Consider the following 72,089-nt stretch of genomic DNA (forward strand, 5'->3'; position numbering starts at 1 on the left):
TTATTTATTTATTTATTTACTTACTTATTTATTTATTTAAATATAATTGGCTGTCAGGTTAGCTAACCTACAGTGTATACAGTGTGCTCTTGACTTTGGGAGTAGATTCCCATGATTCATTGCTTACATACAACATCCAGTGCTCATCCCGACAAGTGCCCTCCTCAATGCCCATCACCCATTTTTCCCCTCCCCTGCACCCCGCCCCAAAAAAAAGTCAGTTTGTTCTCTGTATTTAAGAGACTCTTATGGGTTTGCCTCCTTCTCTGTTTGAAACTATTTCTTCCCCTTCCCTTCCTCCATTGTCTTCTAAGTTTCTGAGGTTCCACATATGAGTGGAAACATATGATATTTGTCTTTTTCTGACTGACTTATTTCACTTACCATAATAGGCTCCAGTTCCATCCACATTGTTGCAAATGGCAGGATTTCATTCTTTCTCACGGCCAAATTGTATCCCGTTGTATATATATACCACCTCTTCATTATGCATTCATCAGTTGAAGGACATTTGGGTTCTTTCCATGATTTGGCTGTTGTTGAAAGCGCTGCTATAAACAATGGGGTACATGTGCCTCTATGCATTGGCACTCCTGTATCCCTTGGGTAAATTCCTAGCAGTGCTCTTGCTGGGTCATAGGGTAATTCTATTTTTGAATTTTTGAGGAACCTCTACCTTGTTTTCCAGAGTGGCTGCACCAGTTTGCATTCCCACCAACAGTGCAAGAGGGTTTCCGTTTCTTCACATCCTTGCCAACATCTGTTGTTTCCTGAGTTGATAATTTCAGCCACTCTGACCAGTGTGAAGTGGTATCTCAATGTGGTTTTGGTTTGTATTTCCTTGATGATGAGTGATGTTGAGCATCTTTTCATGTGTCTGTTGGCCACCTGGATATTTTCTTTGGAAAATGTCTATTCATGTCTTTTGCTCATTTTGTCACTGGGTTATTTGTTTTTCAGGTGTTGAGTTTGGTAAGTTCTTTATATACTTTGGATGCTAACCCTTTATCTGATCTTTCATTTGCAAATATCATCTCCCATTTCATTGGTTGCCTTTTAGTTTTGTTGATAGTTTCTTTTGCAATGCAGAAGTTTTTAATCTTGATGAGGTCCCAATAGCTCATTTTTGCTTTTACTTTCCTTGCCTTTGGAGATGTGTCAAGTAAGACGTTGCTGTGGCTGAGGTCAAACAGGTTGTTGCCTGTTTTCTCCACTAGGGTTTTGATGGTTTCCTGTATCACAGTTAGGTCTTTCATCCATTTTGAGTTATTTTTGTGTGTGGTGTAAGAAAGTGGTCCAATTTCATTCTTCTGCATGTTGCTGTCCTAACCTCCCAACACCATTTGCCAAAGAGACTGTCTTTTTTCCATTGGATACTCTCTCCTGCTTTGTCAAAGAGTAGTTGGCCATACCTCTGTGGGTCCATTTCTGGGTTCTCTATTCTATTCCATTGGTCTGTGTGTCTGTTTGTGTGCCAATAGCATACTGTCTTGGTGATTACAGCTTTGTAGTAGAGGTTAAAGTCCAGGATTGTGATGCCTCCCACTTTGGTTTTCTTTTTCAACATAACTTTGGCTATTTGGGGTCTTTTGTCATTCCATGCAAATTTTAGGATTGTTTGTTCTAGCTCTGAGAAGAAGGCTGGTGCAATTTGGATTGGGATTGCATTGAATGTGTAGATTGCTTTGGTAGTATTGACATTTTAACACTATCTGTGCTTCCAACCCATGAGCAGGGAATGTTTTTCCATTTCTTTGTGTCTTCTTCAATTTCTTTCATAAGTTTTCTATAGTTTTCAGCATATAGATCTTTTACATTGTTGCTTAGGTTGATTCCTAGGTATCTCATGGTTCTTGGTGCAATTGTAAATGGGATCGATTTCTTGATTGCTCTTTGTGCTGTTTCATTAATTGTGTATAGAAATGCAACTGACTTCTGTACATTGCTTTTGTATCCTTCAACTTTGCTGAATTCATGTATCAGTCCTAGCAGCTTTTTGGTGGAGTCTTTTGGGTTTTCCATGGAGAGTATCATGTCATCTGTGGAAAGTGAAAGTTTGACTTCTTTGCCAAACTGGATGTGTTTTATTTCATTTTGTTGTCTGATTGCTGAGGCTAGGACTTTCCAACACTATGTGAAACAAGGGTGGTGACAGTGCACATCCCTGTCATGTCAATAATCTCAGGGAAAAGGTCTCAGTTTTTCCTGATTGAAGATGATATCAGGTGTGGGCTTTTCATATATGGCTATTATGATATTAAGGTATGTTCCTTCTATCGTGACTTTTTTTTTTAGTAAGAAAGGATTCTATGTTTTGTCAAATGCTTTTTTTTGCATCTATTGACAGGATCCTATGGTTCTTATCCTCTCTTCTATTAAAGTGTTGTATCGCATTGATTGATTTGCAAATATGGAACCAGTCCTGCAGCCCAAGAATGAATCCCGCTTGATCATGTGAAAAATTCTTTTATTATGCTGTTGAATTTGATTTGCTAGTATCTTTTTGAGAATTTCTGCATCCTTGTTCATCAGTGATATTGGCCTGTAAGTCTCCTTTTTGATGGGGTCTCTATCTGGTTTGGGAATCAAGGAAATGCTGGTTTCATAGAATGAGCCCAGAAGCTTTCCTTCCATGTCTATTTTTGGAAGAGCTCGAGAAAGATAGGTATGAACTCTGCTTTAAATGTCTGGTAGGATTCCCCTGGGAAGCCATCTGGCTCGGGACTCTTATTTGTTGGGAGATTTTTGCTCCGTCATTCAATTTCTTCACTTGGTCTGTTATGGGTTATGGGTCTGTTCAAATTTTCTATTTCTTGCCATTTGAGTTTTGGGAGTGTGTAGGTGTGTAGGAATTTGTCCATTTCTTCAGGTTGTCCAGTTTGTTGGCATATAATTTTTCACAGGATTCTCTAATCATTGTTTGTATTTCTGTGGTGTTGGTTGTGATCTCTCCTCTGTCATTTATGATTTTATGTTTGGGTTCTCTCTCTTTTCCCAGACTTGAGAGATGTCTGGCTAGTGGGTTATCAATTTTGTTTATTTTTTCAAAAAGAAAAATCAGCTGTTACATTCATTGATTTGTTCTAATGGTCTTTTTTTATTAATCTATATTGTTTATTTCTGCTCTAGTCTTTATTATTTCTCTTCTTCTGCAGCCTTTGGGGTTTCTTTGCTGTTCTGCTGCTAGTTCCGTTAGGTGTGTGGTTAGGTTTTGTATTTGGGATTTTTCTTGTTTCCTGAGCTAGGCCTGGATTGCAATGTATTTTCTTTTGATGACTGTCTTTGCTGCATCCCAGAGTTTGGACTGTCGTGTTTTCATTTCATTTGCTTCCATATATTTTAAATTTTCTTCTTTAATTGCCTGGTTGACTCATTTATTCTTTAGTAAGATGTTCCTTAGCCTCCATGCATTTGGAGGCCTTCCATATTTTTCCTTGTGACTGGTTTCAAGTTTCATAGCATTATGATCTGGTATGCAGACTCCTTTATCCAGCAAGGCTGTTATTCAGAATAGAAGGAGAGATAAAGACTTTCCCAGACAAACAAAAACTAAAGGATAAGCCAGCCCTACAAGAGATTCTACAGGGGGCTCTGTGAGTGGAACACTGCAAAGACTACAAAGGACCAGAGACATCATCACATGCATGAAACCTACAGATAACACAAGGACATTAAATCCATAGCTTTCAATAATTACTCTGAATTTAAATGGATTACCAAATTCTCAAAGTCTTTTTTAAAAATATTTATTTATTTTGAGAGAGAGAGAGAGAGAACAGGGAAGGGACAGAGGGAGAGCAAGAGAGAGAATCTCAAACAGGCTCCGTTCTGTCAGTGCAGAGCTGGATGCAGGTCTCGAACTCACCAACCATGAGATCATGACCTGAGCCAAAATCAAGATGGATGCTTAACTGCCTGAACCACCCAGGCACCCCACAAATTCTTTCTTTTATAAAGTTATATGATCCCCTTGTCATGTGAATCCTTCTACTGGTATTTGGTCCATATTCATGAAGCATTTACTATGTTATGCTTCATGTTATTTGCTTGGAGGGTTATATAAGCAAAATTTAAATATAAAATACAAATACACAATACAAAGTTAGCAACAGCAAATGTTAAGCACAATTTAGGTTTTCAAAAAAAAAAGAAATAAAAGCGTTGGGTAAATTCGCAGCTGATGTTGGGTGGGTGGTTGTGGTATAGGAAATGGTGGTGAAAGTAAGAGCATTTATCTGAAGAAAAAAAGTCTTAAAACAAAAGAGCCTTGGGTTTTGAACACGATGCAATGTAAAAAAATACATAAAATGGTTTTCTGTGTTATTTATTAATAAATATTTATGGTAAATGCATAAAAAACATGCCTGCAAATTATCTGCATCAACCTCAGTTTAGATGGTAACTTTGGGAGAAAGAAAAGGAAAAACAAATCGCTTTAGTGGTATCTGTAAATTTTGTTCAGTTTTTAACTTGACGCAAGTGAACTGTGTGCAAAAGTGTTGATTTCTTACATATGCGAGGCATTATTTTATTGAATCACTAATTTATTTAATTTTTTTACTATAAATCCCAAACAGGTATTGGCCATATTTTTATTTTCAATATCATTAGTCATTTTGCTTACATGCATTTCATAATCAGCAATTTTTATTTTATACAAGCAGCAACTTCAACGGATGCTTTATCCCATTTATTTTTGTTGATGTAACAGCTTACCCATAATTTCATCTCTTTATTTTGTGTGTGTGTTTGTGCATATGTGTTTTATGATTATTTTTTGCTATATGATCTATGTTTTCTTTGTTTGCCTAGGACATAGGTGCACATCTTTTGGAAATTTGAAAGTTTTATAATGTTATTAAGGTCTTTAGTGGTAATATTGCATCTATTTATTTTATTTATTTTGTTAAATGTTTACGTTGCTTTTATTCTGAGGGAGCTGAGTATCTGCTCAATGCTTTAGAGCCATTTATAGATCCTTCTGGTAAATGTTCTGTTTTGGTCATTTGACTATTTCTATATTGAATTACTAGAGGTTTCCTTAGTGAATATTTAAGGCTCTTAATATATTAAAGAAATGAACTCATTTAACTCAGATTGATATGTAACAGTTATTCTGTTTGTACTCAAACAGTTAAGGGACATGATAATGTGGGTGTCCATTTTTTCCCCATACCATTCATTGAACAGAATATTGTTTCCCCATTGCATCTTCTTGGCTACCTCACTTTGTTCAAGCTCTTCTAATTTATAACTTTTATATCAGGAATCAAGGAATGGGTCAAATCTTCCTGCCACCTGCTTTTTTATAGCCAGCAAACTGGAAACATTTTTTATTTTTACCTTTTTTATTGCTGAAAAAAATTTTTAAAGAATGTTTCGTGGTATATGACTTTCATACTTAATTCACATTTAAATATCTGGAAATAAAGAGCTTTTTATTTGAGTTTTTTTTTAATTGAGATAAGATCAACATATAACACCGTGTAAGTTTAAAGCGTAAAACATGCTGATTTGATACATTTATATATTGCAATATGATTACCTCATAGCATTTCTGACATATCATATGATTATTATTACTTTTGTGTAGTGAGAATTTTTAAGATTTAGTCTCTTAACAGCTTTAAACTACATAATACAGCATTAGCTATAAGTGCTATGCTGTGCTTTGATCTCCATAGTGAATTCATTTTCTAACTGCAGGTTTGAAACCCAATTTCCTGAAACCCAGCCCTTGATAACCACCATTCTATTCTCTGTTTCTACAAGTTTGACTTCTTTAGATTCCACATAGGGATTGCTATCATATAGTATTTGTCTTTCTGTGTGATTTACCTTACTTATCATAAGGTCCATCCATGCTTTCGCAAGGGGCAGGATTTCCTTCTTTCTCCTGGCCGACTAATAAATCCCATCTTAAATACTTACCACATCTTCTGTATCCATTCATCCATTGATGGACATTTAGGTTATTTCCATAGCTTGGCTTTTGTGAATAAGGCTGCAATAAACATGGGCCTGCAGCTATCTTGTCTTTTTTCTCCCCACTTTTCTTGAGATGTAATGGGTATATAACATTGTATTACTTTAGGTATCCAACATAATGAGTTCATAAATGTATCTATTTTGAAATGATTACCATGATGGATCTAGTTAACGTATATCACCTCATGTGGTTGTAACTTTTGTTCTGTGGTTAAATCTTTTACCTTAGCAACTGTCAAATGTATATTATTGTTAACTGTAGTCACCGGGCTGTGCATTATATATCCAGAACCTACTTATTTTGTAACTGTTAGTTTGTATCTTTTTGACCACCTTCCCTGTTTCTCTCAACCCACATTTCCTGCCTCTGGCAACCACCAGTATATTATCTGTTTCTATGAATTCAGTTTTTTTAGATTCTACATATAAGTAATATCATGCAGTATTTGTCTTTCACTGTTTGACTTAACTCCTTTGCATACTGCCCTTAAGTTTCATTCATGTTGTCACAAATGGTAGGATTTCCGTATTTTCGTGGCTGAATAATATATTCCATTAGGTAGGTAGATAGATGGATAGAGAGGTAGATAGATAGATAGATAGATGGTTAGATAGGTAATAGTTGGATAGATAAATGATAGATAGATAGATCTACCTGTCTATATAATATCATTTATAATATCTGTCTACTTCATATTTCTTTACCCATTCATCTGTTGATGGACAGTTAGTTTGTTTCTATACCATGGCTATTGTGAATAATGCTACAGTGAACATTGGAGTGCAGATATCTCTTCAACATAATGATTTTGGGGTGCCTGGGTGGCTCAGTCAGTTGAGCTTCCGACTTCAGCTTAGGTCATGATCTCATGGTTCTTGGGTTCGGGCCCCTTATCAGGCTGCGTTGACCACTTGTTCAGAGCCTGGAGGCTGCTTCAGATTCTGTGTCTGCTTCTCTCTCTGCCCCTCCCCTGCTCACGCTCTGTCTCACTCTGTCTCTTAAAAATAAATAAATGTAAAAAAAAAATTAAAAATTAAAGATAATGATTTCTTTTCCTTGGATATATAACTCAAAATGGGATTCCTGGATCATATGGTAGTTCTATCTTTAATTGTTTGAGGAACCTCCATACTGTTTTCCATACTGGCTAAACCATTAGTTTACATTTCCAACAATAGGGCACAAGTGTTCCCTTTTCTCCACATCCTCACTAAAACTTGTTATTTCTTGGCCTTTTGACGGTATCCATTCTAACAGGTCTGAGGCGATATCTTATTGTAGTTTTCATTTGCATTACTCTGATGATTAGTGACATTGAATATCTTTTCACTGACCTGTTGGCCATGTGTATGTCTTCTTTGGAAAAAAAAAAAAAATTCTATCCAGATCCTCTCCCCATTTTGTTTGCTTGTTTTCATTTTGTATTGAGTTGTATGAGTTTTTTTTTAAATATATTTTGAATACTAACCCCTTATCAGCTAGATGGTTTACAAATATTTTCTCTAGTTCTATAGGTTGCTTTTCATTTTGTTGATCATTACTTTTGCTCTATAGGAACTTTTGATAGCACCAAGCCCCATTCAGGGCTTGAACCCATGAACCATGAGATCATGATCCAAGCTGAAGTTGGATGCTCAACCGACTTGAGCCACCCAGGTGCCCCTGTACAGGAACTTTTTAATTTGCTGTAGTCTTGCTTGTTGATTTCTCTTTGGTTGCTCGTGCTTTTGGTGTCATATCCAAAATACTATTTTGAAGACCAATGTAAAGGAGATTCTTCCCTATGTTTTCTTTTAGATGTTTTATAGTTAGGGGTCTTATGTTTAAGCCCTTTATCCATTTTTAGTTAACTGTTGAGAGGTATAAGTGTTTACCTAATTTTATTTCCTGCATGTGGGTATCCATTTTCTCCCCATACTATTCATTGAACAGAATATTGTTTCCCCACTGGATCTTCTTGGCTACCTTGTCAAATATTGGTAGACATTAATTGGAGGGTTATTTCTGAGCCTCCATTCTGTTCCATTGGTCTATGTCTCCATATTATGCTGGTAGCACGTCATTTTGATTATTATTGCATTACAGTATACTTTTTTTTTTTTTTTTTTTTTTTTTTTTTTATTATTAATTAGTATTTATTTTTAGTTTTAAAAATTAACATCCAAATTAGTTATTATATAGTGCAACAATGATTTCAGGAGTAGATTCCTTAGTGCCCCTTACCAGTTTAGCCCATCCCCCCTCCCACAACCCCTCCAGTAGCCCTCTGTTTGTTCTCCATATTTATGAGTCTCTTATGCTCTGTCCCCTCCATGTTTTCATGTTATTTTGGTTTCCCTTCCCTTATGTTCATCTGTTTTGTCTCTTAAAGTCCTCATATGAGTGAAGTCATATGAGTTTTGTCTTTCTCTGACTGACTCATTTCACTTCGCATAATACCCTCCAGTTCCATCCACATAGTTGCAAATGGCAAGATTTCACTCTTTTTGATTGCCGAGTAATACTCCACTGTATATATTTACCCCTTCTTCTTTATCCATTCATCCATCAATGGACATTTGGCTCTTTCCATACTTTGGCTATTGTTGATAGTGCTGCTATAAACATGGGGGTGCATGTGTCCTTTTGAAACAGAACACCTGTGTCCCGTGGAGAAATGCCTAGTAGTGCAATTGCTGGTTCATAGGGGAGTTCTATTTTTAGTTTTGTGAGGAATCTCCATACAGTTTTCCAGAGTGGCTGCACCAACTTGCATTGCCCCCAAAAATGCAAAAGAGATCCTCTCTCTGCATCCTCGCCAACGTCTGTTGTTGCCTGAGTTGTTAATGTTAGCCATTCTGACAGGTGTCAGGTGTTATCTCATTAGGGTTTTGATTGGCATTTCCATGATGATGAGTGATGTGGAGCATTTTTTCATGTGTCGGTTGGCCATCTGGATGTCTTCTTTGGAGAAGTGTCTATTCATGTCTTTTTCCCGTTTCTTCACTGGATTGTGTTTTGGGTGTTGAGTTTGATAAATTCTTTATAGATTTTGGATACTAACTCTTTTTTTTTTATTTTTTTATTTTTTAATATATGAAATTTACTGTCAAATTGGTTTCCATACAACACCCAGTGCTCATCCCAAAAGGTGCCCTCCTCAATACCCATCACCCACCCTGCCCTCCCTCCCACCCTGCCCTCCCTCCCACCCCCCATCAACCCTCAGTTTGTTCTCAGTTTTTAACAGTCTCTAATGCTTTGGCTCTCTCCCACTCTAACCTCTTTTTTTTTTTTTTTTCCTTCCCCTCCCCCATGGGTTTCTGTTATGTTTCTCAGGATCCACATAAGAGTGAAACCATATGGTATCTGTCTTTCTCTGTATGGCTTATTTCACTTAGCATCACACTCTCCAGTTCCATCCATGTTGCTACAAAAGGCCGTATTTCATTTTTTCTCATTGCCACGTAGTATTCCATTGTGTATATAAACCACAATTTCTTTATCCATTCATCAGTTGATGGACATTTAGGCTCTTTCCATAATTTGGCTATTGTTGAGAGTGCTGCTAGAAACATTGGGGTACAGGTGCCCCTATGCATCAGTACTCCTGTATCCCTTGGATAAATTCCTAGCAGTGCTATTGCTGGGTCATAGGGTAGGTCTATTTTTAATTTTCTGAGGAACCTCCACACTGCTTTCCAGAGCGGCTGCACCAATTTGCATTCCCACCAACAGTGCAAGAGGGTTCCTGTTTCTCCACATCCTCTCCAGCATCTATAGTCTCCTGATTTCTTCATTTTGGCCACTCTGACTGGCGTGAGGTGGTATCTGAGTGTGGTTTTGATTTGTATTTCCCTGATAAGGAGCGACGTTGAACATCTTTTCATGTGCCTGTTGGCCATCCGGATGTCTTCTTTAGAGAAGTGTCTATTCATGTTTTCTGCCCATTTCTTCACTGGGTTATTTGTTTTTCGGGTGTGGAGTTTGATGAGCTCTTTATAGAGTTTGGATACTAGCCCTTTGTCCGATGTGTCATTTGCAAATATCTTTTCCCATTCCGTTGGTTGCCTTTTAGTTTTGTTGGTTGTTTCCTTTGCTGTGCAGAAGCTTTTTATCTTCATAAGGTCCCAGTAATTCACTTTTGCTTTTAATTCCCTTGCCTTTGGGGATGTGCCGAGTAAGAGATTGCTACGGCTGAGGTCAGAGAGGTCTTTTCCTGCTTTCTCCTCTAAGGTTTTGATGGTTTCCTGTCTCACATTCAGGTCCTTTATCCATTTTGAGTTTATTTTTGTGAATGGTGTGAGAAAGTGGTCTAGTTTCAACCTTCTGCATGTTGCTGTCCAGTTCTCCCAGCACCATTTGTTAAAGAGACTGTCTTTTTTCCATTGGATGTTCTTTCCTGCTTTGTCAAAGATGAGTTGGCCATACGTTTGTGGGTTACAGTATACTTTTAAATAAGAAATGTGATACCTCCAGTTTTGTTCTTTCTGAAGATTACTTTGGCTATTTGGCTAGCCATACAAATTCTAGGATTTTTTTTTCTGTTTCTTTGGAAAATGCCCCTTGGAATTTTAATAGGGATGGCATAGAATCTATAGGTGACTTTGGGTATTATGGACATTTTGACAATATTAATTCTTTCAATCCATGAACACGGGATATCTTTCCATTTGTTTGTGGCTTCTTCAATTTGTTTCATTAAAGTCTTGTAGTTTTCATTGGGCAGGTCTTTTATTTTTTGGTTAAATTTATTCCTAAGTACTTTATGTTTTCGATGTTATTATACATGGGATTGTTTTCCTGATTTCTTTTTCACACATTTCATTGTTGGTAGATAGAAATGCAACTAATTTCTTTATGTTAATTTTATATCCTATGACTTTACTGAATTTGTTGATCAGTTCCAACAGTTTTTTCGGTTGAATCTTTAGGATTTTCTGTATATAATAAGATCATATGATCTGCAAATAGAGACAGTTTTGCTTTTCCCTTTCTGTTGTGGATACTTTTTATTTCTTTATCTTACCTGATTGCTCTAGCCAGTACTTGTGGTACTATGTTGAGTGAGTGGTGAGAATGACACCCTTGTATTCTTTCTGATCTTAGAGGAAAAGCTTTTAACCTTTCACCATAGACTATGATGCTAGCTCTGGGATTGCTGCATATGGCCTTTATTATATTGAGATACCTTCTTTCTATGCCCAATTGTTGAGTCTTTTTATGGAATGATGTTGTATTGTGTCAAATGCTTTTTCTGCCTCTATTGAGATGATCATATAATTTTTAAAATTATTATATTAGTGTGGGGTATCACATTTATTGATTTACTTATGTTAGACCATTCTTGCATCTCAGGAATAAATCCCACTTGATCATGCCATGGGATCCTTTTCATGTGCTGTTGATCATGTTTTGCTAATATTTTGTTGAGAGCGTTTGTATCTATATTCATCAGGGATGTTGGTCAGTTTTCATCAGGGTAATGCTGGATTTGTGAAGAGAATTTGAGAGTAGTCTCTCCTGACCAATTTTAAAAAAAAAGTTTGAGAAAGATTGGTATTAATTCTTCTTTACTTTTTTTTTAACGTTTATTTATTTTTGAGAGAGAGAGAGACAGAGTGTGAGCAGGGGAGGGACAGAGAGAGAAGGAGGCACAGAATCGGAAGCAGGCTCCGAGATGTCAGCACAGAACCCAACGCGGGGCTCGAACTCACAGACTGTGAGATCATGACCCGAGCTGAAGTCAGACGCGCAACCGACTGAGCCACTCAGGCATCCCGGTATTAACTTTTCTTTAAATGTTTGGTAGAATTCACCAGTGCGATCATCTGGTCTTCGGCTTTCCTGTGTTGGGAAGCTTTTGATTCCTGATATTCTCACTTGCTATTGGTCTGTTCAGACATTCTATTTTTTTGTGCTTCATTTCTGGTAGAAAGGAATTTATCCATTTCTTCCTTGTTATCCAGCTTGCTAGCATATAATTGTTCATAGTAGTCTTTTAGGATTCTTGTATTTCTGTGCTATCAGAAGCTGAAGTGAATCTCGTACAGCATATTGTTGGGTCGTCTTTTTTTTTTTTTTTTTTCCATCTAGCCACTCTGTATCTTTTAATTGGAGAATGAAATCCATTTATTTTTAAAGTAAATATTGATATGTTAGGACTTCATAATGCCATCTTATTAACTGCTTTCTATTTTGTAGTTCCAAAATATTTTGTTCTTCTTTTTTCTCACCTGCTGCTTACCTTGGTGAAATGGTGATTTTCTATGGCAGCGTGCTCTGATTTCCTTCTCTTTGTTTTTTGTGAATCTACTATAGTTTGTTTTTTTTTTTTTTTTTTTGCTTTGTAGTTACTATGAGACTTAAATAAAATGTCTTACAGATATAATAGTCCATCTTATGCTGATAGCAACTTAACTTAGATTGCATACAGAAACTTTACCCTTTCAGCTCTCCTTTTTTGTTTTTAATGTCACAATTTGCCTCTTTTTACATTTTGTATTTAAGTAAGTATAGTAGCTCTAATTGATTTTAATACTCTTTTGCTTTGACTTTTGTGATGTAGTTAAGTGATTAACACACTATCATGTTACAGAATTGAAGTTTTCTGAATCTGATTACACATTTACCTTTACCAGTGAGTTGTATAACTTAGTATATTTTCATGGTACTAATTAGCATCTTTTCATTTTCAGTTTGAAGAACTCCTTTCAGCATTTTTTATGAGGTAGTTTTAATGGTGATGAACTGCCTTAGTTTTTGTTTGCCTAAAAAATCTCGATTTCTCCATTTCTAAAGGACAGTTTAGCCAGCTTGTGTATTCTTGGTTGGCAACTTTTTTTTTCAGCACTTTGTTTGTTTTTTTAACTGTTTATTTATTGAGAGAGAGAGAGAGCACAAGCAGGGGAGGGGCAGAGAGAGATCGAGAGAGAGAATCCCAAGCCCACTGCATGCTCACCATGGAGCCCAACACGGGGCTCAATCTCACGAACCATGGGGATCATGACCTGAGCCAAAATCAAGAGTCTGGGGCTTAAGGGACTGAGCCACCCAGGCGCTCCTAGTTTGGCAAAATTCTTAAATTTGTATATCTTCTCTTCACTTTATAACAAACAGAGCAAGCTGGCTTTGGTAACCTTTCTTTTCTTTTCCTGAAGGTGGTGCTACAGCTGAAGCCTGTGTTTCCTCCCTTGCGTCAAACTCTGGCTTGTTTTCTGCACATCCTCTCTTTGTCTATTTAGCTGCCTCTTGCTTCCACCCTGGGAAGTGCACACACAATGCCAGTCACGGAGTGGGATGAAGTGTGAGTTTGGTACTTAGGGCCAGCTCGGGGAATGCCCAGGTGAGGTTTTCCCAGCTCTTGGCCAGACTTCCTGCTGGAGCCTCGAAGGCAATTGGCAAGATCAGTGTCACTTTAAGATCAGTGTCTCTGATATTCTCATCTCCCTCTCTCCCAATCTCCCTTCTCGGACTCACAGAATTCGTACGTTTATGCTCTGGGTTGTGTGGGAGAGAAGGCCTTCTCTAGCAATGTCCTGCACAAATTGGGTAAGCCAGGCGCTCACTTGGTCTTCCTTTTTTTCTCATGGGAGGAATACCAGCTTTCTTTTTTTTCTCTAAAGTGTGCCACCTTCTGGGAGGAATAATGCTTGCAAAGTTCCTCCCACCCACTCCAAGGCATCCAAACTCTTATGGGTTGTTTTTTGTTTTTTCGCGCTGGAACTTTTCCTCCATAAAACTGAACTTTCACGAAGGCACTCTTGTCTGTAAATATCTGCCCAAGTCTGTGTTTTCCAGGCACCACGACCAAAAGGGATTGGATCTGGTTCACAGGATCCTGCTGGTTCCACTGGGGTCTATCTGCCTATTATCCAGTTCACAGGTGAGTAAGGCTTCTCCTAAATCCCTTGGCATGTGGTGCTAGATAACACAGGCTCCCACGGAAGCACTTTCGTTCCTGGATAGATGCCCAATTTTAGATGTTGAGAGAGGGCAAATGAGGAATGTCTTACGCTGCTATGATGTTGCTCCGTAACTTTTATGATTTAAATTGATTTTCTTAATTTCATATTTGTTGGCTGACCAAAAGTCTATCACACGAATTTCTACCTTTGCCAGAAGAAGAATTTAGCCACATTTACTATATATATATAAATATATATAATATATATATATATTTAGGTCATGATAATTTCAATTGTAGCTCAGCCTTAGTTCTTACTTCATCATACATAGTGTTAATATTAGTTATACAGCACCTACTTTAAACTTCATATTAAATACAATCATTAACCCCAGTGAACAATTTGCACTTCTAGTCATTTCATACGATGTCTTTATCCTTTCTGAGATCCTTAGTTTTAATCATCCCTTAGTTGGCTGGGCTTATTCATCAAGTTGTTTATTTTTAGAACGATATATGTTATATTTATCATATTCAATAAGTTCTTAATGTTAAGTTTTGGTTTTAATTTGCATGACAACTCAATGGATATAAGAACTTGTCTCTTTCGCTGTTTTTCTCAGACATTATTCTTCTATTTCCCGCCATTGATGGGCCTGCGGCAAAGTCTAGGGTGGGGTTCACATTCTGCATTGTAAGCAACAGACTTTTTCTTTGTACCGAAAAATAAGAAACTTTACCCAGACTGCTTTATTTATTTATTCAATGCTCGGATTTAGTTGTCTTCTTATTTCAATGAAGTTTTCTTCTATTAATGCTTAGCCGTTTTCCATTGTGGGCTGGTCTTCAGGAACACCGATTTTATGCATGTCAGAACTGCTTACTCTTTCTTGACAACCATTTTCTCATTGCTTTGACTTGGTTCACAGAGTCACTTTGACATCATGATATCTCTAACGTAGTTTTCCTTTATGAGATATCAGAAGGCATTCTTATCTTTCTGATAAAAATATCAGAGGTATTTTTCACCTCCCTTTTCTGTGCTGACTGCCTCCAGCTCATGTTTCGTCTCTCTGTTATGTCTTTACCCTTTCCATTTTACCTGTTAGAGGAGTTCTTTTTCCAGTCTGAGTTGCCCATAATTTCTTCAAGTATGAAAAAGTATTTCTATGCAATTACCTAATTTCTCCCGAAACATGGATTCTCATACAAAGTGTTCACCTGCTTTTCTATGCTAATTTTAGTGGGGACAGCAATAAAACAAGGTGAAGAGGGTGTCTATGCATGGATCCCCTGGAACTTCTTTCTGGACATTGTTCATGTTGTATGGGGCAGCTTTTCAAGCCAGTCATTTGTTCAAAGATAGTTTTGGAAGGGATGGGTATAATAATATAGATGATCCGGAAATTTTCAATTTTATACCAGGGAAGGTATGAAACCATCAAAAGATTTTAGTGAAGAGGGAAATCATATAGACACACATTAAGAACAATGCAAGCAGAATTTGTGTGGAATAGAGAAGGAAAAAAACATATAAATAAATATGATACCATTTTGAAACAACTGATAGGGAAAAAAAATCCATTGTTTGTCTCTAAATACCTATGGAGAGCTCTTAAAATCAGCTCATTTTCCAAACTTTTTAACCACCCCCCACCATTTTCTGATGGTATTCAAATGGTCTTCACCTCCAGAACCCTGAGTGAATTCTTTTATTTTATTCCAACTAGTTATTTCATTGAGATATAGTGGACATACCCAAGTGATTTCTTTAACACTTAATGTCTCACTTATGAGAAAAGTATTTTAAGTATTAATAATAATACTATTCGAATTTGGAAACTTTGGCAGTCCATAACCTACATTTAATCCTCTCCTAACCCACTTCACATTTTCTATTTCTTGACTCCTCTTTGATGGGTTTTTTGGTTTCGTTGTTAACAAGTCACCTCCAAAATTTAGCCTCTTAAAACAACAAATATTTATTATATTGCAGTCTTTCTAGATCAAGAATCTGAGTGTCCCTCAGTGAGATGCTCTGCCTGAGAGTTTCCCAAGATGTTGGACAGGGCGATAGGCATGTCAAGGTTCAACTGGAGGACGTTCTGTTTCCAATCTCATTCACATGGCTGCTAGCTGGCTTCCGATCTTCAATGCCTTTTGGCTGTAGATATCAGTTGTTTGACATGTGGATCTCTCCATAGGGTCCTAGGAATAAAGAGGAAGAAAGTTTATGGCACAAAGAATTCAGTTTTTTGTAGCCTAATGTCAAAAGTGACATTCCATCATTTTGTTGTATTCTGTGCATTAGAAGTTAGTTACCAGGTCCAGCCCATGCTCCTACGTGAATACATTCACCCTCCCAAAAGCCCCAAACATCTAATCCCACTAAAATATCAGCTCCTAGTGTGGAATCTTATCAGATAAATCAGGTTCTTAGGTGGATGTTTCTTTGGACATAGTTCTTTTTTTTTTTCTTTTTTTTTTAACGTTTATTTATTTTTGAGACAGAGAGAGACAGAGCATGAATGGGGGAGGGGCCGAGAGAGAGAGGGAGACACAGAACCGGAAGCAGGCTCCAGGCTCTGAGCCACCAGCCCAGAGCCCGATGCGGGGCTCAAACTCACAGACCGCGAGATCGTGACCTGAGCTGAAGTCTGCGCTTAACCGACTGAGCCACCCAGGCGCCCCATGGACATAGTTCTTTAAGTACAGTTTCTCTAGGTATACAGATCTGAGAAATTAAGGAGACAAGCTTCCCATAAACAAAATGTACACTGTCATACAAATGAGGAGAGATGGATTTTTGTCCACACTGTTTATCTTTGGGTCTTTAAGGTCTCAAAAATTTTAAGATCCTCGATCTCTTGCCAATTGTTTTCTAGAAAGGTTGTGTCAATTAAATTCCATGCTGATTAAGCATAACAGTGCCACTTCTCATTCTTAACATCCCCAAGAACTTTCCTTTCATTTCTCTAATATTTGCCAGCTTAATAGGTGAAAATGGTACTCACTTATTTGGTACTTTATTCTAGTCATTTTGTTGTCATAGGGATCATTCATTCATACTTTTAGCTTGAATGTACCTTAGTAGAGTGTAAAGGATTAAGCCTAGTTGTGGTTCAGACCCACAGAACTGTGCCTGACTTAGGTTTCACTTAGTAGTTACAACATACTAGGTCTTTCAACTGTCAGTTTGTATAAACCCTAGAATCAAATTGTGAGGATTCACGCTCTCCCTTTCCTGTTTACTTATTTTGTTGCCTTGGACAAGATATAGTAATCTTTTCAGACCTATTTCTTAGTACGATGAGGAGATTTCTTAGTACAACCAGTACAATCGGGAGATAAGGGTGCTTTGTGGAGACTGAGACCACATGTGTAATGGGTTTAAGAAAGTTTCTGGGGGGCGCCTGGGTGGCTCGGTTGGTTGAACGTCTGACTTCAGCTCAGGTCATGATCTCACAGTTTGTGGGTTCAAGCCCCGCATCGGGCTCTGTGCTGACGGCTCGGAGCCCGGAACCTGCTTCAAATTCTGTGTCTCCCTCTCTCTCTGCCCCTTCCCCGCTCATGATCTGTCTCTCAAAAATGAATAAACGTTAAAAAAAAAAATAAAAAAAAAAAAAAAGAAAGTTTCTGGCTGGTGGTAGGTTCACTCCTCTGTTGGCCTAATATATGTTGCCTATGCTAAGTTACAGTCTCTACAAAAATAAACACACACACACACACACACACACACACACAAATTATCCATAAAAGTATATATAACGTCCTTTGATCATTCAAAAAAAGTCATGGAAAAGGGTGTTATTGTTATCTTTTAAGTAATTTGTGAAGTAGGGAGGAAAGTCATTATTGTGCATATCGGATTTTTAATCTGCAAAGGCTTCTTTGCAGTTTTGCACAGGAAGCACTAAACTTTATCGCAGGGTGTAGCCCTCATCTGCACAGTCAACAACACAGTTATTGGTGCATCAAACTAAATAATGTGGATTTAGGCACTTGGCAGGTAGCTTTAACTTTCTTACTTCGGTATACAGCTATGCAAAACTCAGGTACAAGGAGGGATGCAGATTACTTACCTAACAAAGATTTCAGAGTCAGTTTCAGACTTCTTTAAAGCCCAAGAAGTTTTTCTCTTTAAAACTACACTTCTTTCTGAGCCTGGCAATGGGGAAAGAGGGAAAGAGCAACTGAATGGTTTTGAAGGTGATGGAGACAGACGTGGGAAGCGACTTTCTCACTGGGTGAGGAGTCTATAAGGAAAGTGAGTTAAGAGAGGAGGTATGGTTGGCAGTTATGGGTACTCCTCCCCTGCCTCTGGGCTATCTGGGACGTGCATAAAGGGAAATTTACTTCAAGAGTATGTGGAAAGAATTAGAGGTTTATGGAATGGCATTCGTGGTGTTAAGAACAAAACAACAGGTCCCAAATGGAGTCACTTGTGTTAAGCTCCACATTACCGAAAAGACTTAATTATAATTTCAGATTTCCCAGAAATGGCATCTTAAGCCAGGCAATCAGAAATCGCCTGATCAGTGCTAGTGAGGTTATTTGCCTGATAGACCCCTGCGATCCCCTAAAGGAAGGTAACTTTGTGAAGATCGACCTAACTTTTTTTCCTAATACAACTTCCTTGATGCTACTCCCTTCTTTTATCTTGTAGAGTCTTTCATTTTGTAAAACTCTTCAAAGCTTCCTTCCGTCTGCTAGACTGGATGCTGCTGACTCGAATCCATTTTCGTTCAAATAAACCCTCAGCATTTTAAATATGTTTCAGTTTACCTTTCAACAATGGGGTGATATCTCCAGGGAGCCGGTCATAGGAGAAGGTGGGAGTTTTAGAGGTCAGGGTATGTCCACTTACCAACCTACGTCCACATAGTAACAGATGAAAATAAGTTCCCATATGCCAACTTTCCCCTCCCTTCCCATTTTCCCCTCTTACTGACATCTTGCATTAGCGTGGTGCATTTGTTGCCAAAAAAATCCATACTTTCCATTAAGGTTGTCTCTATTTATATATTCTCTGTGTTTTGACAAATCTATAAGAACATGTCCAGCATTACAGTATCAGAATAGTTTCACTGCCCTGAAAATCCCGTGGGTTCTGCCTCTTTATCCCTCCCTTCTCTTACCCCTCAGCCTTGTGAATCACAGATCTTTTCACTGTCTCCATAGTTCTGCCTTTTCCAGGATGCCAAATTGTTGGGGTTTTATAGTATGTAGCCTTGTCAGATCGTCTTCTTTCACTTAGCAACATGCATTACAGTTTCTTTTAGGTCTTTTCTTGACCTAAGGACTGCCCCCCCCCCCCCCCCCCCCCACTCCTTATTTAAGTCCCTAGATAATATGCCATTGTTTGGATGTTCCACACTGCTTATCCATCCATCTACTGACAGACATGGTGGCTGTGGGACAGACAGACAAACAAGCTGCTACAAACAAGCTTGGGCAGGTATTTCGTGGACATCGGTTTTCAACTCCATTTTCAACTCATTTGTGAAATGCCCAGAGAATGAAACTCATTTGTGAAATGCCGAGGTCTGGATCCTAAGATAAGCATATTTAGTTTCTTAAGAAACTGCTGCCTTTCACAGTCAAGTGCTTTGTTATTATCATCACCTGCTGAAACTTCTAAAATGTATCAGAAATTAAAACAGTCCACGGAGGGGAAAAATGTTGAAACTAAGACCGATTTCCTCAGTTACTGTCTTGTTTTAATAGAAACACGTGTCATTGCTGCTCCAACTGGACAAATCTCACTGTGGACCATCGTCGGCTTTGAAATCTAATCCCCCCCCCCCCCCCCAAGAAAATCCAAGAGAGGGTGATGGAGACAGACTTAACCCAAAGAGGCAGAGCCCTGTCGCCATCTTTGCTAGGCCAGGCCACGCCCACGATGTAGAGTCCGGAGCAGACTTTTCCCCTGCAGTGAGTGGCCCAGCCGGGCATGGCAGGGGCCTTGGGAGGAGCTCCGTCCCCACTCAGGACAAGGGTAAAGGCGTCCCCACAGTTGTCCACCAGGACCCCAAACAGCAGGTCGAGCGGCCCAGCTGAGTGTGGCAAGGAGCCAGTGAACCGCTTTGGCTTCCTGTTTACAGGCTTGCGCGGCTCCGTTCTTCCTCTTTGTCTATTTCAAAACTCGTCGCAGCGAATAGAAACACAAAGAAGTGAAACTGAGAGTAAGAACCCGACCAGGTGGCAGTCAGGCCCCGTTCGTGGTTTGGGCGGCTGCCGGCGCCACCTGGCACGGCCCTGGACAGGCCTGTGCGGCCTAGAAGCTGGGGCGCGGAGCACAGGGCTTCTGCAGACGCCAAGGCAAGGCCTGCCGAGGTGGGCAGCCCTAAGACTCCTCCGTCCCCACTTTTCCTCTTTCTCCGGAGTTCCCAGAGAGTGAAGGAGGAACCAGCATCGGGAGCCAAAAAAGGCGGAAGAAGAAAAGGCTACCCGGGTTTCGCCCAGGGTGTGACCTCGGAGGGCCTTCCTAGCCTGGTGAACATGCCTTGGCCAGGCCACTTGAAAAAATACGACCTAAGACCCCCACCCCAGACGTCCTGAGCCCCTGACCTATTCTGTTCATCAGAGTTTGCAGAACTTAGGGGCGGGGTGGGGGGGGGGGGCGAGTAACGGAGTCCCTGGGACAGACCCCATGGGCTGAGGCTTCAGGACTTTTGGAAAGGCTGCAGGGGGAAACAAGTGTTTAGTGTTCCAGTTCAGGGTCCCTGCCCTTCTTATTTCTCAATATCGTCCTCCCCCCACTCGTCCCCAACTCCTTGGCCTTCCTGGGTGGAAAATCTGTGAAAGCTGCTCAAGAAGCGTTGGTATTTTAAGTGGAAGGTAGAGATCCACTTGGAACTGGTCCCTGTCTCCTTTTCCACGAACACAAATACCCTAACTTTTGGGGGGAGACTTGTTTTTAAAGTGGGTCTTGGGGCGCCTGGGTGGCTCAGTCGGTTAAGCGTCCGACTTCGGCTCAGGTCATGATCTCATGGTCCCTGAGTTCAAGCCCAGCATGGGGCTCTGTGCTGACAGCTCAGAGCCTGGAGCCTGCTTCAGATTCTGTGTCTCCCTCTCTCTCTGACCCTCCCCCGTTCATGCTCTGTGTCTCTCTGTCTCAAAAATAAATAAACATTAAAAAAAATAATAATAAAAATAAAGTGGGTCTGGGTGTCCTCAAGCCCCTGGTGGCAGAGCAGGGGTGTGTTAAAAAAAAAAAGTTCCTTTATCAGGCAGCTGATCTGTGACACTGTTTTCCTAACGTATTGCTCTTGGCTTTGCCATGGTTTTCAGGGTACGATATAATCATGACCTTTTGAGATATCCTTCTCTTGACTAGACACCACCCACCTTGCCTGGCTCATTCTGGAAAATCTGTCCAGCCCTCTCTTGCAGAGGTCAAAGGTGCTTGCTCCCCTCCTCTCCCCGCCCCCCTCAGAGTATGCAAAACTTTCCTTTCTCAAGCCACAACAGTAAACATTCTACAAATATTTGGTGATTGGATAAGAAATGACCAGTTGCAACTTGTTTTTAAATCCTTTTTAGCGACTCTGTGCCTTTTGATTGGAGAATTAAAGTAATTACTGATCAGTAAGGGCTTGCTAACACCGTCCTGTTGTTTTCTGACTGTTTTTGGAGTTCTGTGTTCCTTTCTTTGTCTTTTGTTGGCTTTCTTTGTAGGTGATTGATTTTCTCTAGGGGTATGCAGTGGATTTGGTCTGTTTATGCTTGATGAATTCACCATGGGTTTGGGTCTGTGGTTACCATGAAGGTTACATAACATGTGTTGCATATAAAACAGAGCGTTTTATGCTGAAAACTTGGCTCGCTCACAAAAACTTTACCCTTTTACTTACCCCTCAATGATTTGTGTTCTCAGTGTCCTAATTTATTTCTTTTTATGATGTGGGTCCATGAAAACAGTCTCGTAACTATAGTTATTTCTTAACAGTTTTGCCCATTAAGCCTTTATGCTAAAGCCATGGTTACATAGCACCATAGTACAGTATTTGAATATTCTGAACTTGACTATATATATTTACTGTATATGTCTTTACCAGGATGTTTTACAATTTCATGTTTTCTTGTTACTAATTAGCATCCTTTTGTTTCATCCCGAGGAACTCTTTTTTCAGCATTTCTTGTGAGGTAGGTCCAGTGGTGGTGAACACCACCAGTTTATGATGGTTTGGGAAAGTCTTTATCTCTCCTTCATTCCTGAAAGACAAATTTGCCCTGTAAAGTAATTTTGGTTTGCAGGTTTTTTCTTTTGCTCTTTAAATATGTCATCGCAGTCTCTCTTGGCTCGCAAGGCGTTTGCTGAGAAATCTAATAACGTTATGGGGGTTACTTTATTTGTGAAAAACTCATTTTCTCTTGCTCCTTTAAAGATTCTCTCTTTGTGATTTTATACTGTTTTGTTATTTTGTGGTTTGGAGAAGATTGTTTTAGGTTGAAAGTGTGGGGTGACTTAATTGCTTCGTGAACTTGGATATCTAATTTCCTCCCCATATTTGGGAAGTTCTCAGATGTTCTTTCTTTAAACAAACTTTCTGGGGTGCCTGGGTGGCTCAGTCGGTTAAGCGTCAGACTTCGGCTCAGGTCATGATCTCACGGTCCGTGAGTTCGAGCCCCGCATCAGGCTCTGTGCTGACAGCTCAGAGCCTGGAGCCTGCTTCAGATTCTGTGTCTCCCTCTCTCTCTGCCCCTCCCCTGTTCATGCTCTGTCTCTCTCTGTGTCAAAAATAAATAAACATTTAAAAAAATTTTAAAAAATAAAAATTAAAAAAAATTAAACAAACTTTCTGTTCCTTTTGCCCACTCTTCTCCTTTGGAGGGTCCGGCAATGCACAGATTATTTCTTTGCATGATATCCTATAATTCATATAGGCTTTCTTCACTCTTTTTTTCATTATTTTTCATTTTGCTTCTCTGGCCATATGATTTTAATAGACCTGTATTGTAGTTCACTACTCCTGCTTGTTGCAGTCTCCTGTTGAAGCTCTCTTTGAGTTCTTTAGCGCAGGCATTGCAGTCTTGGACTCTAGAATTTCTGCTTGACTTATTATAATGTTTTCTGTTCCTTTGTTGAACATCTCGTTTTGTCTATGCATTGTTTTTTGAATTTTCTTTAGTTGTCTATCTGTGTTTTCTTAGAGTTCACTGGATTTCTTTAGGAGGATTCTTCTGAATTCCTCACCAGACAGTCCATAGATCTCCATTTCTTTAGGGTCCATCGTTGAAATTTTATCAGTTTCCTTTGGAGATGGTGTCATGTTTCCTTGCTTATTCATGATTACTGTGGCCTTGTATTGGTGTCTGTACATTTGAGGATATAGGCACCTCTCCAGTCTTCACAAACTAGTATTGGAAGGCCAGCCTTTCACTACTCAGCTTGTCCAGAGATTCAGGTGGGCAGTCTAGTGTTATCCAGGGGTGGGCTTGCTATTGGAGTCCTTGGGTGACCTGATGCTGAAAATGGTTGTATGTCTGGACCAGCTGTATTCACCCTGATGTTGACCCTTAGTGGGACCTTGGGTTCATAGGTGTTGCTCCCATGGAGCTAGGGTTTGTGGGTATTGATTGGGAGCCTGAGTTCATAGGAGTCACCCAGAGCCATGGGAGCCAGCTGGAGCTACCTGGGGCCATAGGGGCCTGATAGGTGATGGAGTGGATCAGGGGCCCGAACTCATGAGAACAGTAAAAGATACCTGGAGTTATGGGGGCTCCCTGTGGCCACTGAGCCACTAGGGGCTACTGGAGCTAGCTGGTATAAAGGTGGGCCAGGAGCCTCATTTCCCAGGGGCCCTCTGTGAGGCCGGGCCAGTGAAGCTGCCTAGAGCGTGTAGCCTGCCTGGGGTCACTGGAACTGGAAGGTTCCAGAGTGAACCAGGGTCTGTTCTCATGGGAGCGTCGTAGAACCTGGTGCCATGGGAGCTGCCTAGGGCCACGGGTGCTTCCCTGCCTGAGTCAAGGATTCCACGTGAGGCTGCTGGAGCCACATGGGGCTGCTGGGGCTGCCAGATTCCTGGATGCAATGAAGGCCTAGATTCTTGGGAGCCTGCAGGGAACCTTGCCTTGGCAGCTGCCTGGAGCCGTGGATGGTGTCTGGGACCTCTGGATCAGGCAGGTGCTGGATGAGCTGGTTTCATGATTCCTGGGAGCCTGCAGGGGAGTCACAGGAGTGGCTTTGGGGCCATTGGAGACAGCAGGTGCCTGGATGAAATGACGCCTGGGTTTCCGGGACGCTGCCCGGATCCTGGTCACTGGAGCTGGCTGGCACTGTTGGGGGGGAGGCCCTAGGTTAGTGGGAACCTGCAGGGAGCCACTTAGACCTTCTGTGACTCAAGCTGCCATGGTTCAGTTTGAAACCCTGGAAGAACTGGTAAAAAATGTTTTTGGATCATTCTGTTTGTTGAATACTTCGCCCTCTGAGAGGTGTAGACTGCGTAGGATTAAAGCTGAAGGATAAGGAAGAACCCTATTCCAGCAGACTTGGGAGCCTGGGTGCATATTAGTACCTAACATTTATTGTATTCTCTTCCTGGAACCCTGTGAGGTATTTTAGATCAACTCTTTCATGTAATCTGCATAATTAGCCTACAAGACTAGCTCTGTCGCTCCCACTGTATGAAGAAGTATGGTGATCGTATAGTTTGTCATCTAAATATCATCTTAATCATCTTCATTTAAGAAGTGAAAATGACCAGAGGGTTCTGTAGCACAACAGGCATAAACTGGGACTTCCCTGAGCTGGGATTTTTGGTCAGTTTCACAAAAGTAAGCTGGAATCAGAGACATTGAATGAGTTAAGCTCGAAATTGGGAAGTCAAACCCCAAAGTCTGTGCTTCTCCTTATTACCATGCTACCACCCACAAAGAGAGAAGGCTGTAGAGAAGAGAGGCCCAAGAGCAATGTGACAGAAAGATAACACATGTACTTACTTCCTGTAAGTAGAATTTCCTTTTAGAATAGAATTTCCTGTAAAGATAAAAAGCCCTTCTGACCTTCAGATAGGCCTTAGCAGAGAATCATCCCATCACACTTGGAAATGTACAGACAACACTGAATATAGCGTCTGGTATATTTTGAGCTTTCTTTTCTTTCTACTGGGATTATGTATGGCTCACACATGGACATTGTATTTATGGGAAAAATTTAACCTCATGGAACACGTATTGCACAATGGGATAAGATATATAAATTCTTTTTGCGCTCTTCCATTTATTAAATTATTTTGATAACCAATGAGAAAAATTACAAACTGGCCTGCAACTGGCCTTTAAAAAGTGTTAACACATTCAAAATTCTCTCATTGTCCATTACAATTATATAGGAAAATTTGAAAAGTGCTGAAACTCTTTACTTTGTCCTCTGTATGTTAAAAACTTAGAAACACTGAAAAGTGCTTTTTGCACTTTAATTCTTGGTGTTTATGTCTTAAATTACAGGGTGCTAAATAAATATTATACCTATAAACCAATAGCACTCTTTATTTTACCCTTTCTTAGCTTTAAAATTCTGCTTTTATCCCAGATTAAATCACAAAGAGTTAATTTCTCGAACGCTTTAAGCACTCAGCACCCAATGTCAAGGCTGTTTCTATACCATTGAGTTTTAAAAAACAAAATGTTAAAAATCCTTATAGCGTTAGCTACACGGGACTGATGAATCCCCAAAAGAACAAATAGGAATTGACACTGCAATTTTCCCTTATTCCATTTCTCCTCCTTTGTTGGTGTATCTGTCAATTTCTTCTTGTAATTCCATGAAATTTTTATTATATACCCTTTAAGGCTATGTTATTAGCTGCATGCAAATACATTTCATTCAGGTATTAAATCTTTTTTTCCAGTGAATAGTAACTTTATTTCACCTTGAATATGATGCTTTTTGCCATCCAATCTGTTATAGCTCAGGGTTTCCAAGAGGCACGAACTCCCATCTAGTTCACGTCTGTATCCTCAGAGACTAGCAATGTGTCTCAAATATAGCACATGTTCGAGACTGGTCTGTGGACATGCCTTCATTATTATAAGACTCTTCCTGTGAACTTTTTGACAAAGACGGGTAAATTTCTCCAGATGTCTGGAGAGTAAAAAACAGAACAAAGCAAAAAACCCCAAGACTTTACGTTGATAAACTGTGTGTGACTGACTCACAGATGAAATTTGAGTCAAAGCGTGGCCCTAACCTGGTGTTCTTTCACAAACTAGGTTCCGAGGCATATGTCTAAAGCATGGATTCTATTTCTCAACCGGCTGTGACCTTGATCCATGACCAAGCCCCTTGAGCAGAATGTTTTCATATGAACAGTAAGTATAAGAAGAGCAGTTTCACTGCCTAGGGACAAGGTTCAAATGAGATAACATGAAAGTCTTTACCAGCATGTGAAGCTCATAGTAAATGTTAAAATGTGTTGTTCTTCCATTATAGCTCTATGGAAATAAAAATAAAATACCAGCAATAGTTCTGCTACCAGCGTGGGGAATTCAAAGTGACGTTAAGTTCATCGTCCATCTTCTGCTCCTCCCAGCAGGAAGTCAGTGGGCTGTTTAAGTCAATTGCTGATACTTCTGTGGAAATCATGATTAGTTCAATTAATCATTCAAAGTGCATGTGTGAAACATGTCCTTATAAGAACAAGCTTGCAAAAGTACACGGTTTATAACAGAAAAAGTCTAGGTAATTTGGGACTTACCCAGTTTCCTAATTTAAATACATTCTGATTCATTCTTCACATTGTGACCAGAGAGATCATTTTAATACAGATAGATCAGGTCACGTTCTTGCATAAAATCTTTCTATAATTCCTCCTCTGCTCTCAGTGTGCAACCCAAACTCCTAACAGTAGCTAAGGCCACATGATAGAGTTATGTCACTGTTTCCTTTCCATCTCTAAAATGCCTGTGCCCCATCTCCCCGACCTTGTTACCAAAAAATAAATAAATAAAAGAAATCGTACCCTAAATACATTTCCGGCCACTGGATACCTCCGGACTGGTGGAAGCGTTCCAGAATGTGCAGTAGTCAAGCCAGAGCTCCGTGGTGTTCACGTCCACTGGAAATGATAGCAGGAGTTGCCCACTTACGCACGGTCTCTTTATTCTGTGGTTTCAGAGACCCTTGGTAAACTGTGGTCTGGAAGTAGACGATTGTCCTGACATAACATCGGAAGGTCAGCAGTAGCCTAACACTACATCTCCCTGCCTGCCTACATCATTCACCTCAGTTCATCTCATCACATAGGCATTTTATCGTCTCAACCATCGCACGAGGAAGGGTGAGTATAAGAAAAGCAGATCAATTGAAAGAGAGACCGCATCAGCATAACTTTTACTACAGTGTGTTGTTCCAGTTGTTCTCTTTTCTTATTGTTATTGCTTATCTCTTGCTGTGCATAGTTTGTAAGTTAACCTCTGTCGTAGGGGTGTGTGTATGTGTGTGTGTGTGTGTGCCCAGTACTATCTGCAGTTGCAGGCAACCACTGGGGATCTTAGAACGTGTTCCCTGTGGATACAGGGGGACTGCTGCATTGCTTTTTTAGCAACTTGAGAAGCATTCAGGGCGCAGCCGTCTAGGAGTAATTGGGATTATAGTCGCGTCAGCAGCTGGGGTTCCATAGACCTGAATTCTGGCGTAGACGATGGAGAGAGACTGAAGGAGTGGATCAACTGGGGGTGTGGTTTATGTGTAGAGAGCTGCAACCATAGAGGAGTTTTGTCAACTCATCCTTAGTCTTCATTTAATCATGGCCTTTCGTGGAGATACTTTCTGAGTTTCTCGACATGCTTGTGTTCCCAAAGCTGTTACTTCCCCAACGGAAACCTCATTACACTGTTTTTGTTACTTACCCAGTTTTCTTATTTCCCAATAACAGTGTTGCAGCATGCAAGGAGAAGTCACAGTGACTTCTTGCTTATGTTCTCATTGCTTTGTGAGGTCCCTGACAGTAGTAATTCAATTAAGTTAATTAATATTTTGGGGTACGTATTGTGGTTTCCTTCAGTTTCGTGATCACAATAAAAAGGGAAAGGATTACATTTTTTCCTAAATATTTATTTATTTATTTAAATCCAAGTTAGTTAACATATATGTAATAATGATTTCGGGGATAGAATTTGGTGATTTATCACTTACACAGAACACCCAGTGCTCATCCCAACAAGTGCCCTCCTTCATGCCCATCACTCATTTAGCCCATCCCCCCCCCAACACCTCCAGCAACCCTTAGCTTGTTCTCTGTATTTCAGAGTCTCTTATGGTTTGTCTCCTTCTCTGTTTTTATCTTATTTTTCCTTCCCTTCTCCTATGTTCATCTGTTTTGTTTCTTAAATTCCACATGTGAGTGAAATAATATGATATTTGTTTTTCTCTGCCTAACTTACTTCACTTAGCATCGTCAATCCTAATTTCATCCACGTTGTTGCAAATGTTAAGATTTCATTCTTTTTTTTTTAAATTTTTTTTCAACGTTTTTTATTTATTTTTGGGACAGAGAGAGACAGAGCATGAACGGGGGAGGGGCAGAGAGAGAGGGAGACACAGAATCGGAAATAGGCTCCAGGCTCCGAGCCATCAGCCCAGAGCCTGACGGGGCTCGAACTCACGGACCGCGAGATCGTGACCTGGCTGAAGTCGGATGCTTAACCGACTGCGCCACCCAGGCGCCCCAAGATTTCATTCTTTTTGATTGCCAAGTAATATTCCATTGTGTATATATACCACTTCTTTATCCATTCATCAGTCGATGGACATTTGGGCTCTTTACATAATTTGGCTATTGTTGATAGCACTGCTATAAACGTTGGGGTGCATGTTCTCCTTCAAATCAGCAGTTTTGTATCCTTCGGATAAATACCCAGTAATGCAATTGCTGGGTCATAGGGTAGTTCTATTTTTAATTTTTTGAGGAACCTCCATATTGTTTTCCAGAGTGGCTGCACCAGCTTGCACTTCCACCAGCTGTGCAAAAGGGTTCCGCTTTCTCCACATGCTCACCAACATACGCTGTTCATTTTAGCCATTCTGACAGATATGAGGTGGTATCTCATGGTGGTTTTGACTAGTATTTCCCTGATGATGAGTGATGTTGAGCATCTTTTCATGTGTCCATTAGCCATCCGGATGTCTTCTTTGGAAAATGTCTATTTATGTCTTTTGCCCATTTCTTCACTGGATTATTTGTTTTTTGGGTGTTGAGTTTGACAAGTCCTTTATAGATTTTGGATACTAATGCTTTACCACATATGTCATTTGCAAATATCTTCTCCCATTTCATTGGTTGCCTTTTAATTGTGCTGATTGTTTGCTGTGCAGAAGCTTTTAATCTTGATGAAGTCCCATAGTTCATTTTTGCTTTAGTTTCTCTTTCCTCTGGAGATACGTCAAGTAAGAAGTTGCTATGGCTGAGATCAAAGAAGTTGTTGCCTATTTTCTTCTCTAGGATTTTGATGGCTTCCCCTCTTACATTTAGGTATTTCATCCATTTTGAGTTTATTTTTATGTATGGTGTAAGAAAGTGCTCCAGATTCATTCTTCTGCATGTCACTGTCCAGTTTACCCAACACCCTTTGCTAAAGAGACTGTCTCTTTTCCATTGGGTATTCTTTCTTGCTTTGTCAAAGATTAGTTAGCCATATGTATGTGGGTCCGTTTCTGGGTTTTCTCTTCTGTTCCCTTGATCTATTCTATGCGTCTGTTTCTGTGTCAGTACCATACTGCCTTGATGATTACAGCTTTGTAATATAGATTGAAGTCTGGAATTGTGATGCCTCCCACTTTGGTTTTCTTTTTCAACATTACTTTAGCTATTTGTGGTCTTTTCTGGTTCCATACAAATTTTAGGATTGTTTGTTCTAGCTCTGTGAAGAATGCTGGTGTTCTTTGGTAGGGATTGCACTGAATATGTAGATTGCTTTGGGTCGGATCAACATTTCAACAATATTTGTTTTTCCAACCCATGAGAATAGAATGTTTTTCTATTTTTCTGTGTCTTCTTCAATTTCATTCATAAGCTTTCTATAGTTTTCAGTGCATAGATATTTCACCTCTTTGGTTAGGCTTACACCTAGGTATCTTATGGTTTTTGGTTCATTTATAAATGGGATCGATTCCTTGATTTCTCTTTCTGCTGCTTCATTATTGGTGTATTGAAATGCAGTAGATTTTTGTGTGTTGATTTTATATCCTGTGACTTTTAAAAGATTAAAAACAAAACAAAAAAATCAAAGGAGGCTAGATTTTAGGTGTGTTTCAGTGTCCTTGTTGAAAGAAGCTTGATAGAGAAAAAAAGGGAAAGGAAAGAAAAAATTAAAAAATTAAAAAAATGTATAATAGAATATAAAATGAAATCCGATAAAACTTTAAAAAAAAATAAAAAATAAAATAAAAGGAAATAATTTTTTCTCTTTCTGTGTCCAAGAGAAAGAAAGAAGGAAAGAAAAAAGAAAACAATTTAAGCAAAAACAGAAGCAAAGAGAATGAACAAATAAATGAACCAGCAAACAGAATGAAACCCAAATGAAGTTACATCCTGTTTCCCCTAGAACTGAAACTATGAAGCATTCTATAGTCCATACGCTAAGCAGGTGGAGGGACTGTGCTGGTCTTCTGGGGGATGTGCTTGGATTAATGGTATAATGGCTTGGTATAATGGCTCCTTTCTCCACTAAGTGTTGCTGCTTAACTTACTGCTGTGGATCTGTGTGAGTGTGAGAGGTGAAAATGGCTTCACCTAGCTCCCTAGTCTCTGGGGAAGGAACTTCTTGCTCTCACTGACCTGCATTCAAGCACCTCCCCTTTGGCTCAGGCCTCCGTCTACTCCCCACCTCTACCCTGTCCATGTCCAAGCTGTTTGCCTGTCAGGTGGCAATTCACTCCAGAGCTTTATCTCAGATGGGGTTGTGTTCCAAACCCCACACTTCAGAGATCCCTGTGGCTTGGACCCCCACTGACTCTCTGGGGGAGGGTCTCGCCGAGCAATGGCTTGCCCCAGAAAATGTTCTTATGATCATGTAGTAGCAGAGGTTCAGAGATGCCAAGTCACAACCCACAGCACGATGCCAGGTTTTGCCGCACTCTGGTTTCTTCATCCCAATACCAGCAAACGTGGCTGCTTTCCAGGGTCCGCTGGGACCTTTGCCTGTAGGGGGGCAAAGGCCCTCCAAGCAGGGGAACCGCTTCTCTCTGGCATACAGACCCCTCAGACCTCGCTGCTTGCTCCTGGGAATTCACCCTAGTTCCTCACCAGAGCACCGCCAGTCACTAACCTCTGAAACTTCAGACTCTGCACTCCACTGTTTATAGAATCCTGGTGGTATTGAATCCCTCTCCTTTCTCCCCATCGATGATTTTGGGGAAAAGATTTCTTATTTAGTCCCCTGCGAGCGTTTTCACTCTTTCTCTCCAGCTACTTTCATGGGGAGTACTTTTCTTGCGCAATCCCAGTGCGCCACAATTCCCCCCTTTCTCTTTCTCTCTGTCCTCTTTCTGTGAAAGTGGCTCCATACTTTTTGTGGCTTTTCTCTCCCCCAGTTCACCTCTCTACACCAGGTACCTGCTGAGTTCTGTGGCTCAAGTTATATGGATTGTTGCGTTAATCCTCAGATCAATTTCCTAGGAGTTGAGAATGGTTTGGTACTGATCTAGCTGCGTTTCAGGGACAAATACAAGCTCAGAGTCTCCAAGCTGCTCTGCCATATTAACTCACCATCCATTTATTTTTGAGAGAGAGAGAGAGTGGGGAGGAGGAGCAGAGAGAGAGAGAGAGAGAGAGAGAAAGAATCCCAAGCAAGCTCCACGGTGTCAGTGCAGAGCCTGATTGGGGCTCGATCTCACGAACCGTGAGATCACGATCGAAGCCCAAACCAAGAGTCGGACACTGAGCCACTAGGCACCCCAGAAAATCAGATTCTTTCAGCATTCCCGTTAGGTCTAAGATTGGACTTCTATGTCTCTCAGAATACAATGTAATAACCAGAGAGACCACTGAGACCTCAAGAGCAGGGATAACCACAGAATAGGTGGAGAGCAAGACGTGGGAAGACACAAAGTAATAAAAATGGAAAAGGAGAGAAGGACAAAGGAAGTGAACTTGGATAAGATTTATCACAACAGGAATTCAGATAGAAAATGTGGGTGGGGCCATAACTTCTGGTAGAACAGTCTGGGCTAGCATTATCTCTCCGTGATCCCCATCTGAAAATCACACCAGGGATAGGCAGTCAAGAATTTTTAAAGATGGTGAGATGAAAGGGAGCTGGTTTGGGATCCTAGAACTGGAGAACTAACACAGTGGCAGGGCACCTTGTATGCCCTTCCCACTGTACCTAAAAGAAGTCAACTACAGCTTCGTATTTCCTGACCCCCAACCTAACAATAAAAGACAAGCCAGGTAGATTCTTCTCTTGCACTGATGGATGGCTTCCCACTAACACTACCAGGCAAGTCCAGTAGGGCTAGTGAAAGGGATCTACTGGGATCCCCACTGTCAGTAAGCAGCTGAAGAAAGCACTCACCCTTCCAGACCTGAGACTCTCCTCTCCCATGCAGAGACACCACAAGGCCAGGAACGCCAGTAGGGGTGAACACACCCTAATGAGCACACTGTCCAGGCAGTTTTCTTCATTTCTGTGGCTGAAGGCTCCCTTCTTCCAGCTGGATGCACCAGGCTGGGCGGGTTGAGAACGCTCCTTCAGCCCCCCTCCTGCAGCACTAGGAGAGACCACGAGAGCCCCTGTGGTACCAGATAAACCAAGACCAAAACAACCCTGACTCTGAAAATTGTCACTGGAACCACAGAACTCAAAAGTGGGCCAGAGTGTGCATGCTACATCTAAAGAAGCTGACTCCCTACTAAAATAAGGACGTATAGCTCCCAGAGTCTCCAAATGTAATGGTCAAAATAGAGAATCATGTTCCTTAGTATTGACCCAAAGAAACTGGAATCTTACATCCGCATAAAAACCTGCACAAGGATGTCAGCAGCCTTATTCATAATTGCCAAAATTGGGAAGCAATCAAGATGTCCTTCAGTGGCTCAGTGGTTAAACAAACTACGGAACATTCAGACAAGGCAGCATTATTCACAGCTATGAAGAAATAAGCTATCAGTGCATGAAAATACTTGGAGGAAACTTAAGTGCGCATTACTAAGTGAAAGAAATCAATTTGAAAAAGTTTATGATCCCAACTATATGACTTTCTGGAAAAAGCAAAACCATGGAGACAATAAAAAGGTCAGTGGTTATGGTAGTGGGGGGCTAGAAGGTGATAAATTAGCAGAGCAAAGAGGTTTGCCCTATTATTGTGGTTGAGATGTGTTTGCCTTCAGTCTAGTTGTCTGCAATGGCTCTCTTGGCCTGTTATAGGCAGGGTTTGGTCTCCATGATGTTAAAGGGCCAGTCTTAGGCCACCTTGGGCTTGAGTTGGGTCAGACCAGATAGACGCCCGGTCTCAGCCCACTGCTGGGGCTAGAGTCATACTTACGTGTGTGGTTATCTTACCCTCTCCCCAGGACAAGTCACTGTGGAGTGGTGCTGGCCATTGTTGGGGATGAGACCTGCATCCACTTTAGAGGGACTCTGCTGAATGAGGATGGTTGGAGGGTGTAGTCTGCAGGAGAATGTGGGGGCAGGGTGCACCGTTAGCAAAGCTAGGTGGAGAGTCTTTGGGCTGATTCCCACAGGTGTCCATGTATCTAGGCTAGTGGGCCGAGGAGAGAGATGGCACCAGCCAGATGGCACTTCTTAGGGAAGTGTCCCAAAGATATCTGCCCCTCCTGTACATGCTCTGAGGCCAGGAAATAAGTCTGCCTTACTGCATACCCCATATGCTATGCTTTTCAAAACTGCTGCTCTTATGCTCTATCTGTATAGATGGGGTTGTTTCTTATGCTTTTTTTTTTTTTAAGAGTTGGAACTCAGTTTCCCTGTCACCCTCAAGCTCCCTCAGAACCAAACCTACTAACTGTTAGAGTTTCCGGTGTTAAGCCCTGCTGATTATAAAAACGTGTGAAGTTAAGCCCCTGTGATTTTCTTTCTTTCTTTTTTTTTTTTTTTAATTTTTTTAACGTTTATTTTTGAGACAGAGAGAGACAGAGCATGAACAGGGGAGGGGCAGAGAGAGAGGGAGACACAGAATCCAAAGCAGGCTCCAGGCTCTGAGCTGTCAGCACAGAGCCTGATGCGGGGCTCGAACTCACGGACCGCGAGATCATGACCTGAGCCGAAGTCGGACGCTTAACCGACTGAGCCACCCAGGCGCCCCAGCCCTTGTGATTTTCAAAGGCAGACATGATGGGGATTCATCTTCTCAGTGCAAGTCCCCCTTGTCTGGTGTCCCCGGCGTGGGTCTCTTCCTCTCCCTTCTCCATGCCTATGGTGTACCTCCCTATTGCGATGAGCCTTGCAGGTTAGTTTGGTTCCCAGCCTGTCTCCAGGCCATCTTTCCAGTTTTGATGTGGCCTCCTCTCTATGATTAAGAGTGGAGAGGGGCGCCTGGGTAGCTCAGTCAGTTGTGCATCCAACTTCTGCTCAGGTCATGATCTTGCAGTCCGTGAGTTCGAGCCCCATGTCAGACTTTGTGCTGACAGCTCAGAGCCTGGAGCCTGCTTCAGATTCTGTGTCTCCCTCTCTCTCTGTCCTTCCCCTGCTCGCATTCTGTCTCTTTCTCTCTCTCTCTCAAAAATAAATAAACATAAAAAAATTAAAAAGAGTCTGTTCAGCAAGTTTGGGATCATTTTCTAGGTGAGCTACACTAATGTGTGTGTTATTTAGGTGTACCAATGGGACCAGGTGAGCTCAGGATTCTCCTACTCCACCAGTCTTTCTGGAAGTCACAATATTTTCATTTTTTTTAATGTTTTTTTTTTTTTTTGAGACAGAGACAGAGCATGAGAGGGGGAGCATGAGACAGAGCATGTTTTTTGAGATAGAGCGAGAGGGAGACACAGAATCCGAAGCAGGTTCCAGGCCCTGAGCTGTCAGCACAGAGCCCGACGTGGGGCTCGAACTCATAAGCTGCAAGGTCATGGCCTGAGCCTGAAGTTGGACGCTTAACTGACTGGAAGTCACGATATTTTAAACTCTGTTGCTCATTAAACCCTGGTCTTTGTTCTTAGTGACCCCCGGAAGTTTCAGGTATGCCAAGCTCCATCAGAATTAGCATCTTCTTGGCCTCATTAGCTTTCTGAGGCAGGCAAGTTAGACATTGATGGTAACATCTCAAAGCGAGCAGGCAAAGTGGTCATGTGATTTGTGTGGTCCAACTCCTTTTAATGGAAAGCTGACGTGGGGCTTGATCCCACAAACCATGAGACCGTGACCTGAGCTGAAACCAAGAATCTGAGGCTTAACCAACCGAGTCACCCAGGTGTGCCTAAAAACGTGTAATTAAAAAAAAAAAAAATGAAAGCTATATTGGACGAGACAAAAACTACGCCACCTCTTTTATGCACAAAGGGTCAGGTCCGCTACATAATTTGCACGGTCACGTGCAAAATAAAAGCGTGGAGTGTCTTGTTTAGATATTAGTAATAAGTTGAAGGCATTGAAGGTAGCATATTAAACTGAGTATAAAGCCCCTTTGAGCATGGAGATCGGCTCCTGGACAGACTGGATGTCCATGTACCTGGTCCTGCACAGAGTCATTTTTCTCCCCAGTTACAATTCATCATTAACTGCTCATGTTCAGTGTTTTTGCTTCTTGAAGAGGGTGCTTTCTTTACTGAGCTACTTAGCAATAGTCGCTTTGTCTGGAAGGCTTCCCTCATTTTTCTCAGATTCTTTTCATGATGCACTAGGATGAAACACACCATTTCTCTTACCCTCCCCCGGCTTTTTCTAATATTTATTTTTGAGAGGGAGGTGGGAAGGGTAGAGAGAGAGGGAGACAGAGAATCCAAAGCAGGTTCCAGGCTCCGAGCCGTCGGCGCAGAGCTCGACACAGGGCTTAAACTCACAAACCATGAGATCGTGACCTGAGCTGAAGTTGGACGCTCAACTGACTGAGCCACCCAGGCGCCCCCCCCCCCCCCCCCCCGCCATGACTCTTACCCTTGAAGAAACATTGATGTTCAGAATATTCTAACCCAGGCATGAGCCAATCAGAGTAATCTATGGCCAGTGGTCCACTTGGGGAAAATGGCTTTATCTGAACCCGGCAGAAAAAAGGTTGTCGGTATTCTCCAGACCAAAGCTTCAGCAGGAAGATGTTAGATACTAAAGTTCATAATGTTTCCTGAAGCAGGTATAAATTAATAGTTATTGGATACTAAGTATTAAGCTGAAGTTTATTGGACACCTTTACCTAAATCATAGATTTCGTTTTTCAGAGCAAGCCTGTCACCATATAGATCTTGCGGATGAGAGAATTTAGTTAATGTGCTGTAATAATTTGTGAAATAATGAATTACCACACATTGTGGTTTAAAAACAATATGAATTATTATCTTATAGTTATGGAGGTCAGAGTTTCAAAATGGATCTTAATAGGCAAAAGTCAGGGTGTTGGTAGAGCTTTGTTCTCTTTGGAACTCTGGGGGAGAATCGATTTCCTTGCTTTTTGCGGCTTCTAGAAGCCACTTGCATTCATTGGCTTGTGGCCTCTTGCTTCATCTTCAAAGATGGCAGCACAGCTCCTTCAAGCCTTTCTCTGGGTAACGCTGCCACCTTCCTCGAACAAAGATCCCCATGTGATTAAATTGAGCCACTCACATATTCCAGAATAATTCTCCATCTTAACAGTCTTCATTTTTAAAAAAAAAAAAATTTTTAACATTTATTTATTTTTGAGACAGAGAGAGACAGAGCATGAATGGGGGAGGGTCAGAGAGAGAGGGAGACACAGAATCCGAAACAGGCTCCAGGCTCTGAGCTGTCAGCACAGAGCCTGACGTGGGGCTTGAACTCACGGACCGCGAGATCACGACCTGAACCGAAGTCAGATGCTTAACCGACTGAGCCACCCAGGCGCCCCAACAGTCTTCATTTTTAAAAATTTTTTTAATTTTTCAAAAATCTAATTATTTAAATTCAAGTTAGTTGACATATAATGTTGTATTGGTTTCAAGGGTAGAACCCAGCGGTTCATCACTTCCATATAGCACCCAGTGCTCATCCCAACAAGTGCCCTCCTTAATACCCATCACCCATTTAGGCCATTCCCCATGCACCTTCCCTCCAGCAAGTCTAGGTTTATTCTCTATAGTTAAGTCTCTTATGGTTTGCTTCCCTCTTTTTTTCCCTTCCCCTATGTTCATCTAATTTGTTTCATAAGTTCCACATATGAGTGAAATCATATGATGTTTGTCTTTCTCTGACTGGCTCATTTTGCTTAGCATAATACCTTCTAGTTCTATCCACATTGTTGCAAATGGCAAGATTTCATTCTTTTTGACCATTGAGTAATATTTCATTGTATATATGGACCACACTTCTGGATTCTTAACCACATCTTCAAAGATCTTTTTTGGTTTTTAATTTAGTTTTATTTTTTTAAATGTTTATTTATTTTTGAGAGAGAGAGAGAGAGAGAGACAAAGTGCCAGCAGGGGAGGGGCAGAGAAAGAGGGAGACACAGAATCTGAAACAGGCTTCAGGCTCTGAGCTGTCAGCACAGAACCCGATGTGGGGCTCGAACCCATGAACTGTGAGATCATGACCTGAGCTGCAGTCAGATGCTTAACTGACTGAGCCACCCAGGTGCCTCAACTTTCTTTATTTTAAATAAAAAAATTATTTAGAGGGAGAGAGAGTGTGAATAGGGCAGAGGGGCAGAGGGAGAGAGAGAGAGAAAGAGAGAGAGAGAGAGAGAGAGAGAGAGAGAGAGAGAGAGAGAGAGAATCTCAAGCAGGCTCCATGCTCAACATGGAGACCCATGAGGGCCATGATCCCATAGCCTTGGATCATGAGCTGAACTGAAGTCAAAAGTTGGATGCTTAATTGACTGAGCCATCCGGACACCCCTCTTAAAGACATTTTTAAATTTTTTTCCATGTAAGGTAACATATCCACAGGCTTGGAGATTAGGACGGGGAATCTTTGAGGGGCCAATATTCTGCCTACCATATACACGTAAAGTTAAACAACTACCAGGCTATAAGACTTGTGTTTGAGTTGAGAGTATTTTGCTCCAAAGGCCATGTTCTTTCACACAATCTTTTATGTTTCCTCACATTGAATACATCTGTCATCCATTCTGTTGTCAAAACCAGAAAGGCCAAGAAAAGTGGGGCAGAGGTAAAGTAGGACTAAATACTTTTCATGAGGTTTTGCTCTTTCCTATAGTTTCTTATCAGTGAGCTGTTCCAACAAAACAAAATCTGTTAAAATTAATTTTACATTAGTCACTTGAGAGAGTCCCTTCTATTGAGTAGTGACGGGAACCTTGAAGGGCTTTTTCGCCACAGCCAGACAGTCACTCATCTGTGCCTTTTAAATATAGGCCTCATTTTAAAAAATCCTGTTTGGGAAAAGAAAAAAAAAATTCTTTTTTCTAAGTGAAATTTGAAATAACTGTCTGGGTACTCTGTCTTTTCACCGTGTAAAAACATGCCAGTATATCGTGTATAGGGTGACACCTGTTAGACACAGAATTTCATAAGAAGAGTGAACAGAATCCTAGGGCTTATAAGTCATGAAATTCACACAGTTTAATATAGAGCCCTTGTATTTTAGAAATGTAGTTTTTCATGTAGCTAACACATCATCAGGACTGTATGCACTAGTTTTCCGTTTCTTTTGCTCATTAAGAGGAGCTGTTTCAGGAACAGAAACTGAGACGGTTTTTTGTGGCTTTTTGACTAACAAGGTCAACATTTGACCTTTACTGACTATGGAGGGTCTTAGTTTCAAACTAGTTCCTCAGACAGATCATTTAATCATGGCATCTATCAGTAACTTAATGTAGACAAATGCCTTTGCCCTTAACTTGAGGAGCTCATTTGGAAATAAAAGTAATAATGTCAGCCCCGTTATTTAGCGGCACCAGTTAAATGAGAACACGTGTGTAAATCTTTTCTGCGTGTTCCTAGATCATGGTAAAGGGTAATAAACTGTAGGTTTTTGTTATCATGCCATGATAATAATAGTAAAACTGATGTTTTTAATTGTGCCACCTATGTAGGAACTCCAGTATAGTGTGAAACCTATCAAAGTTTACTTTCTGTCCCCTTTGACGACAAAATCGTGAAAAAATACAAAAAGGGCCAGCTTGACAATTCATATTTACTCTGCCGATGGTATTACAAGCTGAGAGACCCCAAGCTTACACTGAGAACCAGAAGGGGCCGATTAAAAAAAAAAAAAACAAAAAACAAACCAGAAACACCTCTTTGAGGGCATTGGAGCAAACGTCTTTTAAGGTATTGGAGAGTTTTCAGGGTTAACTGGAAGACCAGCAAAGATTCTGGATTTAAAAAAAATTTTTTTAAAGGGAGAATGAACTCTTGAGAATAGGTTTTAATTGGAGATTAGGATTGCCCTTGCTTTTTTATGTGCGTCATATTTACTGCCCCTGAGAATCACCTCCTCCATCCTCACAGCAATACTTCTGGTAATGCTCAAGCATTAACAAATTTGACTGTTCCCGTGACCGAGTTTTAAAGAAATTTTTGCAGAAAAAAAAAGAAAGAAAAGAAAAGAAATTTTTGCTAAGCACCCACCTTCTCTGAAGGCAAGCTGCTTTCTGACTCATGTGGTCCCCTGTCTTTTTGTGAGGCGGGTGTGTAAATGAGGAAGTTCTAAACCGAAAGGAGAGGTTGTTCTCTTGGCTTGGAAGCGATCTGAAGCCACTTGTTAGCTGTCTGCGATGTAGGGGCAAAATGCGTGATAGCAATTGTGTGGAGAAAGCCTGTGTGCCGGTGGAATTGCTGAGAAACCCAAGTAAGAAGCTGGTCTGTATGCAGTGACTGTGGGAATTGGGGCGGTAAGATAAGAGCAGTAATGCGGTTCTGGTTTCTGCACAGGGAAGACAGTCTTTTGGAGAGAGTTTTCAAGGCTGAGAGATGGAATGCTAGAGGTTATAAATTGCAGGTTTACGATTGGTATAAAAATATGCAGCTACTTGGGTACACTTGCGCCAACAAGTGAGGAGGGAGAACTGTTAAGGAAAGATGTCAGAGAGTCGAGTCCGGTTACATTGATGACAGAGGATAAACCTTGTAACAATGAATCTCACTGACATATACAGTCATATTTTATTAATAAATATCAGTTCACAAATAGTAAAAATTCAAACGTAAGAAAATGGAATTAAAAATTAAATTACGAGGTTAAAACTTAGTAAATGTTAATAACAGTGAATTTCACTGAAAAGAACAATGCGAATTTTAAAGTGTCATACAGATGCAGGGTATTATCATTGGTAAATAAGGTAGAAAATAAGGGCGCCTGGGTGGCTCAGTCAGTTAAGCGTCCGACTCTTTATTTTGGCTCAGGGCATGATCTGAGGGTGGTGAGTTTGAGCCCCATGTAGGGCTCCATGCCCAGCAGGGAGCTTGTTTTGGATTCTTTCTCTCTCCCTCTACTCACTGTCTCTCTCTCTCTCTCTCTAAAAATAAATAAATAAACAAACAAATAAATAAAATGAGGTGGAAATCTACAATGGAAGCTCATACATAGGAAAGATAGAAATAAAAAGCAAAGAAAAGGCAAACAGTATGGAGTTTTTTAGCAAGTAAAAAAAGTAAACAGAAGGCAAAGGAAAAACAGTACAGCATTCAAATGGAATTATCTAAAATTGGAGGCACAGTAAGAAGAAAATAATGTATATACACACATATAATCTCATATATATTATATGAGATACGTTATATATTATATATATTATACATTATATATATATTATATATATTATACATTTATACAAAGCTTGAAACTGTAAAAAACCACTTGTATTCAAGGCTTTATGTGATGACTTAGTAAGTGGGGGAAAAAAAACCGTTTTGGACCAGCTGCAGAAAATCGAAGTGGCATAATTTAGGAATGAAAAAAATTTCTTTTGTCTTTGATAAAAGTTGTCCTCGACTTAGAGAAAAGGCAGTTCATATGAGGAGAAGACGATGTCTAATCCTTGTTGAGTGACTTCATTTATTTCTTTATTCCTTTGGGATTTTTGCATATTTCCATAAGAGCTGCTTTAAAGTATATGTTAGATAATTCCAACATCTTGTCATCGCAGCATTGGCTTCCGTTGACTGTCTTTGGCCACGTTCGTTGAAATTTTCACGGCATCTGGACATTTTGAATGAACATTTTGTTACGAGACTTTTGATTTTGTTTAAATTTTGGGGTGTATTGATATTTTTGGTTTTAGCCGGCAATTACTCTGGCTTGGTTCAGCATTCTGTGGGCTCTAATTCCAATGTCGGCTCGGTGTTTGGATCCTTTGTAGTGTTATTCAGATCTTTCCTGGGTGTGCATCAACCATTGATCGTTCTGGGAAACATTAACGAGAAACTTTCTAGTGTGGATAGAATGTTACAGGAAAATATGCCTGTTTCATCAAGAAAGTCTTTAAAAGAAGTAGCTAAAAGTGTGTATGGTGGCCACGTGATGGACTCTGAAGAGGGTTCCAACAGGAAATTTTACAAGAGGGTTTAGGGGCACCTGGGTGGCTCAGTCAGTTAAGTGTCTGACTTTGGCTCAGGTCATGTTTTCATGGTTCGCGAGTTCAGGCCCTCCATCGGGCTCTCTGCTGTCAGCACAGAGCCTGCTTCGGATCCTCTGTCCCCCTCTCTCTGTGCCCCTCCTCTGCTCATGGTGTCTCTCTCAAAAATAAACATTTTAAAAAAAAACATTTACAGCAGGTTTTAGATAACATAGGATCTTTTGAGATACAACACAAATATAGAAAAGTGTACAAAACACATATACAGCTTAATGAATTATTCTAAGGTGAGCATCCTTGTTAAATGCTATCTTTGTCTGGGGTGCCTGGGTGGCTCATTTGGTTGGGCAGCTGACTCTTGATTTTGGCTCAGATCATGATCTCACAATCCATGCTGGGTGTGGAGCCTGCTTGGGATTCTCTCTCTCCCTCTCCCTCTGCCCCATCTCTGCTCACACACTCTCTCTCTCCCTCCCTCTCTCTCTCTCTCAATAAAAAAAAAAAAAAAATACTATCTTTGTCAGATAAAGAAGCTTGCCACCCATCTCAGAAGCCCTCTAGTCAGTCTTTAGGAATAACACTAAATTGACTTTTATGAGAATCATTTTCTCACTTTAATTTTGACTTAAATAGAAAGACTTTTAAGTCCCTTTTAATGAAAAGATACCCCCGTGATTGCTTTTTAAAATGTGCTTTCCGTGTTTTTTTAAGTTTCAAGATAATTTATCATGTAGAATTTACAACAGTCTCAAGTTTGTTGATTTCGTTCCTGTCATTTAATTAACATGATTCTCCCTCTCTTACATTTCTGTTAAATTAGTAGCTGGATCTGGAAATAGAATAAGATTTGTATTTAGTTTTGGGGGACAGGTGCAAAGCCACTTCATGGCTTGTGCACTAAGATCAGTTCTTCTGTGAGTAAGTAAACTCCAGAGACAAAATTGTACATTCATAAAACGACAGGCCAGTTGTCCCCTGTAGTGAAAAGGAATGAAGAGGAAGTAACATTTTGACGGTTAATGCTTCTAGCAGTCTGACGTCTGTTCTGCAGTTAACGTGGGAAAAAAAAAAAAAAAAAAAAACCTAAAACAAAAACGTGTTTTTCATTATGTTTTTTCCAGATTACCTGCCTTCAAAAAAGCATTCTACTAAAGTTAAACCAAATAGAGCCTTTTCCTTCATCATCACATGTTTCATACTTATATTGAGTGGAATAATTATATATGTTGTAGGTAAGTAATTTGTAATCTTTGTTCATCTAGAGAAGTCCACTTTCCAAAAGAAGAGAGGAGTTATTGATGATTTCTCTGTTCTTTACAGTTCCTAAGTTGTTTTTTTTTTTTTTTCATTTCACCAGTTGAGTTAAATTCCAATAACCTTGTAAGTGGGGTCTAAGATTTTAGTTGTGTAATATAAAGGTCACATTATTACAAACTTAATAGAATGCTCAGAGTTTGCAGAAGGTAGAACCCAATTGCCAGTTATATTGTGCTTTAATTTATATTATTGCTAGGCCTTTTATCAAGTAGTCTTACTATATATATGTATACATTTATATATATATTATATATGTATAAATATTTACTTACAAATATATATTTATATATTTAATATATTTATATATAAATTTACTCTCAAATTACATTTTCTTTTTAAAAATTTTCTTAGGTTAAGGATATATCAAAAAAGAGCTATAGTTGGCATAAAACATTATGTAAGTTTCAGACATACAATATAATTGAAATTACATTTTCAATTAAAATTACTTCAAAGATCTTGTGTGTAGGTCCTGATGGAGGACGCATCCAAAGAGAGCTGTAGAAACTGATGTGTTTGATTCATGAAATTGCATTTGTGCTTGAATATTTGCCAAGAATTCAGTAATTTTCTTTAATGTTGACTTTTTTGAGGGACAGAGACAGAGCGTGAGCAGGGGAGGGGCAGAGAGAGAGGGAGACACAGAATCTGAAGCAGGCTCCAGGCTCTGAGCTGTCAGCACGGAGCCTGACTTGGGGCTCGAATTTCTGAACCGTGAGATCATGACCTGAGCTGAAGTCAGATGCTTAAACTGACTGACCTCCCTAGGCACCCACAGTAATTTTTAAACAATGTATTAATAGGATCTAGGCTGAGATAATATTCAAAAAATAGAGGACCACAAAACCATGGTGGCTTAAAAAATAGAGACTTCTTTGACCTCTCAATGCTGTCGTGAGTGAATAAGACCGTGGGGCTGCTATTTTCCATCATTCTCTTAAGATATCATTGGCTTCTGTAAGGTGCCACCATCAAGGCTGGGTTTCCTGAAAGAAAGGAATAGGGTACAATGAGGAGGGCTGCTCAGTCTTTTAAGGTCCAGGACAGAAAGTAGCATAAATCCCTTCCAACTCAAGTTTCATTTGTGGAAACTTAGTAAGAAAGCCCCACGGAAATGAAACTCTGTCTCTGTCTTTGACCTGACAATTTATTAGGATTTGTCTCAGGGTGAGGTTTGGGCGTATTTATCCTACTGGGCATTGGCTGAGTTTTTGAATGTTTAGATCATGTATTTCATCACATTTGGGAAGTTTACAGCCATTACTTTCTCCAGTAATCTCTCTGCCACTCTTTGTCTCCCTACTTCTTCTGAGACCCCTGTGATGCATATGTGGGTTTGCTTCATGGCATCCAACAAGTGCCTTAAGCTCTGTTCATTTTCTTCATTCTTTTTTTTGTCCGCTCCTCCTACTTGATAATTTCAGTTGTCCTACTGGTAACTTCCCTGAATCTTTCTTCTGCTGCTCAAATCTGATATTAAGTCCTTCTGAAATTTTTCCTTTTTAGTAAGAGAAATGTCTGTCCTGCTCCCTCCATTTTGAGAGAAGGAACAGGGGACGGGGCTGCCTTCTACTTTAGGCCCAAACTGCCGCTGCACTAGTCAGAAGGTATTCCATGCATGAGAAGAAAACACGTTTTCCTACCATTTTGAAGATGGCCTTTATTGATTGGGTGTTGGCTTGATTTGTGTAGACTTTTATAAACCTTTGTTTTCCCGAGGTCTTACCAGTTTCAGTCAGCTAATTTCTTGGGCTTTTTTTGGTTTGTTTTTATTTTTTAAGTTGTTCTTGTGGAGGAACAAGAACTTGGGGTTTCCCAGTTCGCCATCGTACTGCCCTCTACTCCTGGGGATGGGGAGATACTTTTGAGGGAAGTATGCAAGTGCATGCTGCCTTCCACTGTTTTCTCCTTCTGACTGCAAAGAATATTTGAGAATTACTGTGATAGAAGAGCAGTCCGCCAAAGAAAGTTATTCATTCATTTTCTCAGTGAAAGGTCTACTGTTGAATCATAGCCTTGTCAAACTTACATGCCCCAGGAGACAGTGATGGTTCACAGAAGGTCAGACTCCCTGATAAGCCCTGGCGTTAGCAGAACAATACAGAAAATTATGCCCTTGAGTAACATAAAACAAAATCCGTGATGCAATTCACACGCAGGTAATAATTGGTTAAAGTACTACGTTCACGTCCGCCTCCATTTTTATGTCTTTTCTCATCCTCATCGCACCTAATTACCTACTTCTTAGTCCTTCATAGGTCGATCAGAGTACAGAGTTTAAAAGCACAAATATGAGTACAGATTCTGGATTTAGATGGCTTGGGTTTGAATTCTAGCTCTCTCGTCTGTGCAGCTTTGTAAACTTGGACAGCTCTAACACCCTCTCGGTGCTTCAGTTTGCTTACTGTTGTTGAAATAATGAAGTAAATTTGTGTATGATTGAACTTGGACAATGTCTGGAGCACAGCTGGTAGACGATGACTACTGCTACTTGTTAGAAAACTCAAATTTTTTTCAGTTAAAACACGGTAGCGGACTCTGCATGTTGGTAAAAAATTTAAAATTTCATAGAATCATGTGAATCCACCATAAATGTGATGAAAATCAGAAATGGTTGAATAATTGTCCCAAAGTCATGTATTTCATCTATGGCACAGGCAGGACTCTGACTAATTATTTTGGCTCCATTAGAATTGACTTCCTTTTAAAGCAGGTATACGTTCAGACAAATTTATAAAGTGCTTCCATTTTTCAGGAATAATATATTAATATTGATTGCATCCCTGAGTTCTCATAGCATTTGTTATCTGATGGTTATAATTATTAATTTATATGTGCATTTTTTACGTTTGTGGTGAGCAACTTGAGGGAAAAATACTATTTTTTTCCTATATCGTTAGTCCCTAGCTTAGTACAGAATAAGTGTTCCATAAATGATCACTGATTGTATAGATTTCTAATATTTTTATCCTTTTGAATATAATCTTAAATACGCGACTTCACTTCCAGTTTTCCAACTTCTCTAATCATACTATCCATACTATAATTTTGGATAGGGATTTTTCCTTCTAAAAGTTAGAAAAGTGGTGTAGTCTAGTGATAAGGCACATCCACATTTTCACCACCAAACTATCTGAGTTCAAATCCCAAATCTGCACTTGTGAGCTGTGGAACTTTCAGAAAATTAAATGTCTATTCCTAATTTCTTCATCTGTGAAATAGGGATGATAAATCAAACCACTTCATAAGGCTGTTATGAGCATTAATAAGTTAATATAAATAAAGTATATAAACCAGTAAATAAAGTATATAAAGATTTTTTTTTTTTTAAATCATTTTCTGCTCTGGTTTTCTTCTGCATGTTCTGTATAGCCACTATGGCTGATAGGTGAGGGACTAATTTTTCAATCCTATGTAGACTACTGCACTTTTATTTGTTTTTAAATTTCTCATATTATTTTGACAGAAAACTAATTTTGAGCCCTGTGATCCAAACCACTCAGCATGGTTGATGGGTAAAACAACTTAATACTGCCCTACCTTGGACTGTGAATTTTGCTATTATTCAGTCATACCAGACGTTTTGAAATCTGTGACTGCCCTCTGGTGTCAGTAAGAGATTATACAGACTCTGTTAGCTGAAAACAAGTCTGCTTTTATTAATTTATTTTTAATTTTTATTTTAATCCCAGTATAGTTAAGATACTGTGTTATATTAATTTCAGGTGTACAATAGAGTGATTCAACATTTCTGTAATTACTCAGTACTTGTCAAACTAAGTACACTCTTAAAAAATTTTTTTTTTGCGGCACCTGGGTGGCTCAGTCGGTTAAGCGTCCGACTTCAGCTCAGGGCACGATCTCGCGGTCCGCAAGTTCGAGCCCCGCGTCGGGCTCTGGGCTGATGGCTCAGAGCCTGGAGCCTGCTTCTGATTCTGTGTCTCCCTCTCTCTCTGCCCCTCTCCCATTCATGCTGTGTCTCTCTCTGTCTCAAAAATAAATAAACGTTAAAAAAAATTTTTTTTTTTTTTAATGTTCAGACAGAGCATGAGCAGGGGAGAGGCAGAGAGAGAGGGAGACACAGAATCTGAAGCAGGCTCCAGGCTGTGAGGTATCAGCACAGAGCAGGATGTGGGCCTCGAACTCATGCACCATGAGATCATGAACTGAGCCAAGGTGGGCCGCTCAACCGACTGAGCTACCCAGGCCCTCCAAGATATACTCTTAATCCCTTTCACTTATTTCACCCATGTCCTCACTCACCTCCCCTCTGGTAACCATCTGTTCCCTATAGTTAAGCGTCTATTTTTGGGGAGCACATGGGTGGCTCAGTCAGTTAAGTGTCTGACTCTTGATTTTGGTTCAGGTCATGAGCTCACGGTTCGTGAGATCGAGCCCCATGTCCACAGAGCCAGCTTGGGATCCTCTCTCTCCCTCTCTCTGCCCCTCCCTGCACATACACGTGTAAACACGCTCTCCCTCAGAATAAATAAAGGAGCATTAAAAAATGAATCTGTGGGGCACCTGGGTGGCTCAGTCGGTTAAGCGTCCGACTTCGGCTCAGGTCACGATCTCACAGTCTGTGAGTTCCAGCCCCGCGTCGGGCTCTGGGCTAATGGCTCAGAGCCTGGAGCCTGCTTCCGATTCTGTGTCTCCCTCTCTCTCTGCCCCTCCCCCGTTCATGCTCTGTCTCTCTCTGTCTCAAAAATAAATAAAAACGTTAAAAAAAAATTAAAAAAAAAATGAATCTGCTTTTTGTTCGTCTCTTTACCTTTCTTTTGTTCCTTTGGTTTTGTTTCTTAAATTCCACATATGAGTGAAATCATATGGTATTTTTCTTTCTTTGCTTTTAAATATCTGGGTTGCAAAAGGCCACTAATAGACAAGACACATGGAATTTACCTTTAACTCTAAAATGGAAAGGTAATGGAGTAAGTAATTGTAAATTTCGTGTATTGAAATATAATCAGGATTAGATAATTTGATGCATTAAATAACTGGATACACCTAATAAAAAATAAAATCTTCAAAAACTGTTTGCTGCTATTTTGTTATCATAATCGGTATCACTATCACCATTACCATCTTTAATGGAAATGTTAGAAGCTTACAGATAAAGAAAAGATAAAACAAGTAATAATCCACCGTGGTCATCCTCGGTTTAAAGATTTCTCAGTGCGACAGTTGCTCAGGATTACCTCCGGACAGAAACCCCGAGTAGAGTGATTGCTTATCACTTTCTCTGCCTAAACTTGAACTTTGCAAAACAAAGACGAAGAGGGGAGACTCGTTTGAAATTGGTCAACATACGCAGCAGTCTCTTGTCTAGTTTGAAAGTTGGGGACAAAGATTTTATTTTACTTTGGACTCTCCCATGTTCCAGGTGATCCGTATTTCTTTTTTAATATTTTTATGATTCCACAGAGAATGATCTATTCTTGCCATTCTGTTACCAAAAAGAAAATCTCTTATACATCGATGAAGCAAAAATAAAGCTACAGAGATTTAAATTAACATTACTTATTTAAGAAAGAAGCTGTGAGGTTACTTAGAGAAAATGGTTATAGAAATAAAAGCCTCACCTACTAGCAAATCAGTAAAGGCCACCTGGAGAGACTTTTCTTCTTTTTAATCTCACCTTTAGAGAGCATCTCTCCTGGTTATATGGGAAGTGTATCAGAAAAGCTTACCCCATGGAGTACTATCAGCTTCAAAATAGAGAAAGCATCACAAAACTTCCTTAGTTGAAGGAAGTTCTTTAGTAGAAGGACACGCAGGGTAAACCCACTTCTTTCATCATCATGGGACTCTTTACACATCTATCCGACCATTTCATTTCCAGAAACTTTATTCACAAAAGGTATCTATGCCCTGTCCCTCATTTTATTTAGGAAGGCGTCTAGAGCTCTTGAACTATCTGTTCTCTAAGGCTGGTAAAATGTTACTGATGTGCCTAGTATTTTAAGAAAGGTAGCATTGTTGAAATCTAAGTAGGCAGGTCTATAGTCCAGATTTTAAGACATTAGTAATTCTTTATTCAACTCATCCACTAACTAAGGCATTAGTTTGAATCTCAGCTTTGACATTTGCTGTGTAATATATGCAATGACTTGCAGAATCATATTCCTTGTTTGAAAAATAAGGATCATATATTTAGCCTATCACACAACTATGGAAAAGTGTATTAGAAAGCACTTGATAATGTACATATAGGAACATATAAAAGTAAGTTGTTTTTATTTTTAGTAACTAGAAGAAAATTCCATCAAATCCCGCCAGAGTGCCTTGAAGCTGCATGCCCAGAAAACTGGATTGGTTTCCAAAGAAAGTGTTTCTATTTTTCTGATGACATCAAAAATTGGACATTCAGCCAGAGGTTTTGTGTCTCACACGGTGCTGATCTTGTTCAGATTGAAACCCTCCAGGAACTGGTAAGAAAATAGTTCTGTCTAGAATAAAATAATGTGCCCCACCAATACACTACGTAATTCTATGTGAGAATGTCTAAGGTGCAGGTTTAGACACTTGCCTAGACATTGATTTTTTTAACATAAGGAGAGAAAACCAGCAGGTGCTACATTCTGCAGCAGATCATCTACAGTTACCTTAACATTCATAGCAGGAAAGTGGCCAGAGAGCAAGACAGTGCTTTCTCTGACTAATGAACAAGAACTGTGCAAACAGAATTAGAAAATTAAAGAGGGAAACATCATTTTAAATCTGCATGAAGTTAACATTGCTTCAAAATAAATCAGGCAGGAGTGATGTCAGAGAAGATGGCAGAGTAGGAAGCTTTGAAATCTGTACCTACACCTAAACACCTATTGGACTGGCAGAAACTCTCAACGAATCTGGAGCTCTGGAGTCTTGCAGCATCCAAGGGATAACTTAATGAAGAGGTTAGTAAATTTCAGTTAATCTCCATGAATTTCAGCCTTCCCACTCAGTGGTTACCATTCCCCATACACCATCATGTTCTACAGCCATGGGGACTCCTGGCCACGTTCCTGGTAAAGCTTGCTGGAGCCAGGATGGTGAATAAGAACATTGTGCTTCAAATATTGTGGTTTTGTGGTGTTATTTTTTATTGCTGCTTTTCTTTGCTGAGGGACAGACACAGAGGTGGGCTGCCATTTTTCATTCAACTCCTACCGAATGAAGTGATTTTCAGAGCATTTAAAGAAACAGTATTTGTTTCCCACCCCCCCCCCCCACCCCTTTTGGGAGCTAGACATTTAAGAAAACCTGTGGCAGTTAACTGGCTGACCATAAAAATAACAGAATAGAAATTTCAGTGACCACACACGGTAGGTAATGCACATTTTGCAAAAATTGTTTGGAAAAGTCACAACCAGGTGGCTCTGAATCTCAGTAATCGAAATTCAACAATCACTGAAGAAAAGAAGTATATTCCCAGAGTTAACACAATAAAGTATTCATAATGTCCAGTTTTTAACAAAGAAATTACAAAACATATAAAGGAATAGGAAGGCATAGCTTATTCGCAGGAAGAAATATCTGACAGAAACCATCCGTGAGGGAGTCCAGACATTTGAAATATAGTCAAAGATGTTAAATCTATTGTATTAAATATGTTCAATGAGCTAAGGGAAACCATACACCAAAAAAGTAAAAGAAATCAGGAAGAATGATATGTAAATAAAGTAAGAATATCAATAAAGTGGTAGAAATTATTAAAAGGAACCAAATAGAAATTCTGGACCTGAAAAGTATAATAATTGAAATGAAAAACTCACTAGAGGAGTCAAAAGAATATTTGAACAGGAAGAAGAAAGAGTCAGCAAACTTGAAGATAAGAAAGTTGAAAGTATCCTCTCTAGCAATAGAAAGAAAATTTAAAAATAAAAACAAACATCCTGAAGGAAGTGTAGTATACCGCCAAGCAAACCAACATATACATTGTGGGAATCCTAGACGGAAAAGAGAAAAAGAAGTAGAAGAAATATGTAAAGAAATAATGGACAGAAACTTCCCAAAGTTGAGGAAAAAGATGAATATACATGTCCAAGAATCTCAACAAACTCCAAGCAGGATAAATTCAAAGAAAACTACATGAAGGCTAAAATTAGAGTCAAGTTATCAAAGCCTAAAGAGAGAAGTTTGAAAGCAGCAAGAGAAGGGACTAGTCATGTACCTAGGATCCTCAATAAAATTAACAGTTGATTTATCCTGAGATACCATAGAATCCAGAAAACAGTGGAATGACGTATTTTAAATTCTAAAAAAAACCCTGCCAGTCTAGAATTCTGTATGTGTCCAAACTATCTTTAGTAATGGGAAAAAATTTAAGGTACTTCTAAAAGAACAGCAGCTAAGTGAGTTTCTTATCAGTAGACCCATCCTATAAACAATGATAAAGGCTGAAATTAAAGTGCATTAGATAGTAACTCAGAGCCAAAGGAAGAAACAACACTCATAAAAGTAACCACATAGATCAATATAAAAGCCAGAATTAATATACTTTTGGTTTACTTTGTAACTTATCTCCTTTCATATATGATTTAACAGGTGAATTCATAATACAATAATTATAAATCTATGTTAATGGGTATATAGCATATACATATATAGTCTATGACAATATTATGAAGAGAGGGTTGGAGATGGGGCAAAATGTTCATTTGCCATTATAACCAAGTTCATATTGTAAACTATGTTGTTATAAGTTTAAAATGTTAATGGCAATCCCCAAGGTAACCACTAATAAAATTACTAAAATATATACAGTAAAAGAAGGAGGGAATAAAAATGGTACTTACAAAAACTCAATTAAATAAAAATCACAATAGTAGAGGAATTAGAGAATAAAAAACATATAAGACATATAAAAAATAAATAAATGGTAGAACTAAGTCTTTTAATGATAATCACATTAAATGTAAATGGATGAAACTATCTGATTAAAAAGCAGAGACTGGCAGTTGGCTAAAAAAAAAACAAGATCCATCTATATGCTATTAGAGACTCACCATAGATCTAAGGACTCAAAGAAGTTTAAAGTAAAAGGCTGGAAAAAGATATGGCATGCAAACAGTAACCAAAATAGAGCTGTGTGACTATATTTTTGTTGGACAAAACAGATAAAAGCAAAAAAGTTTACAAGAAACAAGGAATATTATATCTTGATAAAAATTTTGTTATAGCAAGGAGATATAACCATTATGAACATAGTGTACCCACAGCACCAAAATATATGAAGGAACAATTGATAGAATTGAAATGAGAAATAGATAGTTCTATAATAATATTTGAAGACTTCATGATTCCACTTTCAATAATGGATAGAACAACCAGACAAAGGAACAATGAGGACATACAAGTCTTAAACAGTACTGCAAACCAATTTGACCTAAAAGACCTGCAGAGAACACCTCCCAACAATAGCAGAGTACGTATTCTTCTCATGTGTGTGTGGAACATTTTTCTGGATAGTTCATATGATAGGCCACAAAACAAGTTAGTAAGTTTGAAAAGATTGAAATCATGCAAAGTTCCTTTTGTAAACACAATGGAATGAAACTAGAAATCAACAACAGAAGGAAAATTGGAAAATTCACAAATACATAGAAATTAAACAGCCCACTGTTAAACATTCAGTGAGCAAAAAAGAAATCACAGGGGGAAACTAGAATTGAAACAAATGAAACGAAAACATGCAAAACATAAGTGTTTTGTAACATACCGAAACCTATGGTATGCAGCAGAAGCAATACTAAGTGGGAAATTTATAACTGTAAATGCATCCCTTAAAGAAAAAAATAAATAAATACTTGAAGTCAGTATCCCAACTGTACACGTCAAGGAACTAAAAATGGAGAAGTCAAAATAAATGTCATCTTCAAAGAGTAAAGATTTCCCCGAGAAGTCCACTAATCGTAAAGGAAAATGATACATTGAATTATATAGAAATTAATACTCGTAATCATAAAAAGACACTCTGCCTGTTGACAGAGATGTGTAACGTGGAAAACTACAATGCTGGTATGAATACGATTTGTTACAATTATAGAATCAGAAAATAATTAGGTGTCATTTGGTAAAATTGACAATAACCGTTACTGTGGCCTAATCATTCATTCCAGGACAGGAGGACAGGGGCCACGAATGCCATGAAAGCATTCATAATAGCTTCAAACTTGAAATAATACTAGTGGAAATCAATAATAGAATAGATAAACAAATTATGAAATAGTAAGACAAAGTGGCACTATGCTGAATTAAAAGCAAACAAGTTATCAGCAATTTCTCTCCGTTTTAATATTCATTTGTGTGTGCTACTGTAGCATATCTATTCTGTATGTATTATCAAACAATACAAAATTAAAAAGAAGAAAATTGTGAGAGCAGTTGAGAAGATAGCATAGAAGAAACATTTCTTCTGGGAGAGGCCAGATAATGTCGGGTTAATGCATATCATCTTTGTTTTCTGAAAGGATTTCCTGTTGCGGTATAAAGGCCCCTCTGACCACTGGATTGGGCTCAGCAGAGAAGAAGGCCAACCATGGAAATGGATAAATGGCACTGAATGGACCAGATGGTGAGTTCTGAAAAATATGGTGGCAATATTTGTACCATACTGTGCACATATCTAGTGTTTAAAGGAGCAAATATTTTGAATTCACTTTGCAGGAAACCAAACACAGAAACCAGTGTGTTCTCTAAAAATTTTTATTTTGCGATTAGTCATAAAGGAACAAAGTGAAAAAGTGTAGACTGCAAAGGTTTTGCAACGTCCTCAAACCGCTACAAAATCTATCATAGGTGGCACAGTAGAATGGTGGTGAACTTGACTCCAGCCTCGGCTATGTCATTTACCAGCTCTTTCACTTTGAGCAAACTACACACTATCTTTAAGTCCATTGCTTACTCCACAACAAAATTAGTCGTACTTGCCCAATTGATTTCACAGGGTTGATATGAGAATCAGAGATTTTGATATTTACCATGGCACCATTTAACTTTAAATGTCATATCAATGCAAGGTAAATTACTATTTTCGTTGATCGCTGCATCAGTCTTCAACCATTTACATAGGGATTATGAGGGATGGTAATAATGTCTATTATTTATAAGATCATCATTACAATGTTTAGAACAGGTGCAGTTAACATTGTCACATTTAATCTCAACTGCATATCTGTTGGATCTTTATATCACTAGAAGAATTTTGGATAATGTCGGAAGTCTTGGATTCAGGCAGCCTCACTACATGTTTTCTTATCTGAAGATAATGAGGAGGTTTTGAAAAGTTGCTTTATGATGATAAAGTAGTCAGCATTGGAAATGTCACTTTATTTAGTGGAAAGAGCAATGAATTAGACATTGGTAATTTTGAAAACTGGTTCTTACCTATTAGCTTTTTGATCTCGGACAGTCACTAAGTTTTAGGAATTAGAGCTTATATTTATACACTGTTGCATCTGCAGTGCCTAGCCCATTGTGGGTGCTTGATAAATATTTAGGATTGACCTTTACTTCTCCCTTTATAATAGTGAAACAGTAATGTTTACTTCATCTAATTCTCTAGTGTCTAAGGAGCAAATATATTGCTAACTGTTCAGCCATTGAAAATGGTTCATCACCATAGAAGTGAAAAATACATTTATTAAGGGCTAGCGTGTCTTAACAAAAGGCAAATCATGTCACCCTGAGCAATTTCAAACAGTACAGGGGAAAAACTTCTAGTCTAAATGCTGACCCAGATGTCTGAGCCAGGCTGCTTAAATGCTGAGTAGACAAGCATTCTCTCTCCTCTTTCCCAAAGGGAAGAAGGTGGGAATAGCGTGGACCCTGTATTTTCACTGATTTAGTTATGAATCCTCGTTTCATTTGTTATAGAATCCTGGGAAATTCTGTGAATTTTGTGTGTTGGCTTGTTGTGGGTTTTTTTTTTTTTTTCCGGCCTGTAAAAAGAGATGATCTGTATCTCACAGGGTAATCTTTAATATCGAAGAGAGAATACGGGGCGATGCACCTTATATTTTAGAGGCTGAATTAATGTTAGTTTCCTGATTTCCTCATCTGTGTTCCCTGTGCTTTTGAAGAACTATCCGGCTGCCAACTGAGCGACTCTGCTTTTTCATTGCAGTTTTCCTATTAGAGGAGGAGGAGAGTGTGCCTATTTGAATGACAACGGTGCCAGTAGTGCTAGGCACTACACGGAGAGAAAGTGGATCTGTGCCAAAGAGGACACATACACCAAGATCAGGAGGCAAAATGCAACGTAACTCTTCCCTTGTGAATTGCACTCCTTCCCTAATGTGTCTTAGCTCTGACAGTGTGGAACCTGCTGCGGATTCTCTCTCTTGCTCCCCATCAAAAAGAAACATTATAAAAAATGAGCACCCGGAGAGACTGCCACATATAATTGCTTTGTATCCGGGTGCTGTTGTGTTACTCACCTTTGTAACTTTTTTCCGAAAACCCCGAGCAACCCAAAAAGCTTTCCTTCTAGAATCCTCATTGAGAGAATAAAAGCGGTTTCTTTTGTACATAACTTCTTGGCCTGATTGCACTTTCAGAACATTCCCTAGTGTTGGCAACATAAGGTGACATTCTTTACGTGCCTTCTCACTTACATAAAATATGAGACTGAATGAAAAGGGAAACATCTTTTGAAAAGTCCTTGCGTACTTTACAAGTTTTAATTCCTCTTGATTGGAAGATACTCCTTAAACATCAAAAATCTCAGCATTTTTTTTCTCCTCAACCTCATTAAAATGTTAACTTTTTTTTCATTTTTATTGAGTTTTAATTTTAATTCCAGTAGAGTTAACACACAGTGTTATATTAGTTTCAGGTGTAAATACAGTGATTCAACGATTGTGTGCATTACTCAGGGTTCATCATGGTAAGTATACTTCCTAAAGGAGGACACTTGTGAGGAGCACTGGGTGTTGTATGTAATTTAGTGATGAATTACTAAGTTCTGCTCCTGAAAATATTATTACACTATATGATAACTGACTAGAATTTAAATAAAAATGTGAAACAAACAAAAAAAAGATTAAAAAGTGATAAATGTACTCTTAATCCCTTTCACCTATTTCACCCATGCCCCCACCTATCTCCCCTGTGCTAACCATCGGTTTGCTCTTTATAGTTAAGAGTCTGTCTCTCTTTTATCCTTTGATCATTTGTTTCATTTCTTACATTCCACATATGAGTGAAACCTATGGTATTTTCTTTCTCTGACTTCTTTTGCTTACATTATACTGTAGCCCCATCTCTGTTATTACACATGGCAAGATTTCATTCTTTTTTATGGCTGAATTGTTTTTTGAGTTTGATAACTTCATTATAGATTTTAAATACTAACCCTGTATCAGATATATTGTTTGCAAATATCTTATCCCATTCCATAGATTGCCTTTTAGTTTTGTTGATTGTTCCTTTGCTGTGGAGAAAATTTTTATCTTGACAAAATCCCAGTAGTGCATTTTTGCTGTTTACCTTGCCTCTAGAGACATGCCAAGTATTCATTGATAGATAAGTGGTTAAAGAAGAAGTGGTCTGTGTGTGTGTGTGTGTGTGTGTGTGTGTGTGTGTATATATATATATATATAATGGAATATTACTTGCTAACAAAAGAATGAAATCTTGCCATTTGCAACAACACAGATGGAGCTAGAGGATATGATAACCTAGTGAAATAAGTCAGAGAAAGACAAATGCCATATGATTCACTCATATGTGGAGTTGAAGAAACAAACAAAAAAAAAAAACAAAGAAAGAGACGAACAAAAAAACAGAGTCTTCTCCCTCCTGGTGCTGCAGGGTCTCCCCCACAGGGGACCACCGATGGCAAAGCTAGCTAAGCTTGCCTCTCCTGCCCTTGTGCACATTGCGGATCCACCCCGTCTAATATGCCCTTGGCCAGATCCCATTGAAGCAGCACCACAAGCCTGGCAGTGTGCAAGCAGCCCAGACAGGGACCACACCACTCCACAATGAGTCCTGCCCCTGGAAGAGGGGGCGATAAGGTACACACTGGTCTGACTGTGGCCACAGCGGGGGGCTGGGGGCAGACATCAGGTCTGACTGCGGCCCACCCAACAGCACCAGTTACTCCAGACAGCACAGGGGAAGTGCCCTGCAGTTTGGAGCTACCCAAACTGCCCTATCTTGCCATTTTGGACTGCCCAAAATGATGAAACGGAAGAATTCTCCTCAAAAGAAACTCCAGGAAGTAGCGACAGCTAACAAATTGATCAAAACCGATTTAAGCAATATAACAGAACAAGAATTTAGAATGATAGTCATAAGATTAATCGCTGGCCTTGAAAAAATCATAGAGGACAGCAGAGAATCTATTGCTACAAAGATCAAGGGACCAAAAAATAGTCATGAGGAATTAAAAAAATGCTATAAATGAGGTGCAAATAAAATGGAGCAGCCATTGCACAGATCGAAGAGGCAGAGGAGAGAATAGGTGCATTAGAAGATAAAATTATGGAAAAAGAGGAAGCTGAAAGAAAGAGAGATAAAATAATCCAGGAGTATGAGGAGAGAATTAGAGAACTAAGTGATGCAATCAAACGGAACAATATCCGTATCATAGGAATTCCAGAAGAAGAAGAGAGAGAAAGGGGCTGAAGGTGTACTTGAGCAAACCATAGCTGAGAACTTCCCTGATCTGGGGAAGGAAACAGGCATTGAAATTCAAGAGGTACAGAGAACTCCCTTCAGACATAACTTGAATCGATCTTCTGCATGACTTTCATAGTGAAACTGGCAAAATACAAGGATAAAGAGAGAATTCTGAAAGCAGCTAGGGATAAACAAGCCCTAACATCCAAAGGTAGACACATAAGAATAGTAGCAGACTTATCTACTGAAACTTAGCAGGCCAGTAAGGAATGGCAGGAAATCTTCAATGTGATGAACAGAAAAAAATACACAGCCAAGAATCCTTTATCCAGCAAGTCTGTCATTCAGAATAGAAGGAAAGATAAAGGTTTTCCCAAACAAGCAAAAACTGAAGGAATTCATCACCACTAAACCAGCCCTACAAGAGATACTAAGGGATACTCTGTGAGTGAAGTGTTGCAAGGACCACAAAGTACAGAGACATCACTACAAGCATGAAACCTACAGATATCACAATGACTCAAAACCCATATCTTTCAATAATAACACTGAATGTAAATGGACTAAATGCTTCAACTAAAAGACATAGGGTATCAGAATGGATAAAAAAACAAGACCCATCTATTTGCTGTCTACAAGAGACTCATTTTAGACCTGAGAACACCTTCAGATTGAAAGTGAGGGGATGGAGAACTATCTATCATGCTACTGGAAGTCAAAAGAAAGCTGGAGTAGCCATACTTATATCAGAAAAACTAGACTTTAAATTAAAGGCTGTAACAAGAGATGAAGAAGGGCATTGTATAATTATTACAGGGCATTATATAATAATTCCATCAGGAAGAACTAACAATTATAAATGTCTATGCGCTGAATATGGGAGCCCCCAAATATACAAAACAATTAATTACAAACATAAGCAACCTAATTCATAAGAATTTGGTAATTGCAGGGGACTTTAATCCTCCACTTACAACAATGGATAGATCATTTAGACACAGAATCAATTAAGAAACAAGGGCCCTGAATAATACATTGGATCAGATGGACTTGAAAGATATATTTAGAACTCTGCATCCCAAAGCAACAGAATATACTTTCGTCTCGAGTGCATATGGAACATTCTCCAAGATAGATCACATACTGGGTCACAAAACAGCCCTCCATAAGTATACAAGAATTGAAATCATACCATGCACACTTTCAGACCACAATGCTATGAAACTTGAAATCAACCACGGGAAAAAGTCTAGAAAACCTCCAAAAGCATAGAGGTTAAAGAACACCCTACTAAAGAATGAATGGGTCAACCAGGCAATTAGAGAAGAAATTTAAAAGTATATGGAAACAAATGAAAATGAAAATACAACGATTCAAACGCTTTGGGATGCAGCGAAGGCAGTCCTGAGAGGAAAATACATTGCAATCCAGGCCTATCTCCAGAAACAAGAAAAATCCCAAATAAAAAATCTAACAGCACACCTAAAGGAACTAGAAGAAGGACAGCAAAGACACCCAAAACCCAGCAGAAGAAGAGAAATAATAAAAACTAGAGCAGAAATAAACAATAAAGAATCTAAAAAAACCAGTAGAGCAGATAAATGAAACCAAGAGTTAGTTTTTTGAAAAAATAAACAAAATTGATAAACCTCTAGCCAGGCCTCTCAAAAAGAAAAGGGAGAGGACCCAAATAGATAAAATCATGACTGAAAATGGAATGATTACAACCAATCCTTCAGAGATACAAGCAATTATCAGGGAATCCTATGAAAAATTATATGCCAACAAACTGGACAACCTGGAAGAAATGGACAAATTCCTAAGCACCCACACACTTCCAAAATTCAAACAGGAAGAAATAGAAAACTTGAACAGGCCCATAACCAGTGAAGAAATTGAATCAGTTATCAAAAATCTCCCAACAAATAAGAGTCCAGGACCAGACGGCTTCTCTGGGGAATTCTACCAGACATTTAAAGCAGAGATAATACGTATCCTTCTCAAGCTGTTCCAAAAAATAGAAAGGGAAGGAAAACTTCCAGACTCATTCTATGAAGCCAGCGTTACTTTGATTCCCAAACCAGACAGAGACCCAGCAAAAAAAAAAAAAAAAAAAAAGAGAACTACAGGTCAGTATTACTGATGAATATGGATGCAAAAATTCTCAACAAGATACTAGCAAATCGAATTCAAGAGCATATAAAAAGAATTATTCACCATGATCAAGTAGGATTCATTCCGGACTGCAGGGCTGGTTCAACAGTTGCAAATCAATCAATGTGATACATCACATTAATAAAAGAAAAGAACCATATGATCCTGACAATCGATGCAGAAAAAGCACTTGACAAAATTCAGCATCCTTTCTTAATGAAAACCCTCGAGAAAGTCGGGATAGAAGGAACATATTTAAACATCATAAAAGCCATTTATGAAAAGCCCACAGCTAATATCATCCTCAATGGGGAAAAACTGAGAGCTTTCCCCCTGAGATCAGGAACACGACAGGGATGTCCACTCTCACCGCTGTTGTTTAACATAGTGTTGGAAGTTCTAGCATCAGCAATCAGACAACAAAAGGAAATCAAAGGCATCCAAATTGACAAAGATGAAGTCAAGCTTTCACTTTTTGCAGATGACATGATACTATACATGGAAAACCCGATAGATTCCACCAAAAGTCTGCTAGAACTGATACATGAATTCAGCAAAGTCTCAGGATACAACATTAATGTACACAAATCAGTTGCATTTCTATACACAATTAATGAGGCAGCAGAAAGACAAATAAAGAAACTGATCCCATTCACAATTGCACCAAGAATCATAAAACACCTAGGAATAAACCTAACCAAAGATTTAAAAGATCTGTGTGATGAAAACTATAGAAAGCTTATGAAGGGAATTGAAGAAGATACAAAGAAATCAAAAAACATTCCGTGCTCAGGGATTGGAAGAATACATATTGTTAAAATGTTAATACTACCTAAAGCTATCTACACATTCAATGCAATCCCAATCAAAATTGCACCAGCATTCTTCTCTAAGCTAGAACAAGCAATCCTGACATTCATATGAAACCACAAAACCCCCAAATAACCAAAGTAATATTGAAGAAGAAGACCAAAGTGGGAGGCATCACAACCCCAGACTTTAGCCTCTACTACAAAGCTGTAATCATCAAGACAGCATGGTATTGGCACAAAAACAGACACATAGACCAATGGAATAGAATAGACACTCCAGAATTTGACCCACAAAAGTATGGCCAACTCATCTTTGACAAAGCAGGAAAGAATATTCAATGGAAAAAAGACATCCTCTTTAACAAATGGTGCTGGGAGAACTGCAGATTTTTGTGTGTTGATTTTATATCCTGCAACTTTGCTGAATTCATGAATCAGTTCTATCAGTTTTTTGGTGGAATCTTTTGGGTTTTCCATATAGAATATCATGTCATCTGTGAAGAGTGAAAGCTTGACCTCCTCCTGGCTGATTTGGATTCCCTTTATTTCTTTGTGTTGTCTGATTGCAGAGGCTAAGACTTCCAATAATATGTTGAATAACAGTGGTGGGAGTGGACATCCCTGTCTTCCTGACCTTAGGGGGGGAAGCTCTCAGTTTTTCCCCATTGAGGATGATATTAACGTTGGGTCGTTCATATATGCCTTTATGATCTTAAGGTATGCTCCTTCTATCCCTATGTTCTTGAGGGTTTTTATCAAGAAAGGATGCTGTATTTTGTCAAATGCTTTCTCTGCATCTATTGAGTGGATCATATGGTTCTTGTCGTTTCTTTTATTGATATGATGAATCACATTAATTGTCTTGCGGATATTGAACCAGCCCTGCATCCCAGGAATAAATCCCACTTGGTCGTGGTGAACAATTTTTTTAATGTATTGTTGGATCCGGTTGGCTAATACCTTGTTGAGGATCTTTGCATCCATGTTCATCAGGGAAATTGGTCTATATTCTCCTTTTTAGTGGGTCTCTGTCTGGTTTTGGAATCAAGGTAATGCTGGCTTCATAGAAAGAGTTTGGAAGTTTTCTTTCCATTTCTATTTTTTGGAACAGGTTCAAGAGAATAGGTGTTAGCTCTTCCTTAAATGTTTGGTAGAATTCCCCTGGAAAGCTGTCTGACCCTGGACTCTTGTTTTTGGGGAGATTTTTAATTACTAATGTGATTTTTTTTACTGGTTATGGGTCTGTTCACATTTTCTATTTCTTCCTGTTTCAGTTTTGGTAGTGTATATATTTCTAGGAATTTGTCTGTTTCTTCCAGATTGCCCATTTTATTGGCATATAATTGCTCATAATATTCTCTTTTATTGTTTTTATTTCTGCTGTGTTAGTTGTGATCTCTCCTCTTTCATTCTTGATTTTATTTATTTGGGTCCTCTCCGTTTTCTTTTTGATCACACTGGCTAGTGGCTTATCAATTTTGTTAATTCTTTCGAAGAACCAGCTTCTGATTTTATTGATCTGTTCTACTGGTTTTTTTTTTTGTTTGTTTGTTTCGATAGCATTAATTTCTGCTCTTATCTTTATTATTTCCTGTCTTCTGCTGGTTTTGGGTTTTATTTGCTGTTCTTTTTCCAGCTCTTTAAGGTGTAAGTTTAGGTTGTGTATCTGAGATCTTTCTTCCTTCTTTAGGAAGGCCTGGATTGCTATATAATTTCATCTTATGACTGCCTTTGCTGAATCCCAGAGGTTTTGGGTTGTGGTGTTATCATTTTCATTGGCTTCCATACACTTTTTAATTTCCTCTTTACCTTCTTGGTTGGACCATTCATTCTTTAGTAGGATGTTCTTTAGTCTCCAAGTATTTGTCACTTTTCCAAATTTTTTCTTGTGGTTGATTTTGAGTTTCATAGGGTTGTGGTCTGAAAATATGCACGGTATAATCTTGATCTTTTTGTACTTGCTGAGGGCTGATTTGTGTCCCACTATGTGGTCTATTCTGGAGAACGTTCCACTTGCACTGGAGAAGAATGTATATTCCGCTGCTTTAGGATGAAATATTCTATTAAGTCCTTCTGGTCCAGCGTGTCATTCAAAGCCATTGTTTCCTTGTTGATTTTTTGATTAGATGATCTGTCCATTGCTGTGAGTGGGTGTTGAAGTCTCTTACTATTATGGTATTACTATCGATGAGTTTCTTTATGTTTGTGATTAATTGATTTATATATTTGGGTGTTCTCACATTTGGTGCATAAATGTTTACAACTGTTAGGTCTTCTTGATGGATAGACCCCTTGATTGTGGTATAATGCCCTTCTGCATCTCTTGATAAAGTCTTTATTTTAAAGTGTAAATTGTCTGACATAAGTATGGCTACTCCGGCTTTCTTTTGTTGACCATTAGGGTGATAGATGGTTCTCCATCCCCTTATTTTCAATCTGAAGGTGTCTTTAGGTCTCAAGTGGGTCTCTTGTCAACAGCATATAGATGGATCTTGCTTTCTTAGCCATTCTGGTACCCTATGTCTTTTGATTGGAACATTGAGTCCATTGATGTTTAGAGTGAGTACTAAAAGATATGAATTTATTGCTATTATGTTGCTTGTAGAGTTGGAGTTTCTGGTGGTGTTCTCTGGTCCTTTCTAATCTTTGTTGATTCTGGTATTTATTTATTTATTTGTTATTCATTCATTCATTCATTCATTCATCTTTTTTTTTTTTTTCATCTTTTCTTCCCTCAGAGAGTCCCCCTGAAAATTTCTTGCAGGGCTGGTTTAGCGGTCAAACTCCTTTAATTTTTGTTTGTCTGGGAAACTTTTTATCTCTCCTTTTATTTTGAATGACAGTCTTGCTGGATAAAGAATTCTTGGCTGCAGGGGCGCCTGGGTGGCTTGGTCAGTTAAGCATCCAACTTCAGCTCAGGTCACGATCTCACGGTCCGTGAGTTCGAGCCCCGCGCGTCTGGAGCCTGCTTCAGATTCTGTGTCTCCCTCTCTCTCTGCCCCTCCCCTGTTCATGCTCTGTCATCTCTCTGTCTCAATAATAAATAAACGTTAAAAAAAAAAAGAATTCTTGGCTGCATATTTTTCTGATTCAGCACATTGAATATATCCCGCCACTCCTTTCTGGCATGCCAAGTTTCTGTGGATAGGTCTGCTGCAAACCTGATCTGTCGTCCCTTGTAGGTTAGGGACTCTTTTTCCCTTGCTGCTTTCATGATTCTCTTCTTGCCTGAGTATTTTGTGAATTTGACTATGATATGCCTTGTTGATGCTTGGTTTTTGTTGAATCTAATGGGAGTCCTCTGTGCTTCCTGGATTTCGATGTCTGTGTCTTTCCCCAGGTTAGGAAAGCTTTCCACTATGATTTGCTCACATAACCCTTCTACCTTTATTTCTCTCTCTTCCTCTTCTGGGACCCCTATGATTCTGATGTTGTTCCTTTTTAATGAGTCACTGTTTTCTCTAATACTTAAATTGTGCTCTTTTGCCTTAATCTCCCTCTTTTTTTCTGCTTCATTATTTTCCATAAGTTTGTCCTCTATATCACTGATTCTCTGTTCTGCCTCATCCATCCTTGCCACAACAGCATCCATTCGAGATTGCAGCTCAGTTATAGCAGTTTTTATTTCATCCTGACTATTTTTTACTTCTTTTATCTCTGCAGAAAGGGATTCTAATCTATTTTCAACTCCAGCTAGTATTGTTATTATCTTGATTCTAAATTCTGGTTCAGACATCTTGCTTGTTTCTCTGTTGGTTAAGTCCCTGGCTGTCGTGTATTCCTGCTCTTTCTTTTAGGGTGAATTCCTTCGTTTCATCATTTTTAAGGGAAAAAAGGAATTAATGAGGTAGAAAAATTAAAATTAAAAAAATTAAAGTTAAAAACCTATTAAAATTAAAAAATTAAAAAAAAAACACACACAAAATTGAATAAATGATGCTAGAACCTAGGTATGTTTGGTCTGGGTGTTGAAAGTGGTTTGATAGATTAGAGAAAAAAGGGTAAAAAAAGAAAAATAAAGGAAATCATTTGAAAATTTGAAAAAATGAATACACTGAAGTAGACTAAAATGAAATGATGGAAGTAAAATAGAATTTGAAAAAATTTACACATAAGTTAAAAATATAGCAGAAAAAAATCAAAGGAAATATTTTTAATAAAAATTAAAAATAAAAATGAATTTTTTCTCTTTCTGTATTCAAGAAAAAGGAAAGAAACGAAAAAGAGAAAAAAAAAGAAAAGAAAATAAATTGAATGGTTGGACCAGCTAACAAACTGAAGTACGACTGAAATTACTTTGTTTTCCCCTAGAAGTCAAACAATGAAGTGCTTTATAGTCCATAAACTAAGCGAGCAGTGAGACTTGTGTTCTTTTTTTTTTTTTTTTTTTTTTAATTTTTTTTTTCTACGTTTTTTATTTATTTTTTTTTGGGACAGAGAGAGACAGAGCATGAACGGGGGAGGGTCAGAGAGAGAGGGAGACACAGAATCAGAAACAGGCTCCAGGCTCTGAGCCATCAGCCCAGAGCCTGACGCGGGGCTCGAACTCACTGACCGCGAGATCGTGACCTGGCTGAAGTCGGACGCTTAACCAACTACGCCACCCAGGCGCCCCGAGACTTGTGTTCTTGAAGAGGGAGGTTGGCCCAGTTGGGCGGGGCTCCGTGTAACGGCTCCGTTCTCCACTAGATGGCGCTGCTAGCCTACTGGGGTGGATTGTTGTGGTGCTTGTAGGTGTGTATGTGCGTGTGCGGGAGCGGTGAAAATGATGTCACCCAGCTATCCAGTCTCTAGCATCAGAACTCTGTTCTCCCCGATCAGCAATCATGCACCCATCCTTCATCTTCAGCTTCTCTCTACTCCCCACTTCCACCGCTGTCTGTGACCAAGCCCCAGGTAGCACCTCCCTCCCGTGTTTTGTCTCAGATGTGGCTGCCTTCCCCGGTCCCCCACTTCTGAAGGACTGTAGCTTTGACCCGCTCTGCCCCTCTGCGGAGGGTCTCACCGAGCAATGGCTGGGTGCTGGCCACACCCAGGAACGCTTGCAGAACCGTGCTGCTGCTGATGCCCAGAGACTGCAGCCAGGTGCCATCCCGCCCCAGAAAAAGTTCGTGAGACTGTGTAGCAGCAGCTTTTCAGAGATTATGGAAAATCACAACACACATCTGGCACCCAAACGACCTTGTTCTAGCACCAGCGAATGTGGCTGTTCTCTGGGGTCTGCTGGGCCCAGGTGGCCTCACAGCCTCTACCAAATGTGCTTCCAACAGTGGAACCACTTCTCCCAGTGTGGCCCGAAAACCTCCTGGACTTACTCTGCTCCTGGGGATTTGCCTTTCCCACCAGATCAGCGCCACGTATTGAGCTGTGGAGTTTCAGACTCTGTACTCCCCCTGTTTATAGTCTTAATGGAATTTAAACCCTATCCTTTCTCCTTTCTCCCTTTTTAGTTCAGTCCCTGTGGCTGTTTCCAATTTTCAACTTCTCTCCAGCTGCTTTTGGGGAGTGGTGCTTCTCCCGTATTCTCCCCGCCTCCCCCCCACCCCCGCCCCATCTCCATCCTCTCTCTGCATGCAAAAGTGGCTCCCTGCCCTCCGCGTCTTCTGTCTTCCCAACTTCACCTCTCCACACCATGTACCTGCTGAATTCTGTAGTTCAGGTTTTGCAGATTGTTGTGTTAATCCTCCAATCAGTTTTCTAGGTGTGTAGGATGGTTTAGTGTTGGTCTGGCTATATTTCATGGACACGAGACACACAAAAACTTCCTTGCTGTTCTGCTATCTTGGCTCCTCCCTGTTGGGCCTTACATTTAAGAGCATGGTCCCTGTAGGGGTGTTTGGGTGGCTCAGTCGGTTAAGTGTCCCACTTTGGCTCAGGTCATGATCTCATGGTCCCGAGTTTGAGCCCCACATTGGGCTCTGTGCTGACAGCTCAGAGCCTGGAGCCTGCTTCAGATTCTGTGTCTTCCTCTCTCTCTGCCCCTGCCCCACTCACGTGACATTTTTGTCCAAGAGGATATCCACAGAGTACCTTGTGGGCACAAGCTGATTGTAGTTACAAACTTTCACCTAAGACTTGAACTTGGTCTTTGACCTCTAGGCGTTTTCTTCTTGCCCATGGCAGCTGTCACTTTGAGCAGATAGCAGTCAATTCCAGCCAACAGAACATGGCTCTATGAACAGTCTGAGGCGCCATTACCAATGGTCTTCACCATAACTACTCTGTGTCCAGAGTAATGTCCAGCCAGGAACAGCACCACTTTTCTGGGTTCCATGAACTTGCCCATCTTGACATAAGGCACTCGAGCTTACAGCAGAAAGCAAAAAAGGGCTGGAGCTTCTCCTCTTGATTTTGATATTTATGTTTTGTTTGCTTTTGGTCTTGCCACACGGGGGCATGAAACTGACACACACATGCACACACACACACACACACACACACACACACACACAATGATGTTAAACCATCGATAAGTCCACGGTGATGAGCAGAAACAAATACAAAGCGATTCTGGAATTGGAGTATTATTTAGACATAAAAAAAAATGAAGCACTGACACACGCTACAATGTGGATGATCCTTGAAAACATTATGCTAAGTGGAGGAAGCCACACAAAAAAGGTCACCCAGTGTAGGATTCCGTATATATGAAATATCCAGAGAGGTGAAAACACAGAAACAGATGCAGCTTGGTGGTTGGCAGGGGCTACCTGTGGTGGTGAGAAATGGGGTGCAACTGCTTAACGAGTATGAGGGTTCCTCTTGTGATAATCGAAATGATTTTGAACCAGGTAGGGGTGGTGGTTTAGCAATGTTGTGAATGAACTAAATGCCACTGAGTTATTCACTTTAACTTGTTTTTTTTAATGTTTATTTATTTTGACACAGAGAGAGTATGAGCAGGGAAGGGGCGGAAAGAGAGAGGGAGACACAGAATCGGAAGCAGGATCCTGGCTCTGAGCTGTCAGCACAGAGCCCGATGTGGGGCTTGAACTCATGAACCGTGAGATCACGTCCTGAGCCGAAGCTGGATGCTCAACCGACTGAGCCACCCAGGAGCCCTGAGTTATTCACTTTAAAAGAGTTGATTTTACATTATGACGATTTTATGTCAATTAAAAAAAAATTAAAAAAAAAAACTATTCTGGAGTGACACTTCCACAATGTGGGAAAATTCATACTGAAGGTTAGTTCATAATAGAAAACCAAAAACACTATCTGAGTCAACAGAAACAACAAACAGGAGGATTAGAAACAGAAGAACCCACAACAAGAACTTATTTATTTATTTACTTATTTATTTTTAGAGAGAGAGAGAATGTGAGCAGCAGAGAGGGGCAGAGAGAGAATCTCAAGCAGGCTCCGTGTTTAGCACGGAGCCTGAGGTGAGGCTCAAGCACATGACCCTGAGATCATGACCTGGGCTAAAATCAAGAGTTGGATGCTCAACCAACTGAGCCACCCAGGCACCTCAAGAATAACATTTTTACATAAGTGAATACAGCTTTCACAAATGAAAAACATAATAGTAAATTTTTTAATGAAGTGGAGAACAACTGATTCAGTTAAAACAGAGGATAATGAAAAGATTAAAAATATGTAAGACATTTCAAAAGTTGAATGATGAACGAGAACATTCCAGAAAATGTCTAATAAAAATTCTAGGGGAAAAAAATAAAAGAAAAAAATAAGAGAGGCAATATTTGAGGAGTCAAGGATCAATCATTTTCTATAATTCTCATTATTGTCTAATAAAAGTATAAATGATTACTGTCAGCCCAGAGGCCAACACGGGGCTTGAACCCACAAACTGTGAGATCATGACCTCAGCTGAAACCAAGGGTCAGACATTTAATAGACTCAATTATACAGGTGTCCCAGTTAAATTACTTTTAAGAAAAATTTGTCAATATCTAATAAAGTTGAAGAACATATATATATATATATATATATATATATATACTTTCTACAAATATAGATATAGATATTGAAGAATATATATACTTGTACTTTTTAAGAAAAATTTGTCAATATCCAATAAAGTTGAAGAATGTACTTGCAATGTGTGTGTGTGTGTGTGTGTGTGTGTGTATATATATATGTATATGAATGTATATGTACTTGTACTTTTCTAATGGGGAGAAAATCTCAGAATAAGTACCCATGCAGTAATGTATCTTGCAGCCTTATCTGTTTTTTCCTTTTACATTTTATGTTTATTTATTTTTGAGAAGGAGAGAATCAGAGTGCAAACAAGGGAGGGGCAGAGAGAGAAGGAGACACAGAATCTGAAGCAGGCTCCAGGTTCTGGGATGTCAGCACAGAGCCCAACCTGGGGCTGGAACTCACAAACCACGAGATCATGACCTGAGCCAAAGTCGGATGCTTAGCTGACTGAGCCACCCAGGCGCCCCGCAGCCTTATTTGTAAAAGGGAAAATATGGGACCCTATTAACTGAATCACTCCCAGGACATCTTTGACACACGCTGCTTCTATACATTAGGAAATGTAAATTCAGTCACCAGAAACTACTCAAGAGTTAAAACATTTGACTAAGTTTTATTTGAGGAAAAAGTCCCGTAATTGAGTTCAAAATAAAAAATATAAATTAATAAGCAGAGACATAAATACTTTAAAATACCCTGTCAATTTATAGAGGTCTGCTGAAACAATGTGCTCAAAATAAAGCTAATATGTACCTTTCAGAAGAGTGTCCCATTCCGATCTGGATTCAAAATCAGTTTTGTAGTTACACTATGCACAATTCCAATGGGCTTGACTCTTCGATCGGTTCACAAGCTATATATAAACAGTGGATGAGAAGTAAGGGATGAAAATATGCCTACAGAGGAACAGGAGTTTAAGCAGCAAGGGATGACAGCAGCAATAAAAAGCAGACGCATTGACACAAAAGTCTTGTCACTTTGAGTCCCTTAATTTGGAGTTGTACAACTCTGTGGACCCGTTTTTCTTGAAGCCTTCATTATATTACGGTATGGCTTTAAAGTCCATGTTCAGAGTAAATCATTAGCCCACATATCATTTTGTTCCATACGCCGTTTAAGACAGTAGGTTAAGAAGAATGGACTAGAATGTGTAGACACGAAACACACGATTGAAGAAAGATAAATAAAGGGAAGGTTCTTAGAGCTTACGCCGGCAGTGTGAACTCAAGGCATGCTGCTGGGTAGGTTAACTTCAAGAGCCAGATGCCCTTAAAGTTGTGTGATTCTCCTGAAGCAATACCTAGAAGGCAGGGGTGACATCAAGGAGATCAGCTGTCTGCTCTGCTTTCAAGAAATAAATGGCATGGAAGCAAGAAATGATGTCGTTTTAAAAAATGGTGTATCCTATGCACTATGATCCTCTCTGATTAAACTCTCTATAAACCTTCAGTAACACATATGCGTCCTATTATGCTCTGGAATGAAGGATTTGTGATGGTGACAGGGGATGGTGTTGACTCCTGCCCAACGAGCAGTGAAAATAAAGAACTGCCGGCGGGTACAGGTAAGAGTCAAGTTCCGGCCAATGCTTTGTCGTGGAGCTAAGGACATCCCCATTAGAAGCCGTGTGTGAAGAGCAGGTCATACTTCATTTGGGAAACAGCAATGAAGATCTAAACTTGAACACCGCAAAATTACATTATCAGCATTGCTGATAGGATATTTGAGCATTTTTCCGAAAGGCTCTTTGACAGCAAAAAATCCTTGACTATCTCTGCTAGTTCACTCTATGATACCCTCAGGTGGAGAGGCACCTGTCATGTTTCCTAGGAACTAAAGATAGTAACCAATGGGTAGTTACTCAATGACGGACTCAAAATCCTCGTCTCACAATGGATTATTAGTATTTTTTTTTTTTGTTATGTCACAGAAAGGAATAACAAAAACATAACTGCAGAGACAATTCCCTTACTAACTAACTAACTATGGACATTTCCAGGCATGTATTCAGGTCCTCACGTGTTTGTTTGGATTCTGGGTCATGACCACAGCAGTTATGTTTTTCTTTGCACATTGTTCGGCTCTCCAACCAGGTGTCATTCTTCTTTGAAAACCACTAGCACGTTTCTTGGTAAGGCGATCTCTCTGATGAACAAGTAGAGACCTAGAGGCTTCCGGTGGCAAAATGTAAATAAGATAACGTGACGACTGTCAGCATGGGGAGCCTCCGGAAGCCTTGTGAAGGATATTGTGTTTTTCTTATTGCCATTCAACATTATTCTTTCAGTGTTCTTCCCAGTTTCTACTCCCCATCTTGAAACTTCGATGCTACAGTCCCGCCACAGTCCCCTGTGACCAGACCCACCCTTGCAAACAATGTTGCTCTTACCAGATTACTCTCGATCGTTAGCCAGCCACTCCATCCAAACTCACTTTGCGCCTTAGTGCCCAGGAGATTAATTCTCTGGCAGGGGTAAAACGATGGTTTTAAGCAAACCGATTTAACTCTTAAATAAGTTAACATAAACCAATGTCTAGAGAAGTTAAGGATCCTTTCGGGTTAAAGATCTATAGCTTTAACCACGATTGCACTGTGTCGATTACAATTCCCAGCGGTTACAGCTCTTCAGAAAGGAGGCCTACAATCCCCTCTTCACTTCTCCTCGGTCCTCTCTTGAACCCATAGGGGTGAGTCTGGTTTGTTTGCTTGCTTTTGTTTTTCCCTTACCACGTCACCAAAACTGGCCCTGTCCAGGTCACCGGGGGCCTCCCTTAATCCAGAATCAGAGTCTCCTCCCCGGCCAGCGCGCCCCACCCCCCCTTCTGAAGGGATGGCACCGGGGCAGGAGCCCTGGTTAGCAAAATAGCTGAGGGTGAGAGGGGGTAGGAGGGATGGCAGCGCCCGTGGAGCTCCGGGGAACTCGCCCGCCGGGCAGAGGAGGGAGATATCGCCACTTCCCCCGACTCCTCCAGTCCCGGCTAGAGAGCGCCACCGCAAGCACGCAGAGGCGCCGGGGGACGCGCGGAGGAAAGACCCGGCAGCGCGCCCTGCACTGCGGGGACCCGCGAGCGCCGCATGTCCCCCACCCACCTCATGTCCCCACCCCCACCCCCTGCTCCCCTGCTTCCCACCGCCTCTGCAAGGAGAAAACTAAGCAAAGCTGGTGCACCACTTCCTCCGGCTGAGACCCGATAACGTTGTTTCTTCCGTTGAGGGTTCTGCAGAACCCTCCAGTTTCATCACGGAACAGAAAGAAAACACACCGGAGAGCACTGATTTCTTTACGGGGAGGCGCATCAAACTTACCGCTGGTCCCGGGAGTGAGCACAACGGTGTTGTGCCTGTGTGCCCAATATCATGAAAGCCTTCCGGCTGCACAGTCCCTATATTTGTCAGTTGCACAGAACGGCATCTCTGAGGCAAAATACTCCAGCCAGTGGCGAAGGTAATTTTAAAGCCAACAGTTTTGGGTTAAAAAAAATCTGCCAAAGCTGTATAGAGAGAAAACGGCGAGAGGAGCGATCAGGTGTAAGAAAACCCAGAAATCCTGCATCTGGGTGGGTTGCGAAGGCGGCGCTACCCCAGGCCCAGCTGGGGCACCTTTATGTAATTCTTCAACACAGAGCAGATACCTTTAGGAAAAGTATCCTTACCCACTCCGTCCTCCACCAGGGGAGACTTTTCTCCTCTGTGTGAAGGGTACCAACCACATGGGCAGCAGTGGTCGTGGCTCAGCCCCCCAGAATTTACAGGGGGGTTACTCT

General features: G+C 39.9%; 1 protein-coding gene and 1 long non-coding RNA gene across 3 annotated transcripts; one reads left to right on the plus strand and one right to left on the minus strand.

Annotated features, from left to right (window-relative positions):
* Positions 1-15,561: 15,561 nt before the first annotated feature.
* Positions 15,562-19,200, minus strand: LOC122224224. The gene is made up of 2 exons (XR_006204685.1): positions 17,957-19,200; positions 15,562-16,082 (listed from the first exon to the last, which is right to left on the minus strand). It is a non-coding gene; the product is annotated as an uncharacterized LOC122224224 (long non-coding RNA).
* A 20,404-nt stretch (positions 19,201-39,604) lies between these two features.
* CLEC2D (C-type lectin domain family 2 member D) lies at positions 39,605-55,318 on the plus strand. Of its 2 annotated transcripts, XM_042945770.1 has the most exons (5): positions 39,605-39,758; positions 42,606-42,716; positions 49,048-49,232; positions 53,256-53,359; positions 54,911-55,318. In XM_042945770.1, the coding sequence occupies exons 1-5, from the start codon at positions 39,698-39,700 to the stop codon at positions 55,047-55,049; spliced, it is 600 nt and encodes a 199-aa protein (XP_042801704.1). In that variant the 5' UTR covers positions 39,605-39,697; the 3' UTR covers positions 55,050-55,318. The 2 variants fall into 2 exon arrangements, with proteins under 2 accessions (XP_042801704.1, XP_042801705.1); XM_042945771.1 differs by lacking the exon at positions 42,606-42,716.
* Positions 55,319-72,089: the final 16,771 nt, after the last annotated feature.

The sequence above is a fragment of the Panthera leo genome, chromosome B4 (genome assembly GCF_018350215.1).
Source record: "Panthera leo isolate Ple1 chromosome B4, P.leo_Ple1_pat1.1, whole genome shotgun sequence".
NCBI lineage: Eukaryota > Metazoa > Chordata > Mammalia > Carnivora > Felidae > Panthera > Panthera leo.

Coding starts and splice junctions, on each gene's coding strand:
- CLEC2D (XM_042945770.1), top strand. CDS start 39,698: ATGCGTGATAGCAATTGTGTGGAGAAAGCCTGTGTGCCGGTGGAATTG. Junction 39,759..42,605: donor GGAATTGCTGAGAAACCCAA/GTAAGAAGCTGG, acceptor TGTTTTTTCCAG/ATTACCTGCCTTCAAAAAAG. Junction 42,717..49,047: donor AATAATTATATATGTTGTAG/GTAAGTAATTTG, acceptor TTTTATTTTTAG/TAACTAGAAGAAAATTCCAT.